Consider the following 72,089-nt stretch of genomic DNA (forward strand, 5'->3'; position numbering starts at 1 on the left):
TCCAAAATGAGTTGGAAAATGCGCTAAAAATTAAGTTGTATGAACTTTATCATGTGAATCTATCTTGAGGAATTTAATTTTTCAATGAGTTTACTACTAAACTAAGAAAATTCTCCAGCGCAGTGGAGTGTTAATAGTTAGTAGAAGAAATAACCACATTTTTTGACAAACAATGTTTAAGTTTAGTTGGAAAAGTGGCCACTGTAATTCGTACAGTCGCACTACCTAAATGTGATTTAAAATTAACATCTTTTTACATTTTGTTACAAAGGTCTGTATATGAATCTAGAGTTTCATTTTTTTTTTAATATACAGGGCGGAAGTTTTATCTGTAACACTGAATACCTCTTCAAGCCAATACTTTTTATGAAGAAGCTTTTTATAGTATCCGAAATTATAAAACGTTTGCTACTAATTTACGTACTTTAAATTTGTAGCCAGTGGCGTACTTCTTCATATGATCAAGGGGGAATTTTTCTTTAATGACAACTGCTGATTGTTATTACATATTATTAAAGAATACACATTTTTAGATGTACCAGCATAAAAGGTGAGCACTATAAGAATACAAATTGTGGTTGCTTTAAAAAAATATGCTCCTATTGACCATGCCACTGAAAGTACGCAAACCAACTTTTTATATTTTCGGATAACATTAAAACCGAGATTAAAACTCTTTTAAAAAAAATTCTGTTTTAAAGATATAGTGTTCCAGACAAAAATTCCACTCTGTATGTAAATATTTTGAAATTTAGTTTTTCTTTAATTTGCGACCAGTTGAGTTGAATCAGAGGTGCCAAGTTTCTCAACCTTCAAGTGTAAATAAATAAAGAAAATAAGGTCCATTCCCCTAGGATCCTCGCTTAAAACGTTAATATAAAATCATTAATTCCAAACTCCGAATTTTTATGTGAACCCAATTGTGCTTACCTTATACATAAGAAGTCAGGGTCCACTTACTTTTTGACGGAATCCCGCTTATTTTGAACTTTTCATACGATACTTTCGGACGCCATATTTGGTATGATTGGGTATTCAAACTGCTATGAATGATTCATGACATTATAGTAATCGCGTGACTTAACAACGCCTTTTCAAAGTAAATGAGTGCATTTTACTAATACATCAAACATCAGTAGGAAGCTTTTGCCAAGCGTATAAACATTTAAGCGTTTGTCGTACTGCCAGCGTGTACTTACCTTGGGCGGGAAATGAAAAGGATCAATCTAAATATTTACGTATAAAAATTACTGCAAAATTGCTTTTAGCTAGTATCATCGCAGAGTGATTGTAATATGCCAAGGAAACAATTTTCGAATATTCTTGTGCGGGCAAATTACTCTTGTTTTCAGATCTGAAATATTTGGTTTTGGTTTAGCAATCTTGTTATACAATTCTAGGCCGAATGGCCCTAAAAGATTACTGTAAATACAAATACTGTTAACATTAAATGTGGCGAACTCTATTTTGGAACCTAATCTAAATATGCAAATAGGCTATTAACCTTCCTAATATACCGGGTACATGTGAAGCGCATACATGTTTTTTTTTACACTGGTAACATAATTTGTTCACTTCCTTGTCTTTTTGTCTTGGTCTTGGGTATCCAATGTGTCTGGAGTTAAAATGCTGTATTGTTTCTGGCATTTTTCCATATTCATCAGAAATAGCAGCTACTATTACCTACACCGAAACTATTGTAATTTCTGACTGAAAGCCAAAAGTTGACGAAGACAAAGGCCTTTTCCGGCATATAATTGACGATTTTCATGCAATTTTTGAAAACGCTAAGTATAATTATTTATGACTTAACCGTGATGGCGCTATCTTTAATTCAAGTGGCCCTATTGAGCGCATAACGGCGCATAACCCAATCTATAGAGTAGCATAGATACCCGTAGAAAAATGCGTTATGGGGGGTTCCGTTCACTTGCCCCCTCCCAAATATATTTAAGGATAACCAATAAATTTTTCTTACACCTCAAACTGTTACGAAAAATTTCGAAAATTCTTACTGTTTTGAACAAATATTATACATAATTGAATCATGCCACAGGTATGGCATATCGACATTTCTATTTCTATAAAAATAATGGTGGAAGAATTTATAGGGTGTAGCCAGTAGCGTTGGGCAAAAAAATCGATTAATCGATTATAATCAAACGATAATCGATAATCAGGTTTGATTATTCTATTAAATTAATCGATTAATCGATTATTTGATTAATCGATTATTTGATTAATCGGATATTTGATTAATCGATTGTTTGATTAATCGATTATTTGATTAATCGGTTATTTGATTAATCGATTGTTTGATTAATCAATTATTAAGTAAATTTTAATTGATTATTATTAGCTGGATCATCAGTTTACGCAAAAAGGAGCACTCGCAGCTCACAAGTATTATTTTATTTTATAGCGGATGTTAAAACGTCACTTTAAGCAGCTAAAATGAATTAAGATTGTATCATCAAAACTAAAGCACACCTCATCGGAGAGTAAGCTGCCTAATCATTTATTTTTATTTATTTATTTTTATTTTTGACCTTCATTTTCAAATGGACAGGGTTTCACCCAAGGCTGTTCTACCAACCAACCCACTATGCATTTGCAAATATCCATGCCCGAACCCGGATTCGAACCAGGGACACTTTGTTGATTATTGATTAATCGATCTGCCTAGTAATGAACGATTTGATGAAAAGAGTAATGGAATTATTTTTTATTTTTATTATTAAATAATTAACGTATTAATGCATACAAACAGATATTTATCACTCCTTTATGTGACAATCGATTTTTGATTAAACGATTAGGTGATTAATCGATTATTTGATTAATCGATTATTTGATTAAACGATTATTTGATTAATCGATGATTTGATTAATCGATTAATCAGTGTAATCGATTATTTTTCATAATCGATTATCGATTATTCAAACCCGTAATCGCCCAGCCCTAGTAGCCAGAGACTTGCTAGTCTCTGGGTGTAACAATCGCCTGTCTGAGAGGTATAGCAGGATGATTTTCGTGAATGACTGATTGAGGACTGATGCTCATAAAAAAATGAGCTAGTAGCAAATTTCAAATTAGTATCGCCCACGGAAAAGTATGGCATTTCGTTTCCTCCATTTGTTTTGTCACCGACTACCAGAAAATCCAAAGAATTTTGTGTAGCAAATTGTCCAAAATCATTAAATTTTCCGACGTGTTTAAATAATCGTCACGCAATAACGATCCCACTCCCAGGGAGTTAGCACCATTTTCGTTTTGAGGAGTGCTTAATTAAACCTTTGAATGGTCGCCATACTGACAAAAAGTGTCACCATCTCCCAGTCAAAAATTGGTGCCTAAATAGTAAATAGATAAAATTCCATAAAGAAAAGCAGATGTAGTCCTATTTGTGGCAATATCAATCGAGAACGTTATCTTCGGTACCAAATTCGAAAATGAATTGGTGCTGCGCAGGTGCGCAGTTACCTGTTTACAAATTTGGGAAGTGTACGCAACCAGTAAGAAATTTCAAATTCCATGAATCATTTCAGTCGCGTACGCGTTTTAGTTTGATGCCGAAATTATTATGCCGTTTTGAAAAGACTAAATTGTATTTTATGTGAGTGCAAAATGGGAATTGACTATTCAAGTAGTAACAGCAAAGGTAGGAAACCCAAAATGTTTTTGATTTCTTTACGGTAACACTTGAAAATGCGCCATTGATATATTCGCTGTAGTTTTTGACTGATTTGGGCTGCCTCCAATGGGAGCTCCAATGGTTTGTCCAAAAACATATAATTTGCTTGGAAGTTGCCCTATTTTTTGTGATATTTATTAGGGATTGGGAATAGAACATTTAGATTTCAACGTTCAAAAATCAGTAATGCCAGAGATTACACTGTGGGTATATAAATGGATGCAGGTTCAGAAGTAAGTAATTCCAGATGTCCGATTATTTGCAAAAAGACAACATGTCTATCAACTTTTGTTGCCGTTGTTATTGTGTTAATCAGTGAAATTATCTGATGCAACACCTGCGTGATAAATGACGCATGCCGCTCGTAAATGCCGGTTTAATTTATCAGGTGACATTTATCATATTGATAACCAACAGATGTTTGAACGTTGAAGGTAGTAATACAAATTCCCAATTTCTTTTTAGCGTATTTTCGCAAATAGGAACTGTAGCCCCTATAGGTGAACTTATTAATCTGAAATACCTATACGAAAAAATAGTCGGCAGGGATAATTTATGTCTTCGAGGTTCATTCAGAGAGCTCCGAGGGAAAACTTGTAATTTAATGGTAGGTATACCTATATTGACATTAGGTTATTGAACTTTGGAAGAAATGCACTATACCTATCCGCACTTGTGTGGGTTTTTCCAACGCGAACCCATTATTTCATTTGATGCTTCCACTAAAAAGTTATTCGTCTGCTCTGAAAGTATACCATATTGATACGTATCGTTCTTTGTGCCCTATACGTTATCTAAGGGTCGTATCTCCGTGTGCCATATATGGATAATCACTTTTGAAAAATTTTAACTTACAGTAACTTACTAGGTACCTCACGTGGGGTAGAATGATATACTCGGTGTATTTTTCTTTACTTTGTAATTATACGGGGTGAAAAATTTAAAATCGAACATAGACAATTAACATGGGAAAAAACTTTTTTGCAGATCGTTGATCCCCATGTTAACTTAGAGGGTTTATAATGCCACCAATCAAAAGAAGATTTTTTTTCTCTTCTAATGATATATGAATTAGTTTATTTTCAGATGTATTTCTCATTATTTTATCAAAAATTCGGCAATAAATCCAATTAGCAAAAGAAATTTCCTAAAAAATTGAAATAGGTTTTCACGCAGACGGAATGAGACGCCCATTAAAATGCACAGAAAACAAATATCGCGTACTAGTTGTCATAAACTGATATTGATTAATGATTTCGACATTTGAATTTGCTTTTTGTCTTACTAGTCATGGCTTAACATGAATTTGGTAAGTGGATTTATTGCCGAATTTTTGATAAAATAGTGAGAAATACACTCGGAAAAACACCTGAAAATGAACTAATTCGTAGTAGTAATAGCGGTATACCAAAAGATACTGCATTTTTTTATACCAAGGTGCCACTTAGCACAGCTGCTCCTTAGAGCCATTTAGACGATTTGGCCCGAAGAACACTTGCCACTTCCATGTGGGTAGATTTTAGAGGGGGTGGGGGTGATTTATTGTAACATTTTTTTATAAACTAAATATGGCCTAGAGACGAGATCTGAGTGTCGATTTCGTATGATTTTAACCCGAGGAATCCAATGGTAGCGCCAGAAATGTAATCCGGATACAGGAAGTCCGTGAAAAGTCGCCATTTTTAGAAAATGACAGACTTTTGATCGAATGATATTTCTAAGGCGCACCGGGTCGTGTAAAGTGTCGAGACTTCGGTTTTTGGGTTCAGGGAATTCATTTATGATAAAAATAAACTTATAATATTTTATTTAATAAAAATAGACTTTAGCAAAACATAAGATATATTAAAATATGGGGTAAAAAATTTATAAGCCTATGAAGGATCACCAAGTACATCGCTGATCTCCTCTGAGATTGCGTTATCACCACTGAAAAGGAATTTCACATACCGGGTGAATAATTTAAAACCGAACATATAGGCAATTAACATGGGAAAAACGTTTTTGCAGATCGTTGCTCCCCATGTTAACTTAGGGGTTTGTAACGACACCAATCAAAAGAAGATTTTTTTCTCATCTAATGGTATACGAATTAGATTATTTTCAGGTGTATATCTCACTATTTTATTAAAAATTCGGCAATAAATTCAATTAGCAAAAGAAATTTCCTGAAAAATTGAAATAGGTCTTCACACAGACGGAATGGGACGCCCAAAAAAAAACAAATTTCGCGTACTTGAGTAACTATTTCCGCTGTAAACGTTGCTTATTATAAATACTTTTTCCTCAGTGAACCACATTTAAAAAAAAAATTAATGCCAATTGTCATAAACTGATATTGATTTCGACGTTTGAATCTGCGCTTTTTGCCTTACTAGTCATGGCTTAACATGATTTTGGTAAGTGGATTTATTGCCGAATGTTTGATAAAATAGTGAGAAATACAACTGAAAATGTACAGGGTTTAAATCGAAAAGTGGAACATAGGCGTTTAACATGGGAAATGCTTTTTCTTTGCGCAAACGTTTCCTAATTATTTCACGCAAAAATACTTCAAATAAAGGTTATAGAGATATAAATTCGGCATTTAAATCATGTGAAACGATTATTCTACCTCTTCTTGTACGCGAAAAAATTAATTATAAAGATTCTGTAATCACGAGTTTTTAATCTAAGTAGCCATGGACAGTGGACTATGTTTTTTTTATCATAGTGGATGGCTACTTAGACTAAAAACTCGTAAAAACAGAATCTTTATAATTAATTTTTTCGCGTACAAGAAGAGGTATAATAATCGTTTCACATGATTTAGATGCTGAATTTATATCTCTATAACTTTTATTTGAAGAATTTTTGATTAAAATAATTAGGAAACCTTTGCGCAAAGAAAAAGTAATTTCCCAAGTTAAACGCCTATGTTCCACTTTTCGATTTACACCCTGTATATATTTTATCCATCAGAAAATAAGTAAGGTTTAGGAGCCTTAATTGTTTTGTTGACATGATCCTTTAGCAACCGTTGCGTTGCTTAGTAACTAAACCGCATGAACTATTTGATACTAAAAATTCCGTTTTAAAATAATGTGGCGACTTTCATCCGGAATTAATTTTTCCTTGCATACCCACCACCTTAACTCACTAATTGCCCTCGATCGTGCAAAAAAAATTGTAAGGAAGTCGGGTGGTAAGGTCTTCTAGTAAAATTCACTTACCACCGAGCTTACCACCCTTTTGTAGCTTTATACAGAGTGTAGAAACCAAAACAGTTTACGCACCTTACGGATTTCAATGGTAATTTCTTTATAAGTATTGAAATATTTTCTCCCCTAATTATTTTACAGCAAAGTTGTAAATACATTTTTTGTAGATTGTAAAATTCTGTGACTATTCATGTGCCCATTTGTAATTTTTTGTTGTGGGAAGTCGAAGAAATTGAGGAAATTATAACTTAGAATTATAGGTATAAATCTAATTTTTGTTTCCTTTCGTAATTATTGAAACGAACATTCGATTTTTCGCAAATACTAAATCCTAATTTATTTATTTTTCCGATTTCCCGAATTGAAAAGTAATAAATGAGGGCATGAGCAGACGCAGAATTTTTCAAGCTACAAGAAACCCATTTACAACTTTGGTTTAAATTAATTAGGAGAAAAAATATTTCCATATAGTGAAATTGGCATTAAAATCCCTATGGCGAGTAAACCGTTTCTACACCCTGTATACTATTACTTATTACAAAAATGCGCTATCAACAGAAAGTAATTTAACACAAGGTAGCTGTGTGTATGAAATCTTTCTTATTAAAGAATGTTCGATCTAAGTAAGTCTCAATTTCAGATATAACGTAAAAATTGGTACCTCAATAAGATTCAAAACCGACTATTTACATGTACACCAAATCTTTCAAAAGCTATTTCCATTATATTGTCTTGAAAACATTCCCTCCTAACAATTTTTTATGAATTTCGATCAAGAACGGCAGATTTAGTCCAGAACGTTATCTTCGGTACCAAATTCGAAAACGAATTGGTGCTGCGCAGGTCCGCGGTCACCTGTTTACAAATTTGGGAAGTATACGCAATCAGTTTGGATTAATAAGAAGACGTTTTCATTTCAAATTCCATCAATCATTTCAGTCGCGTACGCGTTTTAGTGTAATGCCGAAATTATTATGTCGTTTTGAAAAGACTAAATTGTGTTTTATGTGAGTGCAAAATGGGAATTGACTATTCAAGTAGTAACAGCAAAGGTAGGAAACCCAAAATGTTTTTGATTTCTTTACGGTCACACTTGAAAATGCGCCATTGATATATTTTCTCTAGTTTTGGACTAATTTGGGCTGTTCCCAATGGATTGTCCAAAAACATATAATTTGCTTGGAAGTTGCCCTATTTCTTGTGATATTTATTAGAGATTGGGAATAGAACATTTAGATTTCAACGTTCAAAATTCTGTAATGGCAGAGATTACGCTGTGGGTATACAAAATGGTGCAGGTTCAGAACTAATTCCAGATGTTCGATTTGCAAAAAGATAACATATGTATCGACTAATTTTTGTTTGCTGTCGTTGCTATTGTGTTAATTAGTGAAATTATCTGATGCAACACCTGCGGAATAAATGACTCATGCCGCTCGTACATGTAGGCTTAATTTATCAGGTGACATTATGATATTGATAACCAACAGATGTTTGAACGTTGAAGGTAGTAATACAAATTCCCAATTCGACTCTTCTTTTTAGGGTATTTTCGTAAATAGGAACTGTAGCCCTTATGGGCGAACTTATTAATCTGAAATACCTATATACGAAAAAATAGTCGGCATCGAAAATTTGTCTTTGAGGTTGATTTGAGAGCTCTGAGGGAAAATTTGTAATTTTATGGTTTACCTATATTGACATTAGTTTATAGAACATTGGAACAAATGCACTATACCCGCACTTGCGTGGGGTTTTCCAGCGCGAACCCATTATTTCATTTGTTGCTTCCACTTTTATGGATGGCGCTAAAAAGTTATTCGTCTGCCCTGAAAGTATACCATATTGATACTTATCGTTCTTTGTATACGTTGTCTAAGGGTTTTATCTCCGTGTGCCGAATATTAATAATCACTTTAGAAAAATTTTAACTTACAGTAATTTACTACCTCACGTGAGGGAGAATGATTTGTAGTGGGTGTATTTTTCTTTGCTTTGTAATTATGTGCGAATCCCGAATTTTCTATCGGATCGTATTTCCCACTATCCAAATGCCCATGGTATCGCGTTCCTCCGAATACCTCTAGTTTCATTTCCATGTGCTCGAAGGTGAATTAAAGATGAATGGGTACATATCAGAAATAGAGCGGATTGTTTAAGAATTTATTTCCGTAGATGAGAGTGGAAAGAGACCGAATTAACCGAATTTGACCAAATGAGATTGTTAACCATATCACTTAACCCATCCATTGCTCGGATTTTTCTGAGAAGAGCCATATTGATTTGAATTTCTGTGCACTGTAAGTAAAAAAAAATTGTCTCAGATCGACCGGGAAAAAATTTTCTTTTAGAATGTGGCCCGTAGAATCCATAATTTCAAACAGTTCCAAGATTGGGCTACTAGATCAAAAGTTACAGCCCTTTGAAATTTTTCTCGAATTTCGTTTTTTACCCCTAACTTATGATTGAGAAGTCTAATCGAAAAAGTACGAATCGTTTTGGATTCTACGCACCAAAATTAATACGAAAAAGTGTTTTCCCGAGAAATTTTGGTGTAGTCGATTTTTGGTAAAAAAGGAAGGTTATACACTGCCATTTTTTGAGGCCGGAAAAAAAAATTGTCTCAGATTGACCGGGAAAAAACATTTTCTTATAGAAGGTGGCCCGGCCCGTAGAATCCACAATTTCAAACAGTTCCAAGATTGGGCTACTAGATCAAAAGTTACAGCCCTTTGAAATTTTTCTCGAATTTCGTTTTTTACCCCTAACTTTTGATTGAGAAGTCTAATCGAAAAAGTACGAATCGTTTTCGATTCTACACACCAAAATTAATAAGAAAAAGTGTTTTCCCGAGAAATTTTGGTGTAGTCGATTTTTGGTAAAAAAGGAAGGTTATACACTGCCTTTTTTGAGTCCGGAAAAAAAATTGTCTCAGATCGACCGGGAAAAAACATTTTCTTATAGAATGTGGCCCGTAGAATCCATAATTTCAAACAGTTCCAAGATTGGGCCACTAGATCAAAAGTTACAGCCCTTTGAAATTTTTCTCGAATTTCGTTTTTTACCCCTAACTTTTGATTGAGAAGTCTAATCGAAAAAGTACGAATCGTTTTGGATTCTACGCACCAAAATTTATACGAAAAAGTGTTTCCCCGAGAAATTTTGGTGTAGTCGATTTTTGGCAAAAAAAGGAAGGTTATACACTGCCTTTTATTGACGCCGGAAAAAAAAATTGTCTCAGATCGACGGGGAAAAAACCTCTCTTATTCTAAAGAATTATTAATCAAAATTAATTATCACTTCAGTTATGCTGTTCCTAGGTAGGACTAACACAAATACCAAACTGATAATGCCCCTGAAACTTTTTTTCCCCTTTCCCTGCTTAAATGTCGGAAATTGGGGTTCAATTAGCACTGTTTTACAGAATCTGAATCATTTTTTGAGGCCGGAAAAATTTGAAAATTGTCTCAGATTGACCGGGAAAAAAAATCTCTCTTACTAGATCTTGAATGAACATGAATTTCTTTTTTGGCCCGTAGAATCCACAATTCTCAAATTTCAGTTCTCAAGATCAAATATTGGGCTACTATTAAAATTAGATTTTGGCAAAAAAAAAGTATACAGCCCTTTGAGAGATTTTTGTCGATATTAGAATCGTTTTTTACCCTTCTAACTTTGCATAATAAGAATCTACATCCCAAAAGTCAAACTTTTCGTTAGCACTCTGTATCTCACAAACAAACAAAAAAGTGGCAGAGGGTCGCGAAAACCGTAGGTCTTTCAAAACAGCTATAGTCTCAACTAAAATAGGACCCAAGGTACATGGACTTTTTGAGATGTATCCTAGCGCTCCGTCGCTATAACAGTTCTTGCTCCCGGTTTCAGATACTTAATGTGAATTTAATAATAAAATGCAAAATAAAATCTACAGATAAAAGCACTCAACTGAACATTGGGTAACTAACCTAACTCAAAAAAGATCAAAAGTTTGACTAGCTCAGAAATGTAAGTAAAAAGTTCTTAGCCTTGCTTTTGGGAATAAAATTGATCTACTTTTCGCCAATAGACTGCACGTAGAGGGTTATACCGTATATCTAGACAGCGCTTTTATTTTAAGAGAAAAAAAACCAAGTAGGTACAAACTTTACTGGGTTTATTATCACAAATAGTCAGAAAAGTAAAAAAAAACAAATGAATATCTCAAAATTTATACGAATTTTTAATGGAACGCTTTGTGTGTTTTTCAAAAATAGTATGGATCTTTTTTTCTGATTTCAAAAATATAACATGGTGCAGTTTCTAAAACTAAAAAAATTGTCTCAGATTGAATGTTATTATTAATTATTATATTAGGAAATAACCTAGACCAAGTGTACTTTTTAATATTTATTTTTAATAAACAGGTTGTAACCAAAATTTATCAAAATTGCATATGATTATTTTTCTCGAATTTAAGCAAAGTATTGTTAAAAACTTGAATGTTCTAATGAAAAAATGAAATTTTTTGGAAATTCTACGCACCAAAATTTACCGAAAAATTTCCATTTTTTACTAATTCCAGTTTCTCTTAAAAACGAATCGTATTTATTTTACGCAAAAAATTGTGGTTTTAATTAAGATATTTATGCGTTTCATCTGAAAATGAAAAATTAGGATGACTCATCCCAACGAAACACTCACAACGGCTCGTTGGTCTAGGGGTATGATTCTCGCTTTGGGTGCGAGAGGTCCCGGGTTCAAATCCCGGACGAGCCCTGTTTTTTTTGTGTAATTTGTTATTAATGCACTGCCTTTTTTTGAGGCCGGAAAAAAAAATTGTCTCAGATTGACCGGGAAAAAACATTTTCTTATAGAAGGTGGCCTGTAGAATCCACAATTTCAAACATGGGCTACTAGATCAAAAGTTACAGCCCTTTGAAATTTTTCTCGAATTTCGTTTTTTACCCCTAACTTTTAATTGAGAAATCTAATCGAAAAAGTACGAATCGTTTTGGATTCTACGCACCAAAATTAATACGAAAAAGTGTTTTCCCGAGAAATTTTGGTGTAGTCGATTTTTGGCAAAAAAGGAAGGTTATACACTGCCTTTTTTTGAGGCCGAAAAAAAAAATTGTCTCAGATCGACCGGGAAAAAAACATTTTCTTGTAGAATGTGCCCCCCCCCCCCCCCCCCAGCAGACATATTCCCTTCTCCAGTCTGCACACAAGGCTGTGAAGTGCGGTTTCCGTTGCTATCGCAGTTCTGTAAGCATATTGGAATTGATGTAGTGGTCCGAGTACCCCATTCTTTACCGTTTTTAGAAGAAGGCTGATGGGCCTGTAATCTATCGCCATGTGATATTTGGCACGACTCGGCTTAGTTAGGTACACAACCCTTACTTTTCTCCAGCTTTCGACGCGGCGATATACTCTAAAACCAAGGAGGCTCTTAAGGTGCAACAGCGGCTCCAGGTCCTTCTGTCAAAAAATCGGAAATATCTCGTCCGGTCTTGCACTCTTAAATGGGCGGAACGTGTTGACCGCCCATCTCAGAGTTCCATCGGGCAGCTACTTTCCAATCGATGGTGGATCAGCCATTGGTGAATTTTTAAATTCTTTGCACTAAAAAAGCGCCGACAATTGCAAGGATAGTTGGCATAAATTCTTGCAGATTAGGTATAGGTATCCGTTCATCTTTGTGTTTAAAATAAGAAAACCACATCAACTACCAACCCCGAAGAGTTGAAGCCCAAACAAGCAGTATAAGGAATTAATATTATTTACTTACTTATTTCTTGTGTACAGATCTAAATCCAATTATATAAAATTAATAAAGCCGACTGATCAGTCGAAAATATGTCTAAAACACAAACCGCAATTAATAGTTTAGCAAAAGGAACATCGTTAAACAGCAACGTTTCTATCCTTCGTTCTTGATGTTTGCTGTAATTCAATTGACATAATAAAATACATTGAAAATCAAAAGACTGGCGACAGAATAAGATGAACCAAAAGAAACTTAATTGAGATGGCATATATAAATACAGATTAACTTCAACTGATTTCACGCACAGATCAAGTTGTATAGGTACAAAGAACTATCCTGCATCACCCATGAAGGGTGGCTGTCTGCATAATCTTAAAATGTACTAAATTATAACTAACGACTATATCATTTTGTAAGTATCTTGCGACTAACAAGTATATTACCATAGATACCTACAAATTAATAAGACCAACTTACTCTATTACGAGTATAGGTATAACATTAATTTAAAATCTATATGACTACTGTAAACAGTACTTGGACAACAAATAGGTTAAAAGTATAAACATGACTTAAAAAACTATAGACTACAACAACGAGTGTGCGATTGTCATTTACGCAAATATCACGTAAATCTTAAAAATTTTTAATTATAACCGTAAACGCAACGGTTAACGTCTTGTCCCAGGCCTCCTCCACTTCCTTGGAAAAGTCGGGCCCAAGCTTATTTTTGAGCAGTTGCATCATGCACTTCTTCAACGTCTGAAAGTAGTCGCGCAATTAAAAAAGCGAGGCGCGAGCGTGGCAAAACTTACCCAGTAGGCCTCTTCGGGTATTCCTCTTTTTGAGTGCGATTCCGCGTTCTTCTGAAGAAGTCCGATTAAGACGTCGTTCTCGTTTAGGTTATCGACGATTGATCCAATCGAATACATGACCGTAACCGCGTGAGCTTTGAATTTGCCGTTGTTGGGCAATTCGTCCAAGGGTATGTCGCGGAATGGGAAATAATTCTGCGCCTCAGGACACTCCTTGAATAGTCTGTAATGGATTAGAAATTGAAAATTCAGCGGACGTAATCTTCAGGGTAGTTTGCTTACAGCAGGAAGAGTTCCATTCCGTTTGCTTTAAGGTTCGTTTTGACTAAGTTCCATGACCGTTCTACTAGATGTTTTTCCTTTCGGGTCAATCCAGTTTCGGGATCGGGCTCGTTGGAATGCGAGACTCCCAGTAGATTAAGTACTTTATTCATTCTGCTAAAGATAAAATTCTGTTATCGCAAAGTAAAACTTATCCAAGCATTGAACAGAAAGTGAGATGACCTTTTTCTGAAGAGTAGGTAGTTACCCTGCCGTATAATGCAAATTTTGTGCTCAAGCTGTAACGGAGATGTTAACATTTTTATCTGTATCAACCTCATGTTGTTCATTAGCAATTTCATAGGGAGAGAACAATGTAATTTAAAAAGTGTTAACGATACCCGCTACGTTTTAAATTGAACCAATTGCCATCTTGTTCGCGCTCCTTGAAGGAATGACAATTTTGAGTAACATTTCTCCCATTATGAAATCCCCTTTATTTTAAGAAATTTAGATTGAATGTAAATTGGCACAACATTAGTAGGCAATGATGGTGTTAAGGCATTTTGATTTTGACACAAAATGGGCAGACTGAAAGCCATAATATTTGTGCTCATTTTGTGGCACTTTTTGCCGTATAATACAAATTTTCTGTACAATCTGTAACTGAGACATTCAAAATGTTCATTCAAATCTACAACGTTCATTCAAATAAAAATGCCGTAATGCCATAACTTTGTGCTTACTTATTTTTGTGGTAGGGGGTGGTCACAGTCGGTTGCTCTATTGTGCTCCCCGGTATTGTCTATCCTTCCAGAATGCCTGCTTGTAACACGGAAACGAAAAATAACGGGCCGGATTTTTGAAAAAAATTTTTGGGGCGCCGCAACGGCATCGAAACTTTTTAAAAAACCTAAAATTCTTATTAAGGTATTTGAAAGACCTTATTTTCCTGTGTATAACCTATAAAAATTGGGCCAGGTTTTGTTACAAAAACTGAGCACAAATGTCAAATTAAAAAATTTGTAGTCAAAATTAAATTAATTCTAATTAGAAATTACAATGATTAAATATATGTTGCCCTGTGACATTAAAATAAAAAATGTTCCAAAACCCACTCATGGGTATTGCCGCGTAACACAAAGTATTGAAACGACGCATCGTCACCAAAAGCACACAAAATGTCGAATCTGCATATTGAAGCACGTCCACGTCCAGAGAAAGAGAGGAGTTAAATAAGTAAAATAAAGTTTCAAAGAAATATTGCCATACATAAGAAAGTTGGCTATGAGCAGCCTGTGCAGTCACTGCGTATGCCCACATAATTTTTACTATGTGCGAAATGTTTGCCTTTACTAGAAGCACCTGTGGTTAAAATTTCAAAGAAATATCTCCATAAATAAGAAATTTGGCATTGCGCAGTATGCCCACACATCACTGCGCATGCCCACACATTATTTTTACTATGTGCGAAATGTTTGCCTTTACTAGAAGCGTCTGTGGTTAAAATTTCAAAGAAATATCCCCATAAATATGAAAGTTGGCATTGCGCAGTCTGCGCAAAATATGGAGTTAAATGAAACTGATCGAATTGGGCAAATATAGACCATAACAGCTATCAATTAGCGAAAACCCGAAGTCTCTGGGTGGCCCAGGGGCCGAGATCTCGATGGAACGGACGGACGGACGGACGAACGTACGGATGGACGAACGGGCGGACGGACGGACGGAAACACGAGCACATAAGCTTTACCTCAACTCCGTTGTGTTACGCTAAAAAGTAAAAAAGAAAATAAAAGCAATAGATAGCGTTTTTTTCTAGTTTCTAAATTTTATCCTTGGTTAGGTTTTCCTATTGAGACAATAAAGTTTATTATTATTATTATAAACATGAGCAAAAATTAAAACAAGTTGTAAATCAGCATATGCATGATGAAAGCGCATTTTTGGTAATACCGATCAGTATTTTATTAGCGAAGTTTAAAATTATCTATCTCATGAGTAATCTAACTCAAAATAGCTTGCACATCTACACCATACCAGAAAGCTTTTAGTGAAAATTTGAAGCCTCTAGCTGCTGTAATTGCTGAGATCTCATCCGGACAGCCAGTCAGCCAGCAATTGTCGAGAAAATTCCTATTCTAAGGGAAAATATTTTTTTTAAAAAGGAGCACAGGATTTGGGGCCTTTTGAGCAGTTTTTAAAAGATTGTTAAACAATTTTCGCACGCTTGACGGAAAGGGAATGGGTTTCTTTGATGGGTTAACAGACAAGCCTTCTTCTCTGCACGATATTTCCACTAGATTCAAACCTCCCTGCCTCCCTCAAATCTGCCAGGTACCATAACCATTACGTCATCGGCGTACACAACTGTGGTGTAGCCCCGAGTGTAGCCCGATCCAATCTTCTCAGCAGTCTACCACCAAACATCGCATAAGACAGAACTCCCCCGTGCGGGCATCCTTGTACAAATCGGATCGGTACAGAGTCGTTATTAAACGAGGGTGTGATATGATATTCCTATGATTTAGCAGGGTATGCAGGTGTCGATACTCACGTTTAGTATATAACAGCATTGTGACCACTGCTCGGACGGACGATAAGGGATTAGTTAATCTGTGGTCCTCGAATTTTCATTAATTTGACAGCTCGCATACATTAAAAATGAACATGGACCGATACCTTTATCTCGCACTCGTTTAGTCGCTTTAGTCACTCAATTATTATTCAACCCTTGTGCTTTCCATAGTAGCGCTAATCGATTCTAGAGTGGTATTGTCGAACGCTCCCTCTATATCTTGAAAAAGCCCTAGAGCTACCCCCGCAGAGGAGATCGCTTTTTTAGCTAAATCACTTTTTTGAGGATGGCAAATTCACAGGATTTTCCTGATTGATAGGCACATTGGCTCGGGTAAGGTGTTTCATAAGGACATTTGTTTCTTCTTTGCCCAGATGCAGCTCCTTACGAAAGTGAGCGAAACGTTCATTTTTCGTTCAAACTGAACTTACCTTGGGTCCGTTAACTTGTCCCCCCCCCCCCCCTGCACTTACAGATTTGAAAGTCGTATTATTATAAATTAATGTGCTCGTTATGCGCCCAGCGCCACCGATAATAACTCTTGCCCCATTTTCGTTTTTTAGGAAAATCTGAAAATGCATTTCGGAGGACCCAAGTACGTGTACGTAGTCCCCATTTGTTCGATGATATTTATGCCATCTGATACATTCGGTTATGCGATCAATTGTGCCACATGAATTAAAGTTAGCGCAATCACAGTTTTTTTTTTGTTAATTTTACAGGTACTCATGCCTTCCAGCATATCCCCTATTATCTATAAGTCTTTTCTTAATTTTTTAAATTACTTTTTTATTTTTATTTTACAGGAGATTTTTATTACCCTAAAAAGGGTTACCTAGACTTCGTTGCCCGTCCCTAACCACTTGGAGGTCCCTGTAAAATTTATTTAATAGTCTTGTTTAAAATCTTACTCAATTTTCTTTTTTGAATTTTGCTGCAATAACTTCCAAAAATACTTCTAATGTTTTTAGCTTGTAAACATTGAATTTTGTTAATAGGCCATGTGATAATTCCTTTTGATTCTAATAAATTTTTAAAGTCTTCTCTTTCAATATTAAATTCTTCACACTCATATATTAAATGTTCTGCACTTTCTATCCCATTTTCACACACACACATATTTGTTTCAATTTTTTTAATTGTATACGAATATGAATTGAAAAGTCCTCTATTTCTAATAATTTGTATAATTCCTCTATTAATACTCCAAAATTTCCATTTTAATCTATTTATGATATTTGGAATGTATTGAAATGTTTCCCTTCCTTTTCAGATTGTTCCGATTCCTCGTGCCATTTATTTATATAATAATTTTCAATTTGTTTTTAAATTTCAACTCTTTCTAATTTTCCTTCTTCATTTTCAAAATTTTCTAAATTTTTATGCGCTTTTGATGGATGTCCAAAATCAATTTTTGTTTTAATTCTTATATATGTATTATAATTTATAACGTTTTCTCCCAAAATAATATTTTTATCTTTCCTTAGATTATAATTTTGAATTTTTAAATCTATTTTTAATGTAATAGGCATTATTCCTAAAATTACTGTTACTGAATTTGTTGCTGTCCTTTCATACATGTTGAAAATTCTTCTTAAAATGTAAGACTGAATACTTATAATTTTTTTTCTTGTATTTTTTTAATTCTATTCCCCCATATCACAGATCCATATAAAAACGCAGGTAATTCTAATGCACCCTTATAAATAGTAATTAAAGTCTTTTTATTTAATCCCCAATTATCTTCACATGTCCAAATATACTTTTGAAAGAGTTGTATTATTTTACTAGAAATTTTGTCAATGTGCATGTTAAGTTTTAATTTTTCTTGAATTGTTATTCCTAAATATTTTATATTATTAACCATTTTTATTTGTTTATTATAAATTTTTATTGTAGGGGGTCTTTTAATATCCAAATTTCCTTTAAAAAGTATCATTTCAGTTTTTTCATGCGATATCGTTAATTTATTTTCAGTGCACCAATTTTCAAATTTGTTTATTATTTCATTTCCAGTATCTTCTAATTTTTTTGAGTTTTCTTCAATTATAAAAATTTTATCATCTGCATATGCAATTTCTTTGACATTCTCTTGAAAACTATTGTTAAAAATAATATTCCAAAAAGTAGGTCCTAATACTGATCCTTGTGGACAACCTTTACTGATTTCTTTTGTTATTTTCTGATATTTATTACTATAAACTGTAATTCGGTGTATACTGTAAAGGGATCCTAAAAGACTATAATAGCGCAAAAATTTCTGTTTACGGCGCACTTAAACTGTTTTCTTCCTATGAAACGACATGGGCAACAAAAAAACATAAAGTTAGAAGTGCAAATTAAAATTGCAAATATATATGGCGTAACGGTTTAAGACTCGGACTCTAACCTCACGAGTGATGAGTTCGAATCCCACAGCTTGTCAGTTTTTAGTGACACAGAACATCTCATGACTATCACGCTCCGGAGGGCATGTAAAGTTGGCGGTTCCAGCAGTCATCCCGACCGTTTTATGTTACACAGACGGCTATTGATGCGACGTGAAAACGTCTGTATCTAGGGAGTGCCACCCATGCGATACACTTGAGCACAAAATGTGTATAATACGGCAAAGCTTGGCACAAACTGAGCACAACATTTTTAATTTGACGAAGGTGTGCCTCCATCGTGAAATTGGGGGTACATACTGAGAATTTGGAATCTTCGTTACGGCTCGAGCACAACATTTGCATTATACGGCAATAATTGGCACAAAATGAGCACAAAATGATAGCGTGTCGATGGTTTAAATATCCTCATGTGGTACCTCCAACCCCACGGACATTACCGAAGGGGCTCTTTGCGCCCCATGCACCACCTCTTACCATTGTAACATAGTATTTAAAAATGCTCGTTAATTGCGATTTTTGGTACTTTTTTCAATAACAGCTAGTGTACTGCCCCTGCTAGGGTACTCAGCGAGGTACTGAGTAAGTATAGATTATAATTTCGTCGGTGGTCAAACATAAAAAAATGAAGTGACAACGAAATATAAAGCTTTCAAATTAAAAGAAACCAAGGAACTCTTCCATAATCTGGTTTGAATAACTATGGGTCATTGAGTTAGTGATATTTTCAGTGTGCAGATTTTTATACTTTGTCATAGTTAAATAACAGACATAATTTAAATCACATAGTATTCTTGTGCGTCTCCCTAAAACGATTTTGGACGGTTGATATTTTATACGTTTTTACACTGAGTACTTTAAAAATTGATACCATGGGAAAGTTTTCCATGGGGCGAATATTTCAGGAGCGGATATTACGGGAACGAACATTTCAAGGAGAATATTCTGGTCCGGTCCTGTTTCACTATTTGGATGAATATACTGCACAATCAAAAGCATCATTTGTCTGGTTTAAGTTGATTTCTTAAAAACAAAATGAATGCATTTTGGGCCCAAACATTTTAAATAGAACTTTTATCATATATTAATTTATTATGGCAACTTGGACAATGTTGAAACTTATCAGAAGCGTAGGAAGAAATATTTTTTTTGGGAGGGCCAAAAATAATTTTGACCATGCGAATGGCTGGAGTGAATCCGCGAATCTCGAATCGGCCTTTCGGTGTCAAAATCAAAATAATTTGAAATTAACAATATTGGATAATTCGAATGTGTATTTACCGACCATGATTATAATTGGCAAATAAACAAATTGAAATTCATACTATGTACAGTGAAAATTAGCACAAAATATGTTTATTGAACTATAATTTTTGATAGAGGAGTTTAAAGTAGTGATTTACCGTCCTCACGGTAAAAAGTAATAATACACATTCATGAAATAATTCCATTCAATTCAAAACAGCATTACCAATAATTTTCAACAGTTAATTCAAAATAATTCACTTTTTCGCATATTCTCAGTACTGGCAGCCTTATGAATAGTACAAATTTTGTATTTGTAAAATATTAGTTTTGGCAGATTAACATTTACTCCGGGTTCGAGTTAAAAAAATAATTAAAAAATTAGTTAGAATGTTAATTTTACACATAAATTAAAAAAAATTTAACTGAATGATGGAGGATCAAAATACCATCTTTGCTCCCCCAGTATAAAATATGGGGAGGTCTGCATCCTCCGCCCCCCGGTTCCTTCGCCCCTGAAACTTATGTTCTTGTGTAGTTTATAACAGCGCGTCTCAAACAAGCAGTTCTGATAAGGTAATCTTACAATAAAAGCGCGTTTTTCATTCAAAGATCTCTGTTTATTAAATCGGCCCATTGTATCGGTCTACCCTAATTTGGTTTTAAATAAAAATTGAATCAAAGGAAATAGGAAATGTCAATCAGCACCGTAATCGAAAAAAGTGCCTTTGCCAGCCTTTGTGTTATTTTAGTGATATAATTGCATTGTGCGGTTAAAGCTTTTAAAGCGCAAAGTTCAACACACATATCAGACTTTAGCATCATTTGTTCCGTGTAAATGAATTAGTTGCATTATTATGAAATTTGGGCACTTTTGGGGAATTATTCGAAAGAAAAAAAATTCCCCCTATGTGATGGTTTTGTCCGTCTGTCCATCTGTTCCTCTTCTAACTCGAAAACGAAAAGAGACAGCGATTTCAAACCTTCGCCGATCGATTTATACGTGTATCAGTGCTATGAGCCGGATCAAAAGTCTCGTTTCCGATTACGAGCGGTGACAAAAAAATTTCCCTACTGAAAATCGTGTGCGATTCTTCGTATCTTGTTAAACGATGTCGTTACTATTCATAGTAGTAGTACCTGTAGTAGTATACTTTATTTTTAGTGCAATGCAAACCTGTCCATGGTTTCGGTTACCATTTACTCGAAAGTCACGCGTCTTCAGCTCCCAATTAAATTTATCAACAAACATTTTAATCGACAATCATTTTAAGTGATTTGTTACTATTTTTCACAAAAATAATTTGTTTGTTTGTTGAATTAAAATTGTTTGTGTTATATAGAAATGTTTGTTTTTTGATAGTTTGGGTTAATTTTGAACGCGAAAATCAATATTTCTGAGATATGTTAACTAATGGTTTATTTGTCGAGAAACTACAAAACAAAAAACTCAGCAATGCAGCTTTTTTGAAACTTAAAAACAAGACGTTTTTGAAACAGAAACTTTTCGAAAGAGAGTCATTTCTCAAAACCAAACTACAGACTTCATCATCTCGAATGTCAAAGAAATGCCACTTGTGTAAAAAAATGATTGGGAAGCGGACAAACTGTGCCTGCACTAAATGCAAAAAGCACTCCCATCATGCTAATATTGTTTATTTCTCCATTATGCACAAAAAACACTAATGGTCAAAGAGTAACTTTGGATTGAACTTAAAAGTTGTTAAAAGTTTGTTATGGCAGTGGCACTGCAAATTGAAAAAGTTACATAATTCAAATGAAAAGAAACAGAAGCACAAATGCCGACGGCTTGTTCACGTTTTACTGTTTATGAATATAAATTATAAAATTGATTGACAATGAACTTTGAATATATCTTGTAGCTCTTACCCGCTCGTTATTCAATTAGTAACAATATAATTCAATGTGTTAACAATTTACACTACGAGAAAGAGCGTAATTAAAAGAAGCGGTTTTCACACACCACAAACGCACATGCAATAATATTCAATCGACTGACCTGCAACAATTGTCTTCTCTCAATTTCGTTACGTCCCAATTATCGGGTTCGATTAATTAGATTGTTCCCGAGGATTATGCACCGTACGCACGACCGACCGTCTTAGCTAATTTCCAAACGCGTTGTAGATAGCATCAACTTCTGTCCTGACGGATGTCGGCCCTCACCCTTCAAACTGAGCATGAATATTCAGCAATTCCGCTCCTTTAAATCGAAACTAAATTTCGTACGTTCCGTCCTTGTAAATTATCTGATATGGGATACAAGTCGATATAAATTATGTAACACGTCGTCAATTACGTGCGTTTATTTGCTTGTTTACCATACGACCGGCTATTGCTTTGTTGTATTGGGGTTCCTCAGGGTTCTGGTCACGAACCACTTTTGTTGGTGTATACGCAAGGTTGATACGAGACCGGCGTTTATAATATTGCTAAACATACCGTGGGCGATGTTTTAATTAAAAAATAATTGGTGATGATTTACGATCAATAATTCGCATGCGGTACAGTTATTTTTATTATATAACGAGTCAATGAGTCATTAATATTGTTTGTAAATAGATCACAGATTTTTTCACATTGTTGACTTATCAATGGAGATATTTGTGATATGTTGCTCACAGTTAGGTTTTTAATATTTATCGAATGTAATAGCAAATTATCCAAGTCACGTTAATTTCTTTTTTACAACACTCGCCACTTCGTTATGGATGTACAGTCAGTGCAAATAGTGGGCCATTATACTAGCAACTGATACCGATAGTGCTGCTTACCCCACTGGATCTAGCCATCCTATTATTGAAAATCATTTTAAAAAAGTGTTCATTTTATGAGCTATTTAGGAGCTTTTGGTATCGAAAGGAGAAAATTTAAGAGCTCGTTCAAATCACTAGGAATCCAAAAGGATTCAGACTCCCCAACTCCATCATTTACCCAGTTTTAAGTTAATGTTTATAGTGGAATTACCAGCTGTTTGAGACCTTTAAGCAACACTCTTCTGTACCCACTCCACCCAATGTAAAATTTCTATAAGAGCGCCCGCCATAAAAACACAAAAAATTTTTTTAAAGAACTAAGTTCATAAATTTAGACCTTTATCTACAAAATGTTCTGACTATTTTTTTCAAAAAGTTTATAGCAACTAAATACCGAATGTTTAAAGATTAGATGTTTTGCACAGATTATTGCGCTAATCTGATTTATTTTTTTACTCTAGATCAAGACGATTTATGGAACAAGTAAACCGACAGTTTTCTAGATAAGTTACTTCTAAACATTACCCCTGACATTACCCAAAATTTTCTACTTTGTCTGTAGAGCAAGAAACCTAGACATAGTTACATTGAAATATAAATTAAAGACTTTCCTTTTACAGAAAGCATTTTACTTAGTGTCCATGAATCCGGAATTTGTGATTTAAGTGCTATTTAAATAATATGTTTTCCTTATTTGACTTCTGTAAATGCACAATTCTAAGCATGTTAACAGCAATAAACATTATTATTATTATTATGTATAATTAAGAGTCATGAGAGAAAATATATCGAATATAACACTGTGATGCTATTAATTTCCGCACCCTGCACCCTTATTAAAGGAGATGAATAGCAATTCAACCTCTTTCAGAATTCTCCAAAATATAAACAACTTTGAAGCTCTAATTTTTTTTAATAAAAATTTTATAAAAAAGTAGTGTATATGAAAGTTGTGTAAAATTTTATGGCCTACAATTTGTGGTACGGGGGAAGCACAGTGGATGGGAGGTCGAAAACTTAGTCTTAACCACCAGATGACTGTCTACAATATGCAAAAGAAATTGGAACTACTTCTCAATTTGCAAGTTCAAAGTCTCTATTCCCTGGACTAAATGTACAAAGTTGGGCTTAAGTAAAGCAGACTTTTAAAATGTGAAATAAATAATATAATCGTTGGGGCGGCCAGGTACATGTCGACTTAGCTTTTCTGTGATTTCAAACTGATTCTATGGTTGCAGCCTCAAAGTAAATTTGGGCGCAATACCTCCGTGGTTGGTGCATTCGTTCAAGACCTGCGTTATGCCCAAAGAGGAAATGAAAACCTTCGATAAAGAAGAACTGTTGATTTGTCGGTTATATGTTTTATTGTTATTTGCTCCTTTGACTACTGAATACTGGTTTCCGGTATGTTGCAAATTGTGTCTTCACGTCAACTACCCGCACAATCCCAGCCTTGCTTGGGTATAAAGTTTTTCCCACCCTTCCTTTCAACCACTTATTCTTTAAAATTCCCGAATCCACAATGAAAACTAAACCTCCAGACCACTTTATCCTTAGAGTCTACTCCAAAATTCATTTACTAATTCCTTTCCTCTTTTTCATTGTCTTCCCGATATTAAATCTTCATCGCTAATGACGTTCCGTGGGCCAAACTACCAACACTTCTTCGGTTTCGGGGTCTATGACTAGTACGTACGTTAAAGGTAACATTTTCGATTTCGAAAGAGCTGTACACCCAAGACGTCCTCTCTCAGAAATTTTTTCTTTAGAATTTTAATTAAACCGTTTTTACCCGAACGAATTAGACTCTCCCATCGAAGGCGAAGTTGGCGGACTAAATTCCCAACGCATTCCTGTTTCTGCAAATGGTACTCCTATTTCAAATCTACATTTGGGTAGCTGCCCCTTCTTTAGTGTGGAGGTGAATGCTTTACTTATCTTGCATTCTATACAGTCACACCATACCTTCTTCACCAAATTTCTGAGTGCCATAAAAACATATTTCTGTCTGACGTTATTAATTAATTAATAATTAATTGTCAATTCCCATGCGACAATGCGTTGTCCTCTTTTATTATTAAAATCACCGGATCGGCACACTAAGGCCATATACCTCGCCATATACAGTACGTTTAAGAATAAGTTTTCATTACACATAATTAAGTAGCGCAATAACAACGCAGAGTTAAGGCACTAACCGGTTGGTTCAATTGTTCGATGTATTAATCACTGTCACTTAGAAACATGTCTTGGGGTAGCCTTGGTTTTAGACGAAGGCCAATAGATCGCTGTCCATGCATGTACTGATAGGGGGTTGGGCAAGTCCCATAGATTGTTGAAGAACTGGATGTGAGCCATTATCAATAAGTATAAACCATGGTGCATTTTTTGCCAGCCTGAGGACTTTGTTTTGGAGTACCTACCTGTAATTACAATTTGCTTTGCTTCCTAACGTTCTTCCCGTAAGGTAATTCAAAGTTACTGATAATGTACCCTGGAATTTTCAGCTGAATCATTTTGTGGAGGAAGCCGTTGTGCCAGATTCGGTCAAAAGCCTGAGCAACACCAAAGAACAGTATATTGTTTGTCTTCAAACTGATGAATATTTGGGGCTAAAGCCAAACTGGAATGGTGGAAGTATGGAGGGTTCCTGTAGATAATTTGTTCAAGTAGTTTCGATAGAGTACAGAGGAGGCTTATAGGGCGATACGATGTTGGGTTGTTTTTACATCTTCCGGACTTAAGGAAATGCGGAACGTGCGCATGTTTCCATTTCTTAGGAAAATATGCAATAATTAGGCAGGCATTGAATAGCGAGTTGAGGTATGACAAGCTTTTGGGTGGGAGGTTTTTAAGAATAGCGTTTGTTATCACATCTGGGCCAGGAGCTTTTTTTGTTAGGTAGGTGTTGGATTATTGTTGCTATTTCTCTTGGAGCTGTAGTTTAGGTGTTAGTTGTGATTAAGGGTTGGTGTGGTTACACTTTGATCAATAGAGTCGGTCAAGTCGGCGTCCATTGCTGATTTTAACAGTTAATACCCCTTCTAGGTGGTTGCCTAGTGCTTCGTATTTTTCATTGTCGCTAGAGTATAGTGAAGTGTTTACTTTTAGGATAGGTATCACTGGTTTAGGCTATAGGAAGAGATTCTATTTTAATTTCCCATTTTACTCATCGCGTTGGCTGCGTAAGAGGTAATTTCAGATGAGATTGCCACAGTCTTCTGATCTGATCTTTCTGACCTATTAAGTTTTGGATATATAATGGCGGTACTGTATGACTGTTTATTTTATGTCCGGTGTTAAGTGTAGCTATTCACGCTGCTTTGTAGATCGATTGCACAGTTTATGCCATCGATGCTGAATAGGATCATGGTACAAGGTTTTTATTGAGTTCAGATTTAAAATATTGGTTCTTCAGAGCTAAGGATTGGATAGGAAGATGGGCTGCAGCCTGTATATAGTTTATAGCCATTGGGGTTGATTACTCGACAACCCCCTATCTGTTGTCTTTTCTACACTTTCTATTTTCCGTTAACTGGGAATGTCAAATCACCATCCCAGACCATTCCCGACTTCCATGTTAACTGTAAGATTAGCTTTCCTTTAATGGCGAATCTAGCTGAAAATCCTAAAGGGCCGAAAACGCTCATTATTACCGCTAATGCTACCGTTTTAGTCGGCAAACCCGTTCCATCCAGGATGTATTTTTTTACCTTGTGAAATTTGAGCTTGAATATGAATTAGTCTCTTTCTCCTTCCCCAAAAATATGTAAAATCCGTTCGATTTCAACGTGATTAGTTTTTTCTTCAACTTGACCATCCAGAGCTTCACAGTTGTGTATTTTTTGACCTCTGTTCTTCGAGTATTTTCCTCTTTACAATTTGGATTGCAACCACAAAGATAAAAGGATAGAGAATACTCGAATATACCTTGTGATGGCTTCTTCTGAAACTAGGTAATCATCTCCGAAGCATTTGTTTAATATACTACTATGTACAGCTTCTGGATATTGTTCCCTAAACTGTGTCCACTGTTCCATAAAATTTCTTATTCCTTTCTATCTTCATTTCATTAAAAGATATCTTCGTTTTTATCCATCCTCCTTTTCAGATACATTAGCCTCTTCCTAGCAATTCCTCTGCTTTCTGGTAGCTTCTTATTTTCATCTTTCCACAACAAAGCGATCTCCCATCTGTCTATATTCCTTTTTCCTGTATTTTGCATAATTTTTAGCGCCTTTTTATTCCCCGACGTTCGTAAGTTATCTTCCCCCAAAATCTTCTATTCCAAAGCTTTGTTTCACTACCTCATGTAAGGTTCCTAAATCATCTATTTATTCTTCAATTTTTCCAACATGGACATTTTTTCTGTTTGCACCAATTCCTTAGTTTCGATCATTTTTCCACACGCTATCCACTCAGAGGGGTCTCTGCCATGATGGGAGCTCCATGTGGACCATAAAGTCTTCTGGTGAGTACAATTAGATGCGCACGTGGCTCTATGGATATCGTGGAATCTTCTTAAACTTATTCTTGGTAGTTTTTCTTCTAAATCATCCATTGCCAACACTTCGTCCAGTTGGTAGTGACAATCCTTGTGATTCGGTTGCACCGTTATCATTATTTCTCCATCCGCCCTCTCCACGATTTCTTTTTCATTGCCTTCATGTCTATAACCTAATTTCTACACAAGCCTCGTGACTCCCGAAAAGGTGTCAAGCGCAGCGAGAATTGTTATCTTCTCTCCATTTTTATATTTTTGAATTTATTTATAACAGTTGGAGGGGGGGGGGGTTAGGTCCACGGGGTTTAGTGTTTGCAAATGGATCGTATTGAAAGTTCTGATTTTAAATGTCCAATATTTTTTTCTCGTTCTACTTGCACCCTACAATTGTCACTTATAATTGCACAAGAGGTTTGTATTTTACCGACAATTCAACTCATGTATAAAAAATCGCATAAGCCGCAGTGAAATTGTCACTTTGACAGCGGCAAAAGTTACCTGCAACTTTTCCAGCGACAAATGCACTAGTGGTTTTTTCACTTATTCATTTTCGAACCAATTATCGCATTATCCTTTCCCATATGACTAGTTTGACGTCTGTCAGTAATTGATTAGTTATGTGAATTTCTTGTTCGTTAAATTGTCCTGCCGAATTACACTCGAGGTTTGTATTTAAACCGAGTAAATTTGTGTTGTTGCAATTCAAATCTGTTGCCTTTTAGCAATTGAACTCGAAAAACTGTCAACCTAAAAATGCTCCACCTGCGGTGTCGCATTTTTATTAGTTGATAGTTTTTCTCGTCTAATTGCTAGGCAACAGATTTTCATTACCTAAACAACCCAAATTTACTCGGTAAAATACAAACCTCTTGTGCAATTATAAGTGAGTAAATTTGGGTTGTTTAGGTAATGAAAATCTGTTGCCTAGCAATTAGACGAGAAAAACTGTCAACTAATAAAAATGCGACACCGGAGGTGGAGCATTTTTAGGTTGACAGTTTTTCGAGTTCAATTGCTAAAAGGAAACAGATTTGAATTGCAACAACCCAAATTTACTCAGTTTAAATACAAACCTCGAGTGTAATTCGGCAGGACAATTTAACGAACAAGAAATTCACCAAATTAATCAATTATTGACAGACGTCAAACTAGTCATATGGGAAAGGATAATGCGATAATTGGTTCGAAAATGAATAAGTGAAAAAACCACTAGTGCATTTGTCGCTGGAAAAGTTGCAGGTAACTTTTGCCGCTGTCAAAGTGACAATTGCACTGCGGCTTATGCGATTTTTTATACATGAGTTGAATTGTCATTATAAATTGGTTTTAAAGAACTTCCACAAGATTATCCTAAAATGATTGCGATCATAAAAAAGGGCACCAAACATGAGTTTCCAAGAATTCGAATTGTTGGTGAAATTCTATGAGCAACCATACTACGAGTATACTTCTATAAACATTATTATGTTATATTTTTGTTTTCAAGACATACATTGCAGGAGTGGTAGCCTTTAGTTTTACTTTTGAAAGTTTGGTAGAAATATCTTTTGTCCTTTTGGAAATTAATTTCTATTTGGTCCAGTTGTCAAGTCAAGTCAAAGTCGTTAATTTTTTTGGATGTTTACTGAATCTGGTGGACATAATTTTAAAGTTATTTCTAACACATCATTCTATTAAGCGTTTACCATTTGTGTTGGTTTTCTTACGTGCTGAGAATTTGCTTTTTCCCCATTTCCTTTTTCTCTACCAATTTGGGCACGGAAATCTAGAAGTATTTTAATATGTTTCTTATTCCAACAAACAAGCCTTTGTGTTTCTTTAGTGATATGATTACATTGTGCGGCTAAAGCTTTTAAAGCGTAAAGTTATTTGGGGACTTTTTCATTGGGGATGTCATTACGTGCGCTCTATTTTTAGTACATATCAAGGGATTTTATTTTTAGTGCAATGTAACTAGTGATTTCGGTTACCACTTAGGTACTCGAATGATCTGTGGATTAATTACATCTGTAACAATAAGAGACCTAGGGAGACCTTGGCCTTTCCTTGGGAACAGACACAGCTTTTTTATGTTATATAGAGATAATTTAACAATATAAATAAATTTCAATATTTACTCTAAGGAGATCGGACCTTGCCCTTGTTTGAGACTACAATTAATACTGTTTGCTATATATAAATAATATATAAATGTTTATTTTGTGATAGAAAATGATAAATTTTGAACGCGAAGATCAATATTTCTGAGATATGTTATCAATGCGGTTTATTTATCCGGAAAATCCAAATCCAAAACAAAAAGCTATGGGATGGTTTACCCTTTTTGAAACTAACTTAAAAATAATACACGAACATTTCGAAATAGTCATTTCAGAATTAAGACTACAGACCTGATTCCAATTGGGCCCATTGTGGTAACCATTGCACTCCGAGACACACACCACAAAAGCGATATTCAATCGACTGACCTGCACATTAATGCCTGCACCCACAACCGGACTGCTTTGTAAATTTGTACCTGGAAATACCTTTCGAAGTGCGGAAAACTAGGTTACTTTTAAATTTAGTTAGTTGATAACATTATGCATTATTAAACAAGATTTTATCAACACTAATTCTACGGTTGATGCATTTTTGCTTTCAGAATTATTTTGAAAAATCAAATGAGGGCTAAGTGAACGCTCAGCCCTCCAAGAATTAAACTTTTGTATACTGCAACGACGGTATTGCACACTTCGTTTGTGGTGTGCTCACAGTGTTTCCCTCGTCTTAAATGTTTCTTTTCCAACCCATATATTTTGAAAAAGAAAAAATCAGGTCAATACGTATTCTCTGCAATTTTTGTTCCATTTTTATATGGGAACATTTTCACTTGGTAAAATTGTATCAATTTTGAGTATATAAATGTTTTATATTTTGTAGCCCTCATTTTATTTTTCTAAATACCTCCGAAACCAAAAAGACAGACTGTGAAAATAAAAGAACAATAAAATTAGCTACTATGCAATACGTACCGTCGTTTAATTTTTGGGGAGGCTAAAAGGAGCGTTAACATAAATCAGTATTTTATCTTGAAAGGAAGATAGGTACCTAAGAGTCCTGCCTAACAATACTTTATGGTCCCATAAAATTGGCCGGAAATTTACTTTTAACAAAAAAGATATATTGATAAATTCTTGTTTCGAAAAGCCCACCGTAAATCATTTTTCCTTAATACCATTAAAAAATCCTAAAATTTTTAGACATTTCCAGTTCAAAATAAAAAAAAAGGCGTAATCCCAAAATGTCAAAATCCAAAATGGTGTCCATAAGAAAAAGTAAAATTGACACGTGTTTCTCCGTCACCTTGAAAAAAGTGTCTGAATAATGTTCTTCTGGATCCAGGGTATTATACCATAATATAACACAATTATACTATGGTATTACTTTACTACTGACATGAATACTAGGCGTATTGTTGAATCTTCGTAATGTAAACCCTTTGACTTGGCATTTATCTGTATTTATTTGGATATTCCATTTTGTAAACCAGGCACACTGAGTATCAATAGCTTTTTGCAGAACTATTGCTTTGTTTGGGTTTGTAACTTGAGTGAAAATGGCCGTATTGTCGCCGAAGGTGTATTGCGTTAATTCCCGGAGTATCGGATGTTTGTAGATTAAAGGACCCAGGATGCTGCCCTGCGGAACTCCGGCGTGGATATTTTTAGTTTCGTATAACGTTCAATGGACTTTAATTGGTTCTGAGGGAAGTGGGTACGCCGAGTTTTAGAAATTTGGAGTTGGAGTTGGTAATAAGGTCATGTTTAGTTCTATGGGGGAAGTTGGCGAGATTCGATCGGGTATAGGCGCATTTCTTTCGATATTATTTATAACTTGCGTGAAGTGGGTTGTGGAACATGCGGTTATTGGAGTAAAAGTTTTTTCAAGATAAGTAGCAAACGCTGCGGATTTTTCTGTGTATGAACTGTAATTTTCGCTATCTGTTTTTGAAGATAGCGTAGGCAATCCTTCAGTTTGTTTTAATCATTTTCTAGTTGTCTTCCATTTGTTTTCTGTAGGTGTTTATTTGTAGGTTATCTAGTTCTATTTTAATTTGGTGACTCATACTATTTAGTCGGTTTTTAATTGATGGGCTTCTTGTCATTTGAAAAGGATTTGAATTTTGGATTTAATTAGGTCACTAATGTGCTGTGGAGGATAGTTGTAGTCTGAAAAGTTTCAATTTGGGGCCATTTGCCATGAACATATTTCTTTTTTTAGGATAATTTTGTGGAACTCTTACTAACCATGGAATTATTAAGAGTACAATTAATGCTGGCAACAAAAATTGAGTTTGGGGTACCTTGATAAGTTGGCACCCCATTTGTTGGACTGTTCTTATTTCAAGTAAATACTCAGAACTTTTATTGAAAACACATCTACAGCTATTATGGTTGCAGATCGAACCAGGCTTCCACGAGTGCACTGCATTGCATTCGTTTCGTATAAATTCCTGATTCGTATTACACAAATTACATCAAATAATGGAAAATTTTGGGACATTGTAACTTTAATTCAAACTCAAAGAACTTCCTCACTTAAATCGATAATGCGGTCAATGAATGACGCACGTACCACCATTTACTTCCTTTCACTTTTGAACGACGGTTAACTATAGGCAATTATTGAGTTTATCACAATCCTTTGTACCTAGCGGAAATGGGCGAGCTATGAGATGGCTTATTGGCATTTCCCTCATGTTTTTAACAATAATCAGTTACATGTTAAATTTTGTGAAAAATCCACTGGAAACTTTGAACTGTGCAAGTTGATCCAAACCGAGACCACAAAAACATTACATCCTGCCTTTATAGGTCCACTTAGATCGTGTGTGAAAGTTCATCCCATAGTTTTGTATTGGAAAAAAAAGTGAATAGCTCTTAAAAACGTGTAGTTTTCCCTTTATAGAGGGTGTAACAATTAAGTATGTAGGAAAATTTGGTGTTAGAGAGGGACCAAAAAATATGACCGTGTGTTGGTTCTATTAGTCTACAATACCTATAGTATCTGAGGTTAATTGAGTAGATGTGAGTAGAGGCCTATACCTTGGTTTGGCGAGGTATGATTAGTTAATAACTAAAGACTAAACAACTCTAAAACCATCCTGATGTATTAGGTATTAGAAGAGTCACTGCAAATGTAATTTAGGCAGTCGGTATCACAATTGTGGTTTATGCAATAATAATGGCCAAAAAACGGTTTGCATTTAGTGGCTTTCTAAATTAAGTGCCTCTGCTATAAAGGCAATGGCGTTTTTCTATTTATTTAACTCTTATTTGGGAACCGTCTTTCTTTATGCGAAAAAAAAGGAATTCTAAAACACTAGAGCTTTTTATTCACTAACTATGTGAATGTTTTTTATTTCATTTAATGCATACATTCTTGTACGCAAAACTACCATACCATCTCATTTTTAAGTACTGCTTTCGAATTGTTAAATTTGAATAAATTTTGGTTGGCACAAGTGATATTTTCTCAAAACGCAATGCCTTCTTAAAACTTAATTTATTTTCTAATTTACACACTCACATTTCGACGTGACTTGCTCTTGCGGAGTTCCAACATCAACTAACTCGTAATATTCTAACGGCATTATCTAAACGCGATGACGCGTTTCTTATCCTAACACCAGCAGGTTCTATCAAATTTCGTTATCTTGCTTATTAAGTTATTAGCATAGGTAGAGAGTTGGTTAAATGGGCAAGATATACCTAAATAAAATCAAAAAACAACATTTACCCCCTCTCTAAAGTTTACTAAATATGGCGAAAAATAACATATAATTGACGTTTCTGATTTTTGGCTTTAAAATCGTTATTTGCGGAGGTACTTAAAAACCAAACAGACTTTCTCTAGGGAACTTTTTGTTTGTTTAGAAGATCGAAATGAATTTTCGTTATCACTAATACTTTATTATATATCGATACCAACTTTTGTTTTTCATATGGGAGCCATTTTAAAGTTTTAAACAATCCTGATATCAAAAATGTATATCATGTTTATAAAAAATAGAAAGAAACATTTAAGAAACATTTCGAGTGATATTTTAGAAAATTTTAATAATAGTACGAGTAATATGCATGAATAATCGAGTTTCTTTAATAAAAACTCGAATTGAAATATAATAAATGTTCAAATTGACTCAACATGTTTTTTTTTAATTTTGAACTTTTCAAGTATTTTCTTCATCGGAAGATGGTACAATTAAAAAACTCAATGGGTCATTGGTTTACTTAGAACTATGTTTTTTATATTCATTATTGTAAGAGGTAGAAATAGGTGGTGTACAAAATTTAAAATGGAGTGAACTAATGGGAGGGGGGGGGGAGGGGAAGTAAGATTGAGGGATTGACTGATTTAGTTGATCGTTCCTCTTTCATTTTAATGTTAATTGAATCTAGGGGCTTATGTTGCTACACAGTACCTAATTACGTCAGAGGAAACGTGGCATGGACCTATAATTGAGAACTACTTGGCCAAACCATTGAATAAAAACACTATAAGAAGCCTAACCCGTGGAAATAAAAGCGCGACAGAGTGAACTGAGAATATAAGGAACACTGTCAATGTCCATTCTTGAACTGAGAAGAATGAGAATTTGACAATGAGAGTTCGGGGTCACAACCAATGCGGGTGCAAGGGGATTTGTGAGATTGTCGCGCTTTCTTCCATAAGCGTTAGGCTTCTTATTAGTGTTTTTTATTCAATGGCCAAACACATTGGCCTAAGGTGCTAAAACGAAAACTTATGGACAAAGGGATTAAACACGCATTGTCCATACAAATAACTGCTTTTCTAGACAGTGGGTTGTGCAATGGCTCTAAGGGGTACAGCGGGCACCCAAATACCCTTTTACGCAACAAAGTGTCCATCAATTAGTAGCGAGGAGTGCAATAAGCTCAGAGGGAATATACAGCGCCGCAATGAGCTTTTCTCATCCAGCAATTGTCTAGGATATACTATTCCTCTAACTTTAACTTATCTGGGAAACCTGGTTACTGACGGATTTGACGCCCAATGTAACCTCCCAAGAACGGTTAAATAACCTTCACAATCAACTGATACTAATAAATGGAACACTTTCTTACTCAGACCAATAACTACACAAATTTTATTCATGCAAATGTAAAAGGATAAAAGCTCAGTGAAAACTCACCTATTTGCAAGTTAATTAAATCAATCAGAGCACCCACACACTTACAGAGGCTTTCAGATTTACTATGAATGCAGTAAAATAATGTGAGCCCTCTTTTAAGAAATTCTTAGAACGGCGGGCTGACCTTTTGATCCCTACACTCAGACCAATTAATAATCTTAAACAGTTCACCCTACAGCTACACACGTCCCTTTTTTTGTGTATATTTCTACTTTTACAACACCCACGAATTTTGATGGTCATGGTTATCAAAATTTAAAAATCCAATGCACAGTAATAAAAAAATTGGAATTTATTGTCAAAGCATGAGCACATATGCTTCGTTTAACTAATTCAATTCATTGGTAAATGAAGTTTGTTTCTTTTTTTCTGCCTTTATTTAATAACTGCAGTAGCCATATAACAAATGAGATAATTACCATTACTCTAACAGGGTAACTTGTGTTTTTAAGGTAAAGTGAAAAAAAAGCAATGAAAGAGAATTGTAAAAAATTGATTAAAAAAAATTATTAAAAAAATTAATGTAAAGGAAAGAAAATAAAATAAATGCATAATGTGAACTACTACAGTATTAATATATCTGATTACCGGAGTACAAAAAATAGATATACAGGGTGTTATTTTGGGAGTGATTATTATACGTTTCTGATGGGAAAGTGAAATAGGTAAACTTTTGAAAATTTGTACTTAGGAGGGAGGAACTCCTTATAATGCATTTTCGGATTATACGTGAAATTTCAGTCCTTTTTATACCCACATGTCCCTATAAATCCTATAATTTATAGTTTTTGAGTTATTTTGACTTAAAAAATGGTGCTTAGAGACAGAATAGGGCTTTCTTTTAGTGCATTTAGAAAAAGTTAAGTTGCGTATGACCGCACCTATAAGAAGATCCAAATTTAAGAAATTTCAAAGGCTAAAAACTCGGCATATTTTTGATACTACATGTTCCTATAGCTATGTTTAACAGTTTGTGACTTATTATCATTGATACCATTAGATTGGTCGAAAATTATCTCGGAGGTAGATTTTAACAGGTTGTGCTATCTCATACCTAAACTATTAGAATAACGTCGGGGGTACCTCAGGGATCAGTGCTGGGATCACTTTTGTTTTTTACATATACCAGTAATTTTTATCACAGTGTCAATCATGTCAAATTTCATTATTATGCTGATGATGTTCAATTACAATTCAGTCTCTTGCATCAGATCGGACATCAAACGTATAGTTCATATACGTCTGAGCTACATGGTCTACGAATTAACCCTTTAAAATTGTCCTTCATGTTCTATATTACCAAAATAGTGTGTCAAAAACTTGGGTTTGTGGATGGACTGCGATTAACCGCCGTAGGGCGTTTTTAACCAGTCTTTAAGCAATTCTCTAAAGGTGCTATTGTGTCAGTCATTAGTTTTATTATTCAATGGTTTTATCCAATTTCTGTGTGTGGTCCTTGCCTTGACAGGAGTGATACTGTTAGAATACAAAAAATTCAAAATTCGTGTCTACATTTAATTTTTGGTGTAAAAAAATATGAACTCATATCTCACAAGATAAAAGAAGTCGCACTCCACCCAATTATATATACGAGAAAACTCAATTTAGCTCCAATAGTAGATTATATAAACTCATTACTCCACCTCTTCATCGAACCAAGTTTTTCGAACGATCGAATGTTGGGAAAACATACAACCTTTTGCCTACTGATGTTAAAATGCTAGTGATGGTTTCATTTAAAACCAAGTTATTAAAAACTACACTGGATAGACAGAACATGAGTCTTTAATTCATTCTTCGATATTAATGTCATCCTGTTTAAGATAAATTTTATGTCATATCATCTCCTTTTTGATTTCTTTTTGTACACATCCATCATTTATATTTGATTTATTATATTGGTTGGATAACTCGCGTTATCTAATAAAGATACTATTATTATTATTATATTAACCAATCCACTTCCGATAAAATCATTCACGCAATACAGAGATGTTTTGGGGATCACAAAATGCAGTTCCAGTAAAAATATTGCAGAAAGAAACTGAAATTTGTTTAAAGTTTTCAGTTTGTCAAAATAGATACTTCACTTCATGATTATTAGTAATAAACTTATTAATTACATTAGATCGACAAGATTTGTTATGGCCAATTCAAACATACGTTGGGATGGTATAAGAATGTATAATAATGCTAACTTACTTTGAAATTACTTACTCCAGAGATAACGCATTACATACAGTGTGCCCATGGCCATTATGTATCGAATATAGTATATATCTCTGTAAATATCGAATGTATACAACATTTTTTTTAATGAAAGTTGTTTAACATTTTATTTCCTATAATAAGGCAGCATTCAGTTGTTTTTATTTCAGAAAACAAATGAGTAACGAAAAACAATTGAATTTTTTTAAATGGCAGTGCGCCTTTTCATTACGATCATTTGATAGCGATTTTTAAATTCTCTTTTCGATTATGTAACATGTTAGTAACCTAATACAAGAACATTTTTCAAAAAAATGTATTATAATAACATTAATCTAGATATCCTACATCAAAATAAAACAAATAAACACGTACGTTTCTTATTAAACCTTGAAGACAAAATGAAATTAGAAATAAAATGGTAACAAACGTACACACATTCATTTGTTTTATTGTGATGTATGGTATCTAGATTAATGTTATTGATGTGATTATAAGTATTTTTGAAAAATTTTCTAGCATTAAAGTACATGTTACAATCGAAAAGAGAATAAAATCTCTATCAAATGAGCCTAATAAAAGTGTGCATTGCTATTTAAAAAAATTCAATTGTTTTTTCGTTATTCATTTGTTTTCTGAAATAAGAACAATGGAATGCTTACTTATTATGGGAAATAAAATGTCAAACAACTTTCATATAGAAAAATTTTGTATACAGTCGATATTTACCGAGATATATACTATATTCCATACATAATGGGCACCCTGTATAGTGTACATAGTCAATCTGAATAATTGACTTCTTGTTTTGTACCTATAAGAAAGACAGACAGTTCAGAAGCAGTGGCCATCACCTTGAGATTTTCGATTACAACTAATAATTAGTTAATTAGTACCTACTGGGTATTAAAGAACGAAGTATTATCCAACGGTAAATGATGAGAACTAGCATGATAATTTAAAATTAACAACAGTTTCCAATTCTCTCGAATACTGCAATTAAGCTAACTCAAAGGAAACTGACTAATTACAAATGAACTCATTAATCATATGAATTATCAAGACAAAAATAAGCAATTTAAGTAATCTCCTACACGAAACGAAGTCAACTGGATCGCCGACTCAGTTTAAATGTAACCGACCAAATTAAGATAATTGACCCAACGTAATTCACTCTCATTATTATGAATTCTAAACGAACACGATAAAATTTTGGTGGGCCAATTAAAATTTAAGCACTCGCGTGCACCGATCTAAATTACGTTTTCAAATTGACAATGGAAAGTGGAAGGATGTTCGTGAAAAGGTTTTACGAAACAATTAATTTTAATTATAGCAGAAGTGTTTCTGTTCGTATTTGGCTCCATGAATTATTCATTATTATTTTTGCACATTGATTTATTATTAATCGCACGAAGGCCGACGACGTGCAGGTGCCACACTACGTATTAATCAAAAGACTAATTTATTCGAAAATTGGGTACAAACCAACATCCATTACTTTGTATTACATTTCTAGCAACATCGCTGCCCGATGCGACGCATTCGGAAATCGGCCTTTTCAAAATAAATCCTGCCAAAAACCCGCCAACGAAGCAGTCACCAGCGGCGCTCGTATCCTTCACCCTTCCTTCTTCCAATTTCTCCACCAAGTGCTCGCTAACATTTAGACCATCAACCGTGAAAACCGATCCCGAACCTCTGGTGACTACAACGATTCCCTTTGTCAATTTGTTGACTTGCAAGAGAATGTCACCCAAATTACTGCCGGTGTACCCCAGAACGTCTGCCAAGGCGCGTATTTCCTGCATCAGAAGGATAAGACGATGTCATAAGGCATCACTAGCTTACAGCTTCATTTCCGAATAAAATATCGACGTGTGGAAGCAGTTCGAGTATGTCATCCCTGTAGAGGTTGGCGATAAATGGGGCGCTTATATTGAACGCGAACGTTTTGGCATGGCCCGCCGAGTACTTAGCCACTGTTAGTACACACTCCCTCGACACGCACAGGAAAAATCCCTGAAAAGCCACCCATTTGTAAAATGCGTAACACTCCCTTACCTACCGGGATGTAATAATATGAGGCTTCCCGCACTGCAGCCCACACGTCCCGCTTCATCAAATCTTCCAAGTCGAACCTTTTGGACGCACCCAATTCGGTACATAAAGATCTGTTGGTCGCATTTAGCAACACTACACAGCGTCCTGTTCGGTCATCTGGGACCCTTTGCAAAATGGGCCTGATGGTTTCGGCGTGTAGCTGTGCAGAAATTGCGTTGCCGTAATCGTCATCCCCCACGGTTCCAACGACCGTGCAGAAGTTGGGTCGTTTCAGAACCCATTGCAGTGCGCGAGCGGTATTTATAGAGCAACCGCCAATCAGACGCTTTGGTTTCAGCTCTTCGACGCGCTCGAAAATTTCGCCCCTGCACCCGCTCAGAGAAATCGCGTCGTTTTCTTTCAGACCGAAGCTGTCCAAGAAGGTCTTGTCCACTTCCGCAATGATGTCGATCAACGGACTACCGAGGGTGACAAAGCCTCCAGCGCTGTGAAACGAAATGTATATGTACTGATTGGGTTGCCTATACACTTTTAAGTAAAACATGCGCACACTTCTCTAGTATGGAGACTATGGTTGCCTTTGTCTAAATTATATTTACGGTTACCTCATCGTGCAGAATGGATAAGTGAGCACTACCACCGTGGTCCAAGACCAAAAGCACAAGACTTTTATCTATTGTATATTGGCTGTTCTGATTGTGCTTGTGATGCGTGATGTTCTTTAGTGCACACAGAATTTGCTTTCTGGATTAAACACTAAAATAATTGTTGGCGTAACGCACGAAAAGTAAAAAAAAACTCTTTTTAAAGAGATCACAAACCACGTTGACACATGAATTGCACACAATTTTGAATGATGTAAATACGATTACGGGCAATTTTCTAGACTAAAGTCACAGATAAATGGGTATTTTATCTGTGCTAAAGTTGTTAGAATGTCCAAGATTACTAGGCAAGAGTTTCCAAAAACCTGAACTATTTAGACAAATTCTTACGCTGATTTCCTTATTTTAATTAGAGTCGCTTATTGAGTGTGGATCTCATAGTCACAAAAACGTGCTCTTACCACAACACAGACTAAAGAAAATACTCGATTTAGTATTGGGAGAACAGAATCAATAAACAGGCTGAAATGAAAGTTGGTTCTTTACAGTACAGTGGCGCCACCGTACAAACATGAGGTACTATCGATTTTAGTTTACTAGAATTTGTTTTTAGCTGTTTTAATTCATGCGAGCCTAATACTAAACGTACAATTTACTTTAACGGGATCTACAAGCAAATGGTATTGGTGAACGTGAATTTGTTTCAATTCTGCTTCTGCCAAAATCCACGGAAACCAAGAGTTATTCGAAACGTAAATGCTTTTTTCAAATCATGGCCGAATATTAAAACGAAAATCCAAAAAAATAGTATCTATTCAATGCTGTTAAAGATACATGTCATAGGTAGGTATTAAAATATGCCAGTATTTAGTCTTTGAAATTTCTTAAATTTGGATTTCCATAGGTGCAGTCGTACGCTCAACTTTTTTTTAAGTACACTAAAAGAAAGCCCTATTCTGTCTTTATGCGCTGGTGAAAATAGCTTGCTATAACTACAACCGTTTTCAAGTAATCAAATTTCCAAGGTACCATCCGCAACCGCCATTTTTCTAAAGTCAAAATATCTTAAAAACCATAAATGGTAGATATCGACATGTGGACTGTGGGTATTAAAAGATCTTAAATTTTACGTAAAATCCAAAAATGCAATATAAAATAGGGGTTGCCATTTAAAATATTGAAGTTTCTAGCTACTTCCGGAAAATATTTTACATCGATTGGGTATTAGAGTTAGTGGATGTTGTAAATAAAGCGCTGGAAGTCGTAGCAGAACAAATATTAATATGAAATATATCGTACAAATATAACACGTCAAATAGAATTAAATATATTGACAACACTTGATTATAAACTAATCTCAATGAAAACCGTTAATAAAATTTGAAACTCTAACACGCTCCCTCAAATTTAACTTCAACAACTCCAATGGATCTGCAGCATTCTTCCATTTTTGATGAACTGAACGTTTTTGTTAACATGTCTGCAGGCATTTGGTTCGTTGGCAGATATTCGATTTGAACATATCCGTTTTCTAGAGCTTCTCTAATGAAGTGACAACGAATATCAATATGTTTTGAACGAGCATGCTGAACGGGTTTTCTGGCCAGATGAGCTGCACCTTGATTATCGTTGTACAACGTAATGGGAGCTGAAGAATTAAAATTTTGTTCTTCTAAAAATTGATTAAGGTGCATGGCTTCTTTTGTAGCCTCGGTCAGTCCAATATATTCGGCCTCAGTCGAAGATAACGCAACGGTTCTCTGTTTTTTCGAAGCCCATGTTACCCCTGCACCAGAAAGAGTGAAAACCAATCCGGTATACGACTTCCGATCGTAAATGGAGTTGCCGAGCGAGCGTGCGTTAGAATTTCAAATTTATTAACCGTTTCCATTGAGATTAGTTTATAAACAAGTGTTGTCAATGTATTTAATTCTATTACCTTCTATTTGTGCGATACCACGGTTTATTTTCGTTCTCGAGTTAGACAAGGAACGGTCGGACAGACGAACAAAACCATCATGTAAGGGGAATTTTTTTCTTTCGAAAAATTCCTCTAGAAAGAGCCACTAATCTTTACTTGTCAAAGCAGCTTTTTCAGCATGACATATTTCGTTATTTCGAATAATAACTACCTACATCAAGTTTTTCTTGAATTTACTCTTCTCCTCTGCAGTCAAATTTTTATATTTAGCACACTTGGTAGCAAATAACGTGCTTTTGCATTTTTGCATTCTAAAAGTGAGTAGTGTTAGTCACTGACAAAGTGTTCAAAAAATATTTTTTTGCAAACCTTGATTTAATTTCTATTGACAGATGGAAAATATTTGTAACTATTTTGTGTGATGTCTTGGGCAGAAGAAGAAATTTCGTAAAAATGTCATCCATTTTACAATAATTCTTCGTTGCTGACATGGGCAGTTCATTTGAATTTGGGCATTTTATTACATGATTCCTTCATTTCTTCCTCGTTTAACCTTTACGGTTTGTGTTTGTTTTTTCCCAAATTCAGTTGTTGTTTCCTTTACAGTTCTCTACTATTTCTGGTTGCGCCGTTTTCTTTTTCTTGATTCATTAAGCGCCAGAGCAAAGCGATGCAAACTTTATAGGGGAGTCGATGGTGTCTGTCTGTCCAGAAGAAAACTGGCGCCAAGAACATGTTTTGTGCTATATCGGCGTTGAAAAGCCCAGAAAAAAATGGATATTTGATTCTGGCGTAGCTTCGCACATGTGCAAGGGCCCTAAGAATGTTCAGGAATTTTTTTGTGGTGGCCCGGTCCACACCCGGAGAAGTTATCCAGTATTGGATGTTGAGTGTTATGCCTGTGGAAAGCGAGGCCATTAGTCAAACGTTTGGCGCAAGTCAAATTCAAAACAGTGCTGCCTGTGTTATAGAGGAATTAGTCCAAGATCACACATGAGGTCAACCTTCGCCCATCTGTTTACCAAGTGACATACATTTTTCAGCAATCTTAATATATAAACAAACACATTGCAAATGGTTGCTAAAAAAAATTAAGTCAAGAATACCCTTAATTAAAATTAATATAATTAATACTTCGGTCTGCTCCTATTACACGTATATTTATTCTGAACTACGTAATTAACTTTATTACAACTCAATCATAATGGGTGAACGGTAAAAATACATGCAACAAACATAATGGTTTTAATAGCTAATCTCTTAGAAAATTGTTCAAACACAAAATTTTTTAATCAAATTTGCGACATCAGTCAAGTTTTAAATTTACGATTTATTCTCAAAGATCTAACCCTTAATCTTGACATAAATAACAGAACTGATACCTCATGTCAAAATCGTTATTTATGCATCAATTTTCTTGGGAAACTCGATTGCTTAATGGTCAAGAGGTGGTCTATATGTATTTTTGGTGACAATTTTTTGGGTAAAAAATATCAAAATCGTTATTTATGAATGGATTTTCTTTGGAAGAAGACTTCGTATCGCCTTCAGATTTTCGCTGTATGAAAGCTTATCAGTTCCATATGTGCATACTTACTATAAAAAATAAATTTTGGTATATCTTTATGGCCTAAAAGCGATATATTATTCTAAATCCCTATTTATGCAGCAATTTTCTTAGGAAAAAGACCAAACTCGATTGTTCGATGCCCAAGTCTTTTGAAGACCTCTCTTATACATGTACATACTACGTATTGCAGGTGGTAAAAAGATACTTAAAATAATAATAATAATAATATATTATGTATATTATTTATGCTGCCACAACCTGGGAAACGCAACCACGGAAACACAATAAACCTAACTCATTTAATGATAGAAAATACGCTATTAAATCACTCTTTTAACCAGTGGCGGATCTAAGGAAGCAGGCCCCATGGTCAACCTTGAGTAAGGCTCCTAAACTATTCCCTCTCCTCCGACTATCGCCCATCAATTTTTAAAATCATGTTGGTGTGGGTAATATTATAGAATTAATTAGTGATGATTGATAATTATTCTATACATTGCTTACATTGTTGGATGAGGAACAGAAATTAACTAAACAGCTCGAACAGTGTATAATTGCAGAAAAACATATAATATTAAAAAATGTAAACACGTATAGATACATATATAAAAAATAAAAATATTTAAGATACAATAAACGATAAAATACAGGTATAAATATATTTCAAAACAATTTGGCGCCCCTTCTAACCTTTACATTTGCAAAGTAGTCTATATGATTGATTCTAAATCCAATGTTTCTGCTACTTTTTTTTCGACATACAAAATGCTGAATTCGTTCAGTCTCTCTTCGGTTAATATACTTCTTCGAGGTTGCTTGATATGTTTTAAAGAACTCATAACACGTTCCACACTGGCTGTGCTCACTGGGAGCGTTAAAAATATTCTCAGAACGGCAACAAATTCTGGGAAACATTCTTCGAGATTTTTGTTCAATATTGTAACGGAAACGCTCCAGACATGACGTCGCCTTTGGCGCTCTGGAATTTTCTACGCGCGCGATAGTGGGATTTGTGTAGGAATATTCGAGAATGTACGCGGATGTTCTGGACTTACATTGCTTGCGTGTATAAATGGTTTCGGACCGAACATCGCGGCAGTCTACTACCGAACGAGATCGAGTACGTAAACATCGAGCGCGGAAATATAAATTGCGAAGTGTGTTATATAAATAATCGATATAAATTGTACGGTTTTTATAGTGTTTTAGTTTTGTTTAATAAATATTGATATAAATCGAACCCGAATTTATAAATCACGTTACAATACGAATTCTAAGTACTGTGATACGCACCAGTTCTGGGAGATGGTCTCAGTTGTGAAAAACATATCTTTGAAGCATTGGATTTTCTAGGCATCTCACCGTATAAAAAGTTGAAGTTTTACGAAATTTTAAAGTTCAGAAACTAATTACGTTATTGTACCCAAAAGTATTACCTAATAATTGTTATAAAAATAAAGATTCCATTTACCGAAAAGAAGCATGAAATGTCCGTAAACGGGATATCTTTGTAATCCACTCACTCACAAAACTATATCAAAATTACTCGTACCTATATACAGTGAGTTTTTTTTAAATGCGAACATAGGAGTTTGCATGCAATGTAATTTCCCTATGTTCGATTTAAAAAAAAAACACATCAATCTATGAGGTGTGCGCGGTTCACATTCCCAAATCGCGCAACTTGTATGACTATGAACAGCAACTCTATAGTCTTTATGATGAAGAGCACTCGGTAAGATTTTTTAAAGAAGCCATGTGAGGCCATGGCAACTTTAGGATACATTTTTCTTAAACTTACGATAACTTGACCTCACAGGCCACGCACTGACACCACAACTCATTGTGAACCAACCTTCAATTATTTGTAGATCATGTGCACCTGGTATTCTACTAATTTGATCTATCGATACATAAATGAAGAAAATAAGAAAATAAATACCGAAAACAATTACAATAAATGTTCGAAGTGTCCTCCTTGACATTTTAAGCAATAACCGATTTCGTAATTAAATTGGACGGCGGTATTTTTAAAAATGTGACAGCTGTCAAATGTATCTACTACTCATTTGAACTACTCAATAGATTGATGTGTTTTTTTTAAATCGAACATAGGGAAATTACATTGCATGCAAACTCCTATGTTCACATTAAAAAAAAATTCACTGTATTCTGTAATCACTTCAACAAGAGACAACTACCTGTAAGGGATTAACTAACAAAACTGTGCGTTTAAAAATAGATATTGTTTACGAGTTACGAGTTACATATCATCAACCCTTCAGTGTAATTTGTCAATAGGATTAGTAGCATAGGATATCGGTAGTAAGCATTCCAACAGTGTTATTGTTATGACTTCCGACTCTATATGAGATATGATTTATTTATTTATTTATATATTATTTTTTATTAGTTAAGGGGCCTTCGAGGGCCTCCGGCGTAGAGCCGGGGCCCCGTAGGCGAAGGCCTACTACGCCCACCGTTAAATCCGCCACTGCTTTTAACCTGAAACACTTTCTTACGTAATATCGCGGATCGCCACTTAAAATTGTTGAAATTTTCTATCTCTTCTTTTCTTAATTTGTTTAGGAAATATTTGATCATCTGCCGGAATTAAAAGAGTGGTTCAAATATGTAGGAGAGCGTTAAAAAATTGCAATGAATTCAATGGAGCTTAGGGATCTTTTGCTATAGTTGCAGTCTTTATCGTGCATCAAAATGTTTATATGGTCCACTACTACCCTATAATGGAATACAACTATTTCTTTCTCTTTCCCGTTTTAAAATTAGAAAGTTCTTGAGAAAACTACTTGCTCCTATAAGGATTGAATAACGAAAACGCTATAAGGCAATGTCTATTTGGTACCAGAGCTATAAGATACCGAATGCAAAACTGCAAACTAAACGGTATTTAAGGCCTCGGACGGATGCACGGAGAAAGTGGTCATAATAGCGCGTTTCAACATCAGTTGGAAAATGCGCTAAAGATAGCACAATCCACATGGTATCAGGAATTGATTAAGCACAAAATGTGGGAGGATTACGATTACGGGATAGTTTTGTAGAGAAATGTTGTTAAAAGGGCTACGGTTTCGAGACATACGAAAAGATTTGCAACAATTTTGGATTCATTATATCTATCTCGATACATAAATTTTTCCCTATTTTAGTTAGACGCTGTGGATGTACAAAAGCAGTGCGTGCTCTTACACCACACTCGCTTCAAGAAAATACTCGATTTAGTATTGGGAGAACAGAATCCATAGACAGGTTGTCGTGAAACTTGGCTTTTGGCGAAGTAGCGCCATCTGAGGAATATTTACTGGGTACTATCGATTATAGTTTACTAAATTTTGTCATTTAGCTGTTTTAATTCATGTGAACCTAATACTAAATGTACAATTTACTTTAACGCGATCTTCAAAACTCTTCCGTGTATAAATTTAAAATTTGTATCAGGGAAAGTATATTTGTAAAAAAAAAATTCCGCCTCGCAGGAGTTCTTTCCAACGCCACCAATTTGAAAACAATCGGATCAAAACCGTAGAAGAAGATATGAATAAACTGAAAAATTCCCAGGTTAGTATAACACTCTCGAAGATGACCCCCTGATGTCGCCGACCCCACATCATGTAGACCGGTCCCTAAAGTTGTTAATTACACGGCTCCGGTAGGTACATGTACACTCCGCGTTCTTCTACGGACCCGCATTTGCTACCAGCCAGCCGGCCCAAGTGAGATTAAAAGCTACCTTTTCACAAATTTGCAAAGATGCGCTAAAGATAGCTCTTGTCGAATATCACAAACCACATGCGGTATATCAGTACAAAATGTTGGCCGATTATGTAAACCCGATTACGACTAAATTTGTTAGAAGGGCCACGATTTTTAAACACAGGAAAGGAATTGCAATAACTTCGATTTCATTATATCTAGATAAATTTTTACGCCGACTTCCTGGTTCGACGCTGTGGATGTTATTTATACCGTACCAACGTCGTGCGTACTCTTTACACCAAACTCGCTTCAAGAAAATACTGAATTTAGTATTGGGAGAACAGAATTAATTAACAGGCTGACGTGAAAGTTAGTTTTTGTCAGTACAGTAGCGCCACCTTGAAACATTTACTGGGTTCTATCGATTGTAGTTTACTAAATTTTATTCTTTAGCTGTTTGAATTCATGCGAGCCTAATACTAAATGTACAATTTTCTTTAACACGATCTTGAAGTATAAATTTATAAAGTCAATTTTGTATCAGTCAATCAGTGAATGTGAAGTTTGCTATTTTAAGCAGTAGATTTGTTTTCTGAGATGCAAATTGGTTTTTTTTTTAATTTTCGTTCGAAACGTCGAAATTATGTCCTCTTAGCAGGTTATCAATCATCCCTTGCCTGACTAGGGTGTTATCTTTACAGTTCAGTGGTACAGCAAGATCTTTGTGGGCTTGTGTCACTGGGATTTAGGGGCCCGTCCTTATTTATTATTCTTCTTATTTATTCAAAATGTTCGTTTGACTCATTTTAAGTTCTAAATGTCATTTTAATGGGACTGTTAGTGTCTTATTCGAAAAAGTGTTTCAAATAGAAGTTGTTTTATTTTTATAAAATTAATTAATTAAGTAAAATCATTAAATTATAACGGGTAGGTAGAGTTGGCGCCGGGTTACTTCAAACCCGCCGCAACGGCCAACTAGCTCAGGGTTAAACACAAAATAAGAGCTTGAGAATCTTCCACGTTCGCGATAAAATGATCTTCTTAACTTCGGTGGACTTATCAAATAAAGGGTTGAGCGCCACACAATTTCTAACTTAACTTTCCCCGCATGAAATTGAGAAGATACGGCGGTATTACAAAGAGTACAAACCAATTCAAGTACCAAAATAAATGCTGGTTTATTGTCACTATTAAATGGCAAACTAAAAATGGTCAGCCCAATGGGATGTTTGAAAATTGAAATATACCAGATTAAATGGATTACTTATGATCTTAAAAAAAGTTTCCACAAAGAAATTGATGTTCCGAACAGAAATGCGCACGTATAGACCAAATACAAGCAAAACATAAAAAAGCAACGCTTACCTTAATGTAAATTAAACGTCATCCAGGGAAGTGAGCTCGGTTCTCGGATCCATAATAAACCTGCAAACAAAAGAAAACTCTCAAGCCGCAGAGATCGGAATGCAATGTACCGAATGGCCTCGCAGTTCGGGGAACACATTAAAACGGACAGCAAAAGTCACCAGAGACTTTTCTACAAGACCATAATGTTCTTAGAAAAGGCAGAACAAAAAAAAAACAGATACTATAAAAAATAAAAACGGGCTGATACGTACGGAAAGACAACAAATAATGATCAGGTGGAGCAGGTTGGAGCTGCCACAGAAACTGAACGACATGGAAAGACCCAGACAATAGAAAATAACAACAAGATAACGATTGAAGAGCTAACAGAAAGTATTAAAATGTTAAAAACAGGAAAAGCGCGAGGACACGATAAAATAACAGCAGAAATGGTAAAAGTAATTGGAGAAGAGGGAGGCCACTTATTACTAAAAATTTTTAACAAGGCATGGAAGGAAGAAAGAATATCGCGCGACTGGGAAAAGTAAGTAATTGTAGCCATCTACAAAATAATGTTAAAATTATAGGGGAATAGGAACACGCCGCATAAAAGGCCAACTAGCTCAGGGTTAAACACAAAATAAGAGCTTGAGAAACTTGCACGGCGATAGTTCGTTCTGAGCAAAATGATCTTCGGATTCTTCGTGGCACTTACCCAGGTTGAGTGCCACGCAATTTATAGCTTAGCTCTCCCCGTATGAAATTGAGAAGATACGAGGGAATTAAAAAGAGTACAAGTCATTTTAAGTTTTAAAATAGAGATTGGTTTATTGCTATTAGATATGAAATCAAAAATAAACTCCCCAAGGAGATATCGTAATATGTAAAAATTCAAATGTTCAAAAAATTACACATACAAAAATTAATAACTTGAATGAATAATTTGAATCCTATTCCAAGCTTTGATCAAGAATAATCGATTCTACTAACTATTGACTTCAGAACAAGTTTTCACAAGGAAATTAAAGTCGGGCAACAATTCACACGTGTATGCCAAATATGTACAAGAAAACATAGAAAAGGTAACGCTTACCTTACTTTAAATTGATTCCATCCAGAGATGTGAGCTCAGATCCCGGATTTTCCCATAAATCTGAAAATAAAAGAAATCTCCCAAGCCGCAGGGCTCGGAATACCCTGAAATGACAATGCCAGAAGGGCCTCGCTTATTTATGTAGTATGCTCAATGAAACGTACAACCCGCTTCACAAGGAAGGGCAGACTACCCTCGCATCCGCGCACCAACCTCGACCATAACTCAATAGAGTACGCATAAATACTGAAATTAACAAATAAATAATGCGATATCTTATGTTCCTGAAGGGGAAAAATCTTTGGGTTCCTCCCATTAAATTACATGCAACCCTCGTTCGTTGACAACCTCAAAATGTACATACCTCTTAAATAAGAGGGTTAAGTATAAATAAATGTGCCACAATCGGTTTAAATATTAGCCGGAACTCAAAGAAAAGAGATAAGTCAAGCTGATTAAAATTGCAAATGGAGTACTTACGATGAAGCCAGAAGGTTAACGCAAACATATCCCCCTCATATCAGAGTTAAGGGGTGAAATTCAATTTCCAAATTGATGCGGAATCCCCAATTAACCGAATTTAATCGCCAAATAATTAATAATACATACGGATGACGGCAATTACAATTCCACTCGTTTTCGTTAATGCTTCAGTTGTTTAACGAAGTGAACTCTATCACGTCTAGTGACAATTGGCGGCGCGCGCCGTAAGAAATTTCGCGCGAGAAACTACGCGTTTGCAAATTCCAAGGTTACAACTGATACGAGGATTATTCAACAAAAGATACGGGGAACAATAATAATGCACCTGAAACCACATGTTCACAATACAAAAAATAATAAATAAGTCATTATTAAAAGGAAAAAAATGCCCATTTTGCCTTCATCGATTTAGAAAAGGCGGTCGATACAACCCCAGAATAAAGTTTTGCAAACCTATCCTCACAATCGGAAGCGAGAAAAAAAAAGTAGAAAAGGAAAATACAAGCAACAGAAATGAAAATACTTTATGGGGATCACCAGATTACATATAGAATCAGAAACGAAACAATCCAGAAGTCGGCCAGTTCTAAAATGTATAGAACAAAGACAACTGAGCTGGTGGGGACATCTGCAACCGACTCGGAGAAGAAGTGCAAGTAAAAAGGATGTGGGAAACAAGAGGCCAGTAAGTAACCCCATTTTTTGAAGGTTTGGTTAGGTTTTGGGTTGTAACTTTTTGTCCCGCTAGTCTACGTAGCTGAAAAACAAAAGCGACCTTTTTTATACCTATCCTTGAGAAAATGCGTACTAATTTTTAAACCAATTCGACGTTTCTGCTCAAAGTTATCGTGATGCACATGGACAGACGATCAGGCAGGCAGGAGGACAGACAGACAACAGGCAGATAGACAATGCAAAATTATATCTGTGGGATCGTTAATAAACGGCAAAAGTGTAATATTATGTAACATGAAAAAATTGATTGTTTACTGTAACTTTTTTAGATGAAGGCAGACAAAATTTCTTTCTTGGTGCAAGTCGTCACTTCCGGACGCTTTTGTTTATTCTTTTTTGTTCATTTGACCAAATGATTGATTAAACTTTCTGTACTTTGTCCAAAAGCACCGCTGTTATCAATTTTTTTCTAAAGAGGAAAATTAAAAAGGCAGCAGAGACATACACCAAGACATTGCTGTGAAGATGTGCCCTGAAAAGTGTATATTTCTATACCAAAGGAAGAATTGCGATTATCATTGCAGAATGGCGACGGAAAACTAAGAGATTTAGGTGCTCGTCAGTCCGAAACCCATCTGGTGTGAAGGAATCAGTGTTGTAGAAAAGCGACATTTCTATAACCATGGACAGCTACTTTTACGTAGTTTAGTACTGAGATGACATTAAATAAATACCTACTCACCTGCTTTTATAGAAGAGTGGTTTTATTTCTGGTCTATGACGTAGAACTATGGTTCGGGACAAAAACGTTCCAGTTTTCCAGTGGGATTGGGCTGGGACTCATGGATCACATATAATTTGTAAACAATACACACATAGCCTTTCCGTTGACTATACCAAACCATTGAATAAAAAATTTTTTATGCTCAGTTAACCAGTACGTAAACGTACTGGCGGCAAAGGTAAACACTTTACATTTGTGACAATTTTTTTATATTATATTGTCATGACTACCTGGACAATTGAGTTCGAGAGGATTTGGTGAAAAATAAAATGAAATTACAACCGCAATATTTTATTTTCCCATCATCACTTAATTAACTAAGATTAACCTACAACTAATTACAATACAGACAGCCAATTTAACTTCTACGATTAATCGCTTGAAAGTAGAAGAAGTTATAGTACTCTATTCAGAGAGTTAAAGGCACGGGTAGAAGAAGATTCTAATCTACTAGAATATCTACAGTTACAGCACTTTTTGATTTTAATTCCTTGTGAATTTTCTAAACCAGCTCCAGCTGACACTCGCTTCCCGTGCTGATATGTCTCTTATTGCCAAAATAAAGGATTTCGGTGTTTGTTGAAATGAAACCGCCGCGGGAGTGTCAGTAGATTCATGTTAAATGAGAGCCATTAACGAGTGCAAGTCTAAAAGCTAGATATAATTCGGAAACTTTTTCTAATTAGAAAGAGATATATCACAGACAACCTCGGAGAATAATAGCAAATGTTATTATCATCCTCAGATCATTTAAACTAATTTAAAATACAAGCGAAAAGGAAAATATACTTTAAAGCCAAAGGCTCTGTTAGGATTGTCTTTTATGTCAACTTGTTTCCCGTGATCTGCAAGTAGTGGTAAAATGAACCTTGTAATTTACACCAACAGAATTATTGCGTCCTCCAGAATACTATATTTACATTTAAGAGTAATTTACTCTACAATATTCTATCTAATAGTTTACCACAGAAATTCGCCAGTATGAAAAGACACTAACATTGATTTGATTTCGATTTTTTGCCTAAGTTACATCGTTTCACAATTTCTAAAACAAAGTTTTTGTGTTAATATGCTAAAAACCCCACTGCCTGGCTTCTATTTCCACATAGTGCAGAATTGCCACTCCTGGGGTACTGTAAGTGATCGATTTATTGATTTTGGCGCCTTGGCAAGATGAAAAGTTTGCGCGAACATCCATTCTTACTTATCTCTCTACCCCTACTAACTAACCTAGAATTCAACTTGCAAAAGTAGATCAGTAATAAAAGTACGTACAAGAACTGGATGGATATACAGAAATTATTACATTATAGCCAGGTTGCATTATTCTATGGCTAAATAATAAAACGGAAGGTATACAAATACTGAAAATGGGTCGTGAGAAAAAAATCCATTCAAACGAGTTGAAACTAAATAGGGTTTGACTCAACATGGAAGATGTAGAAAGAGCAACAATTAAAGTGATACAAAATGTACCCTGTTTCCCTTAAATGTATGTGGCCCAGACAATTTGAATATGGCCAGATTAAGAAATTGGTTGCTCAAACTCACCACCTGAATGCCATAAGTATAATACATCGAATTGATGCTTACTATAGGAACAGTTTACGTAAAACATTGAGGCCTCACTATTTTTGTGGAACATCGGCATCAAATGGGCACGAGAGTCTCCTACTGCGCAAGCAATTAGGATATTCAGACCACAAGAGAAAATTGTCTTACCTATTTACGCACTATTAATCCTGTGAAGTAAAAACATTAAAATACCTACACAAATAAAACGAGTATCGTTCGTAATACTAAGTACAAAAATAGTTTGGATAAAAACTCTTTAGCAGTCGTCATTTTCGGCTTCCTGTAATTCAGAATAAATTTCGCACTCCTGCCTATCGTCCGAGTCGGTCTTAACTAAGTTCTCCTCGCTACCGTGCGTTATATCAAAAATATCGTATTGGTTAATATCTTTTAGGTTTTCGTCTAGTTTTCTTCTTTCGGTTATGATTCGTTGCACGCTTTCTTGCGAGTCGTGTTTCGGAATTTTCAATATTTTTAAATCGCTGTCGTAAATGTCGGTCTCCGATTTTGCGTCGGGTAGCGCCGACGAAAGGAACGGCACCTCTTCGGGTATGTCGAACGATCTTTGCTTGACGAAGAGCTGCTTCGTGCTGCCGTAGAGTCGGTGTAGCGGTTTTGTTTCGGTCGGTACGCCTAGGAGGAGGTTTGTGTCGCAGGACTCGTTGATGTTTGGTAGGGGACATTTTTCGTCAATGTCCGGTAAGCGTAGCAGGTGTTCGTGTTGGGAGACGTTGATTATGTCATCTAAGTCTGTTTGGGTTTGGACGAAGCCGTTTCGGTCGTGCGTTTCGTGGGGGGAGAAGTGCGACATTTCACTTATGTTGTAGATGTCCGAAACGGATTCGTCGATCACCTTAATGTCGTCCAAATGAGAAAGCGTGATTGGCTGGTGACTGTGGAGAGTTTGGCGACGTGCCCGAAGGCTAGGCTGGCGCTCTTGTTGTTTCGATCCGGAGGGATTGTAAGTGAAGTTGGATGGTAATGACAGGACCTTAGTTAAGGGCTTTCTGTGCTGAAAGCATTCGGAATCCATTTGTAGAGCCAAGCATAGCTCGCGTTGCTCTTCCATTTCGTGCTTCTGCTGCATTTCGCGTTCCAGTTGAGTATCTAAATCATGCTCATCCTCCATCTGCTTGTGCGATTCCTCCAAGTGTTTCATCAGAACCTGCAAAAAACCGAGCTAGCGGTGAGCGTGTGCCTGCCGCACAACTTACAGCAACCACAACGTTGACGAGCACAAACTGCGCCATGAGCACAAAAATCACGAAGAAAATTGGTGCGATGATAGCCGAAACGCAACAGTTTTTCACACAATCCGCCTTGTCATCGCAATCCTCCCTAAGAGTATCTTTCATAATTCCATTCCAATTATCTCCGGTCGCAACACGAAATAACGTGAGGAATGCCATACCAAAGTTGGAAAAGTGAGCGTGCTCGCCGAGTCCTGCAACATACCTCCTCTAGACCACATTATTGATCGCCTCAAACTTACCTTGGCATGGATGCCTATCCGAGCACTCCAAACGACCGAAAAGCTCCACACCTAGCGCCGCAAAAATGAAAAACAGCAAAAAGAACAGCAGTCCCAAATTTCCAACTTGTGGCAAGGCTTGCATCACCGTATCCAGCAGCGCCCTGATTCCCTTCGCCATTTTCAACAGTTTGAGGACGCGCGCTATCCTCATTACGCGAATTACTCTCAAAACGGTTGGGTTAATTGGGATAATGTTAGACTTGAGCTCTTCTAAAATGATACCCACTACCGATAGTATTACAATCACCACGTCCAGCTGGCTCCACTTGTCCTTCATGTACAGCACGAAACCGAGAGCGATCAGCTTCATGGTGCTCTCAAGTATAAAAACGGCGGTAAAAAAGTAATTGAAAATTTTCAGAATGTAAGTCAAAATGTCGGGCATTCGATAACTTTCGGTCGCCATGGTTACAACGTTCAATCCTATGACCGCCGCAATCGCTAGGTCGAAGTACTTCGATGTTACCACGCTGTGAATGAAGAGGCGCCACGGTGAATAGTTTATGTAATAGGGGGGCTCGTTCATTTCTGAAACAGGAGGCGTCAGTGCAGGCGAGATCTTAGCGTTACTTACTTCGACGCCTTTTTTCCAACTGTAGAGCCCGTTTGGCCGCCCTCCGCACTCGTTCTTCTTTCTCCTGCTCCTCTCTGCATCTGTGGAAGTTTTCGACGACGACCCCCACGAACATGTTTAGCACAAAGAAGCCGACCAATAGAATGAACGCGATGAAATACAGCAGCCTCCACTCCGAGTAGTTGATAATCGGCTGGAATTGAATTATTTTGTAATACCAGCCCCTAAGATATAGCCCATAGTGTGCTGTGCTCACCTGTTGATCTTCCCCGACAGCATCCAGACCCGTGTACATGATGTTGACCCAACCGTCCCTCGAACTCAGTACGAAAAGGGACATGAGCGCCTTGCCCAAGTTATCGAAATTATACTGCTGGTTCACCCACGTATTTCCCGGAAGATCCAAGCACTCCGTTCGATTTCGGACACCTTTCGCATTTTCGCCCTTGCAGTAGTAGAACGAGCCTTTGAACAGCTGAAAAAACTCAATCTGAGCGTCGCGATTACCTCATCCACTGCTTACCTGCACGCCGAGAATTCCGAAGATGATAAAAAACGTACAGCAAATAAGGACGATATTTCCGATGGGGCGCAAGGACGATAACAAGGTTTGTACGACTAGCTTCAGCCCAGGTGCTCTATTGATGACTCGGAGTGGACGAAGAGATCGTAACAGCCGAAACACTCTTAGTATGCCAAAGATTCTGGGACTCGACTCGCTGACTAACGATATCAGAAGGTCAACTATGGATATGATCACCAAGGAGCCGTCCATAATATTCCAACCAGAGGTGAAGTAGGCATCCGGTCCGTAACACATACCCCAAGACACAACCTTAAACGAGATAAATGGCAGTGGTGTGCAGCCACCAAATTGACGTACCTTTATGAACATTTCAATTGCAAAAACTACTGTGAACACGTAATTGGTGGTCTGTAAGAAAACCCTCTCGGTACTATTTGGCGGTATATTAGGCCTCTCCATTGCGAGCGTAATGCAATTCATGGCAATGAACAGCAGAACGACGTTATCGAACCACTTCTGATCGACGAGCCAAGTGCACAAATTGCGAAACCTAAAGACTGAGTGAGCACCACGCGAACACAAGTACATAGATACTCACCGATTGTGGGGAGGGAAAAGGTACAACGAAAATTCATCCCGCTCCTTCATGTAGCTCTTCGGCTCAATGTATATGAGGAGCTTCTTCCACCTCGAAACCTTCTCGTCCATCTTCGAACTGTCCGAAAGCTCCTCGAGGTTGATTTTCGGCAGCGAACGCTCCGAGGCGCCCGTGTTTACCGATTTCGGTTCGACGCTATAGTCGTGCTTTCCGGTAACCGTCGGGTTGGCGTTCTTCGTAAATTGCGCCTGAAAGGAACTAATTTTCGACTCCTTCGCCAAATTCGAAGTGAGCGAATTTTGACGGGTCCATTTCACCTGCGAGGTAACGGTTATAGATGGTGGCGTTCGGTTAGTGATGCTCACCTGAGACATGGGACTGTACGTGTTGGACCTGTTGCGAAATGTGTTTGGGGCGGTTTTGTTGTTCGGCGTGTCCTTCTGGGTGTCATTTTGGATTCGTATCGAGGACTCAAGCAGCGAGTCATTGCGAAGGCTTGCCTAAAATTCAGTTTATTGCTTTCACATAAAAGTGCCGAAGAGTCCCAGGGTTTTTTAAGAGTTTGAATTGCAAATAAAAATTTCGAATTGTAAGTCGGATTTGTAGAATTTAGAATTTTTTATTTCAAATAGATACAGAATTGGAAACATTAGTTTGTTATTGTAAATTTAGTGGGTAATTATTTAATTCTTAAATTTCGTTTGTTGTATTTAGTTTGTATGATAACTTTAAAACGAGTAACTTAGAGAAAATATAATGGAAATTTTCACGTGAGTTTTACAGTTTTATCTGGTTAGGTGTTGATAAAAAGTTGTTATCGGACAAGAAATAATTGGTATTTCGACGAACAATGCCACGTGCAAGATAAGCGATGCAGGTGTTTTATCAGTTCTGGCGGCATAGATGGAAATTCGAGTCTCGTCGGGAATAACTAAGGGGTTTTTTGTTTAAATAGGAAGAATGAAGACGCTAGTTTTGGTACCGGTAGTCCCGTAGGCTATGGAATTTAAAAAATAAAAAACGTAGCAACGTAGAAACACCAACCATAACAATAATAATAAATTGTGATGTAGGTATATGTTAGAATAAATTCTTGTAATTTTTCCATTATGGAGCAAATTTTAATCCCAATTTGAAATCCAGGTTGGGTTCTAGTTTTCTATGTCAGGTTTTTCTCATTTCTTTTTATCCGAATGTTATTTCCGATTTTATTCAAAATTTGAATAGTGGTTTCATGGAAATTTACGGAATTTGATTGTGGCTCTTTCAGTTTCAAGTTTATAAGAGGTATAAGTCAATGTTAGGATTTTCTGGTTGTGTCTGAACCCGGTCGTGCCTAGGAGAATGTAAAAAGGACAAAAACTAATTTGTGTAATTTGAGCTAGCTAGGTAAGTGTCTGCTGGGTGGTATAGTGACCACATACCATTGCACACAGCAATATAAATGGCAAAACAGTGCAGTTAGTGAAACCAGCATGAAATCACCTCCTCTTCTGTAACTCGAAACTAATTAAATTTTACTTTGATAAAGTCCCTTTATTACACATTTGCTAAATGCTAAATTAAATTCGTATCAGTCTTTGAATATCAAGATACAGTACCGTCCAAAATTAGAAAATAAACTACACCAACAGATTATTTGTAGATGGAAATAATAAGCTCTTATCGTGTTAAATTAATCGTGGCAGAGGTCGAAGTAGACCACGCATTTTAAAATTGATTTATTGTGTTTTCCATTTGCATTTATGATGTCGCTTTTATTATTTTTTTGTATTTGTATTTGATCCAATGACCTGATTTTTATTACGAATAGATTTGCGATGTTGGATTTGCGTTTTTAAAAATTTTGTTGCCCTAGTTGTGATTTATTTTTTGAATTTGTGTGGGTAATGCCAGGATTTCCTTTTTCCTGGCACATCTCTGTTCAATTCCCTCCCCTATTACGTCCTACGTCCCAACACATAAAAAGCATCACCAGTATTACACAAGGTAGGAGCCTATTCGTGCCATCCAGACCTAGTCGACTGCCACCGAGATTCGAAAGTGCCGCAAAACGTTCGTCGTTTAGAAATGAAAGTTAGATGGCTCTGCTTATATTCTTTTTCTCCAGCTCTAAGGACAGAGTAAGCTTGAGATTGCCCTGCCGGCTTGGGGGACCCCTAAGATCGTTAAGTAGATGGGGTAGGAGAGTTCGGGGCCACTTCTGCTCAAAATCGCATGCTATTTCTTATGGGGAATTCAAAGTTCCATTTCCTCCCTTGATCAACCGGTTGGAAAATCTGTCGGACCGGTTGGAAAAGCGATTGGTCAAGGGAGGGCGCACATGTATACAACCCTTACTCGTCACCGGTCAACTTTTTTTAGGAAATTTAGTTTGTTAAATTTCGTGCTGGTTTCACTATAAGTGAGCTATTTTGGCACTACCGTACTAAGACTGTTTTGAGCATAGTATCCCCTGGTGTCAATATCTTCATCCCTTAAAAGAATACAACGCAAAATTTGCCATTTCTTAGTATTTTTTAATAATACGGGCACAGAATTTGGAGTAGCAATTATGATCCTTTTACGGATTCGTACTTACATGTCGCGCGATCCCCGATCCATTGCATTGTGCACGATCTCTTCCGTTATTTAAGGGGACGGCATCGGAATCGGATCCACTTCTGCACTTCTTCTTGCGAAGACTAGACCTGGTGGGCAACTTCCAGGAGTAACTTCGTTGAATCTTTAACTTTTCGGGTTCGCCAAAATCGAGTTTCGCGGTATCATTTGGCATCGTGACCTTTTCGGAGAACGTCGTGATTTTCGATCCGACTCTTTCATTGTGCGTTATCAGTTTGGTGGCGGCGGTTATTTTTATTGGCTCGTCCGGCGGTTTCTCAAACTGGCGAAAGGTAACGGGCGGCGGCGATAGGGATGGCGGTTTTAGTAGGCCGGATACGCCATTGTTCTGCAAAGTGAGCTTGCCGTCACCTTGTATTTCAAACTGGGGAAGACTTACAGAGACTTTGGGGTTATCACAAATGTTGCTCTCGCATATCGTTTCGTTGGGTGCGCAGACGCTGTAGCGGAATTCTGGATACTCCTCCAGAGTGGTGTTGGGTGAATCTTGAGGGGTTGCAGCAGTGTGCGTTATCACAGGAGGCGATGCCTAGGATGTAGTGAGTAAGGATTGCAGCTTAAATCGCTACTTACTTGTCTTGGCTGCTTCAGCATAAACGATTCCTTTTGGATGTTACATTTAGGATCACTGATCGCGTGGCAATCCAGCACCTTGGTGAAGTAGTAGTCGCGTTCGCGGCACTCACAGTGGGCACAAGAATATGAGCACCGAGGCTCGTTGAAGTCTTTACATTTATGCAAATCTTCGGCGGAGCGCCAAGCGTTCTTCATCCCCTAAAGATGCAAGTAAATTTGCGCTTATTATCGTCATTTACTCACGTGTAGGCCACTGTCGCTCGAAGTCGAAATCGATCGACTGCTTCCATCCGAGGCGCCTCTCTTGTACGCTTCGAGCATGCAAGACATTTTCCTCGCCAACTCCCTTTGCTCCCGTTCTCGTCGCTCATTTCTCTCCGAACTAAAACCTTCTACCAAAATGGCAACCAGCAAGTTAAACAAAACGTAGTTGCCAAACGTCATCAATGCAACAAAATACAAGGCAGCCCAATGAGACGTTTTCGCCATACCATTGGAGAGCACCATATTCCAATCCTCCTGCGTTAAGATCTGTGGGTACGTTTAGAAAGAAAGAGATTACGAAATGGTCTGACCGAAGGGACCGAAAGATAATATAAAAATTATCTCACTTGAAAGACAGTGACCGTCGCCCATAGGATGTCGTTGAAATGTTTTCGATCGCACTCACAGCGCTTGTCGTGGGTGACGATCATGGTGCAGGTGCACTCGCGCGATTTCCCTTCTGTATCTGTATACTTGCAAAACTTACCACCGAACAGGTACATACCCAGTATGCTGCCAAAATCCAAAACATCCAGATACTGATTTGTTAATTGTTTAAAATTAAATCTAAATTAATAACACAATTATTTAAATTTCAAAACCTAACGTGACCGATTAACTTTGTCACCCATACCGAACTTAGTGGCCCAAAGTGGAAACGTTTGTAAAGCCACAATTTTTGTGCATCAGAAAGCAGATACGTATTACTGACAAGTCTACTGATGATAATAAGCTTAAATGGTCTACTAAATACGAAAACGATTTCTTTAGTAGGTACTTTCTAACTACTTTTAATGGCTCTCTAAACCTACAAGGTATAACTAAAATCCACATAAGTGTGTTTATGTCTTAGTGGTAGGGGTGACAGATTGAAAAATCAAAAGGTGCGTTGTGGGTAAATGTCATATACAAAACACCGTTTAAGCATAAGCGAAAGAGGAAAGTGAGAGAAAAGCACACGACATGCAACAGAAAAGTTGAGACAAAAAAAGTACTTACCTGAAGTCTGTCGAGGATATGCAGACGATACGACATTTTTGTGCGCACACCGCCAAAAAGAAAGTGTCAAAGCAAAAATCTCGTATGGTTTAAAAGTGCAAAACCGATTAAAGGTAGTACCTGAAAAACTGTTACAATCGCCCACAACAAGGAATCGAAATTTTTTCTATCCTTGTCATCATCGTCTTCGATAGATGGACATTTACCCTGGTCGTCTTTGAGATGACAAAACTTGCACCCGAAAAGGTTCATACCAAGGATACTAAAACAGCCAAAATGGCTCTTGTTAAATAGGAATGTTATTGTTTAAATACATCTATAAAGTGAGTTAAGTTATACTGTGCATGTAAATCTGTAATCTCCCTTTTCGTTTTATACCATACCTATTCATAGTTTGTTACGAGATAGATTCAGACAAGATTTTTGATTTTATTTTTATTTATTAACTTTAAAGTTTATATTGTGGTTTGTTACGTTTAAGTTGTATTACTTCAAGGACATGGTGAACCCCAAGCAATTTTTTGACAATCCAATGAGAATCCAAGAAAAGGATTACCAGACATCACTAAAAAAATATATAATCTACTTTTAGATGAAAAATAAACGTCCTGCTGTTGTCCCAACAGTTCATTTATCCATTACTTATTTTACATAGGTGTAGAAATATAGAATTACACATAGATTGTCTATATTATTCAACGTAATCTATTTCTGTAAATTTGAATTTTGTATACCTACTTCAAGTTTTGAAAGGACAACAAGGAAAATGGGCCGCCTTATCTCTGCCACATGTTAAACCACCAGATCTGACATCCGGCCACCGGATTTTGAGGAAAAGTTTCTTATCGAGACAATATAATATCAATTTCCCTTTCCCGTTGTTTAAAAGAATTGTTTTGTATTGAAGTCACTTTATGGCGAATTAGAGTACGCCTACTTCAATCTATATCCAAGTGAATGTATGTTTCAGGTTGTGGTATGAATAATAGAGCTCTAGAAAGTGGGAAATTTGCGCAATTCAGTAATAATCCTACGTTATTTACGATCTTGTTACAAAAGTGTTATCAACACAAGTATAATTGATAGGCTTTAAAACAAGTACATAAGTGTTTTCAGTCAACGTCTACAGAGTAAAAGGCATCCACAGAGTGTATTCAACGAAATGTGGAAGTTACAAGGTAGGTCATAAACCGTTGCTTACGAAAAAGAAGTTTTTTTGTGATCAGGCAGTGGACAGAGAAGAAAAATGAAGGAGAGTTTCAATCGACCATCATTGATTATAGTCGTGTTTTAAACTTGGAAAAGTAGTATAATTTGGGCTGCAGACAATCTTGACTTTGCTGAAGACACTGCAGATGGTAGTATACTTAATGGCACTGTTCTCCTTGACGGTAAACACATCAAAAGAGCAATTGAAGGTCCTTGCATGTGAAAGAATTTGAGAAAAAGTGTTTCGGGCAAGTATACTGCTTGAAATCGCATCTGCAAGAACTGATAGAAGAACTGAGAGATGGAGATAAATAGAACCTGGAAACAATACAGGTCGCAGTAGTCCCCATCATAAAGAATAAGACCTTTTGAAGAAATAGAACACTTTTTAGCAGCAGGAAATCTTTCAAACTATCAGTCACATAAATGGATATGCTTGAGAAACTTCTCTCTACATCAACAAAAGTAATAGGTGCATTAGAAAACGACAAACTATTGCGAGCAATTTCCAAACCTTCCACAATATCACCCATCAACACTGTAGACAAAGAGAAAGAAAAAATAGTTTGGAAATTATGAAATTAAACATCAATTAAATCAATAAATCGTCCTTCCGGCTATTGCAGTATGTTTCATGATCGCGTCCGTTATAAAAATCCGCAAAAATGTATTAAAAATGCAAATTAAAATCGATTAAATCTAACAAACATTGAAATACATCTTAGGTAAACTATGCAAAATATGCAAGTCTATCATGTAAATTCAAAGAATATCAGAATAAGCAAGATATGCAAAACTAAATTCGATTTAATCGCAACTGTTGCAAATCGAAAATGGTAAAAATATGCAAAAATATATGTATCATACGTGGAGAGATTTCAGCTTTTAGTGAATTGCACTCTCCAAAATACAGGCAATCTTAGGCGGTGTTATATAACGTTGCATTACAAAAATTTTTACCGTCTACTACACTAGGAGATAAATTGGATAAACTCTTGTACACTGTGAAATAGAAGTAAGTAAGTAAGAATTTGCAGGCTTCTTCTGATAGTGAAAGGTCAATCTCATAACAACTAATCCAGAAGCGTTTGGAACGAACAAAATCAGGCCTACGAATTCAATATAAATATAAGAAGGAAAGCCGATCTATGGAACCATTACTTCAGGTTCTTCATCTTAACACTGATAAGAAACTTGGTATGTGCGGATTATGTTTCTATAACTTCACTTCTCTACTTTAATTGAACTTGTATCTTGATTTGAACGACACTGGGTTCGTTGTAATTACAGATGTAAAATTGGATCTTTAATGGTGAAAAAACTCCATTTAACGAGTACTGAGAAAACCTTAAAGAAAGGCTTCACATAAGCGACGCCTGCTCGATAAACACACCACTTCGACTTCTTCGTAAAACGTGAAATACGCTTCCGCTTAACTTTAAACAAGAACTTTACAACCGACAAGACTGATTGTCTTGCAATAAATACGATCAAATACGGCTTTTAGCTATAACGTAAACAATATATTAATATTGATGGAAAGGTGTATATTGCGCTAGATAATTTGACATAGATTATTTGAAAACAAAAAATACATTGGAAAATTGTACGTCAAAATCAAAGAGATCCGGAAGCAGCAAAGAAGATGAAAGATAACCCTAAGCTTGGCTCCCATATCACCTCACGTAGAATTACCAAGCTGGCTCTTGATAACTACCATTATGTAATGCTAATGACTTAAAGTGCACAACGCATGCAAACTGCCAACTTGTGAAAACGTCACTGAAGAAGAGGAAGAAGTAGCAGATTTTAGTGTATATGAAACTTTTGAATTTAACGAAGGGGTTGATTTAGTTTTCATTAAATGTTGAGAGTTAAAAAAATTACCGTTCGTTTACTTTATGCATTAGTTATTAATCGTTGATTTTATCGAAAAAGTAGTTATGACAATATTGTAGCACACACAAAAGCTTCCATTTATGAAAATGATGAAGTCGGACCAATAGTTCTAGAGATATAGTTGATTTTATAAAATATATGTGGCTAACCGTGGTAAAAAGGAGAATTGGTACCCCCCAAATTATACCAGTTCCTTAAATTTAGCCAGTTGGCCCATATACTATAAAAGAAAATGATACATGGAAGTTAATTTTAAAACCAAAGAATGAGGGTGACATAATTGTAATAGATGGGTTTTAAATTTAAGCAGGATAGCAAAGGTGAGGTATTATATAAAGCGAGGTTAGTTCCCAGAGGATTTGAACAAGATATTTTTGGTGATCTTGGCAAATACATGCTCCTGTGGCAAGGTTATCTACCTTAAGAATTTTACTCTCAATTTGCAATAAATATAATTTATTTCTGGAACAGTTAGATTTAAAAAAAACGCCTTGAAAATACCAGAAGGGTTAACAGTTTCAGGCAACGACAAAAATAAAGTTTGATTACTTAATCGATGGGCTAAAGCAGGCCCCTAAAGCGTGGAACGAAAGGTTTAATGATTTTATGATTGGTCAAGATTTTATTCGTTCTAAGTCTGATTATTGTTTGTATAGTTTTCTGGGACAAGGTACACGATGTTATTTGCTTCTTTATGTCGATGATATGTTGATTACATGTAATAATGGTGAGTTTATTGAACATTTAAAGATAAAATTATGCGAAACATTAAAATAAAAAAGTTATCAAATGCTGAATTTAACTTTTTCGGAATTAGAATAAGAAGAGATGTTTAGTTAAGAAATTTAATGTTAACGATAGTAAGAATTTTAAATCGTTCGATAAATCGTCGTTAAATAGTATTCATGTTGGGAATTTTTTCTCTTCGATTTTGAGAAGACAAAAAAAACAGTCACATTCTTATGTAAATATTTTGTAAACATTTAAAATGTGCAACTTGGATTGCTACTTTCTTATTAAACTGATAGTATGAATAACCATCATGGCTCTAATTAATTGTCCAGTCCTAACTGATTCATTGTTGATAATTCTTTTGAGCCAAAGTTGCTTTTTGGGTTGGGGTTGGGGCGCAATGTTGTAAGATATATAGACCCAATATTGGTTCCTACAACATTGGGGATTAGGTACATTGGCCCAACATAAATTGCTATGTTGGCCCAATATTCTTTTCTATATTGGCCTAATATTTCCAAGCGTTCCTACGTTATGCAGAACCAATCTCGATTGCTAATTCTGAACCAATATGTAAAGATACTTTAGTCTATTTTGGGCCAACATTCTGTACCGCTTCGGTGACAATGATTGTAATTAAAAATGCAGTTAGAAGAGCCAAAATTATTATTGCCTCCACTTTGTGTATGCAAATACCCGCTAGTAAAACCCTAATTCGCGACTCGACTTTGTACTTTTTCCACGCGCGATTTCTTTATTCAGATCTTTGAGTAAACTGGGCCCATAACCTTTTGAAGTTCTTTATATTGCACAAGCATAATTATATAATAATTCTCCAAAATTGACCGACAGAATAATTATTTTCTTTTTATTCAAAGAATAAATACCTACATCTTCTAATTGTGTTTTTGGAATATAAAGATCTTCAAAAGGAGAAAGGCTATCCCGCTGAAACGGTCCGAGATAGGTATTGATTTGCAGGTTAAAGAACATGTTTTTGCAATTTTTTTAAATGACAACATGGCCGCCCAAAAAAGTGGTGCAATGGAGCCATTTCTTTTTTATTCCGAAATATGCATAACAATGTCTCATTGAAGTCCTCCAACCTGCGAACTTTGGCAGGAGGAGAAGCCTTGTTCGCGAATACAAAAACCCACACCGAGAACATCAGGTGCTTGGCATTTGCAAATTTTATGGTACCTAAGCATATAATAATAACGAGTGTATTTTTGAACTGTTTTTTACCTGAAACCGTCGAGTGAATTCAATGCCTGAACCTACCTCGTAACTCGCAATGTTTTAGTGCAAATGATGAAACCATGTGTGCACCTCACTGGGTATCTACTAATCTTGATTGCTTGAACTTGAACGTCAAGATACCTAAATATTAAAAGGTAAGCTCATATGTACAGCGCTTAATATGGTGAATATGTACAAAGTGCTGTCTAGGTATAGTGCAGTCGAGCTGGCATAAGTAAATGTTTAGGAGTGTTTGAGAGATAGAGACAGAGTGTATGAGAAGTATAAATGATGTAGATAATGAAATACAGAGTTATCTCAGCAAAAAAAGAGACACCGATATTCACTATTCTAGGAAAAGAAAACATAGGTAGGTACATTCATTTAACCGCTTTCTGTCATCAATTGCCACCCCTACCTTAACCGATGTGAATAATCGAGTTGTTTGTTTGTGTTTTTGGTTTGTTTCATTTGTTTTTCGTAGCCCTTTTGGTGTTTCTACGACTTACCTGAAGATGAAGATAAAGAGTATCAGAAGTGAGAAAAAAATAGCGACGTTATCCATTGTCCGCAACATTACAAATAGTTGCCTACGTAAGTTCGGCATAAATCTGACCAACTTCAGAATTCGAAGGAGACGAAACGTTCTCAGCACGGAGAGTCCCGAATCGCCGTGCGAGTCTCCGAAAAACTTCTGGCAAATCTCGATCGCGCTGAAAGGTGATGATGGACTTTAGGCTAATGATGGAGGTCCGTTGCTCACCTTAAGATCACGATCACCCCGTCAAAAACGTTGAAACCGTTAGCGATGTAGCCGAAGAGCCCGTCGGCGATTACCTTCAGTAACATTTCAATCGCGAAAATCGCCGAGAACACTATGTTACTAGTCTCGACAAAGGCGGTAAGACCTTCGGGCTGCTCGTGATACTCGATGCCCATTGAAAGCGTGTTGATCAAGATCGCCAACAGGATCCCCTGCTGAAAGTACTTGTGCTCGACCAACATCTTGATATACTTCCGCAGACAATGCAAGCACTTCAGTATGCCCTTCACCATTAAGCAAACCGAAATGTAAAAACGCGACCGTTTCGTGTTTTTATACTCGGACTCGCAATGCCACATATCTTGGCAGCAGGAGAAGTTATCTTCCGGCAACTGTTGCAGGTACATATCTTCGACATTGGAGCGGTTATTTAAGCCTTTGGATAGGGTACCTAAAAAAGTGTCGAGCGAAATCTGCCCGGTAGGCAACGCGGCATTAATGGCGCCTAGTGCGAGCAACTCCTGACAAGTCATCGCCTCCCCGTTGAGCAATTCGCAGCATTCGCTAGTGATCTGCTGCTGTGGCGTTGGTAACGAAGATATCTGCCAGATGTTGCCGTCGCCTATAAGTGACTCCTGTAGAGAAACGATTACAGTTGGCTCTTACCTGTTTGCGTCATTTTCTCGCTGGAACACACATTTCGTTTGTCCAAGAGTAGGCTGTTGGAATTGTTGGGTGGATTTGGCGCAGTGTCTTCGCCGTGTAACAGAATTACGTCACTAAACATTACGGACGAACGTCTCCTGTAGGCCTGCGCCAGGGGCGGTGATAGCAGATTTGTCGGGCTCTGAAACTGGAAGCTTTGCTAGATTGGTTAGCGGGCCAAGGGTACATACGTCATTGTTGTTCGTTGTGATATCCTGATGGGAAATTGAGGGGACCCTTAGTAAGCTGGGTCTTTTTACTGCGGTATCTGAATCGTCTCCTTTGTGCTCCTTTTGGTTATCGGAGAAGCACATAGAGCTTGTGCGTGACACAGCGTGGACACTTGGTGATTGTTGCTGTTGCTGAAAGGCAAGGGTAAATGGGATTAGGGATTCGACAGAACTTACGGGTTTCAGTCGGGGACAGCAAGGGTGGTGTCGTTTATTATAGTTAAGCCGTATAGATTCGCCGGCTATGATTTTCCTCTCGCGCCTTTGCTCTCGGTGGTATCTAAGTAAACGAATCTTCTTGACAATTTTCCTCTTGTTTCTTCTCCACAAATGTGCAATGTACTTAACAATTTCGGCGTAACACGTCGTCGGCTCACTATTGTTGGTCGACGACGCCAAGGTGCTTGTGCTTTGAAAACGTGCACGTTCAAGTCTCATTCTCTCCATTTCGCGCTTTTTCGTTTCGGAAAACTGCGTGGCAATTACGACGAGGCATAAGTTAATCATGAAAAACGAGCCTATGACTATTAAAAGCACAAAATAAATCCAATCCCAGAAACTGTGGGCATCCTGCACGTAATACATAATATCAGTCCAGCCCTCCAGCGAGATGACCTGCAATGAGCGTGAAAACCGCGCAAAATTTGAAAGGCAGCGTTACCAAAAAAATCGCAACCCACGCCAGGCCGATGTTATCAAACGAAATGGTACCCTGAAACGGATTGTCGGCGCCCTCCGCGCACACCTCGTAGTACTGATTCCAATTTATGCAGCCGTGTATCGCCGGATCCTGTCCCTGCGCGTACGTCAAGTTGCAGGTAACGTTACCGATCTTGTACGGCGGAAAGTCGGCGCACTGGTGCATTCCGGAATGATCCCTTTTGCTGCATATGTACTCCTGATCTTGCGACACGGTGTAATATGGCGGAAGTCCTCTGGAAGTATGTCAAATTTAATTTGCTAAGGAAGTAACGTTTTGGGTAACATTAAAGCTGCTTTCGAGTGTCGAGTGATCGTTGTGGCTTACGTAGTTCCCCTTACGGAACAAATTTGAATCATATTTTTGTATATTTTATTTAACCGTAAGGAACCTAAACTAGAATTAGCAATATAAAGTAATAGGCGCAGTTAAAAATGCAATTTTAATTCAGATAAACTGCACTACGTATTATATATTCAGGATGAGGTAAATGAAGCGGGTCATTGTAATTAAAGAGCGAAGAGAGTCGAGTTAAAGTATGTTAAGTAACAAAAAGTTTGGAATAGCGCATAGTAAATATTTAAATCATTCCTCGTTGTAAGACTGGGTCATATTGTACAAGAGCGATACGCCTCCAAGAAGTTAGCAGTGGAAATTTTTCAATATTAAAAATCCTTTCGTAGATTGTTAGTAAGTCGTTAGTAAGTATTTGTAACTCCCAAAATACTTGAGTTTTTGTAGCGAGCTTAAAGGGTCCAAAGTACTTGAAATATCTTTGAAGTAATTTCTGCCTTGCTTTCCTCAAAACTTCCAAATTGTAAACCTTCCTATGACTATCCCCCACCCTCACCTGCTCGCGCCTCCAGTTTACTGCCAAATTTATTATGGTTAATTACTTTCTTAGTTATTTCTGAGGAGTTATCAGAACATTCGTCACTTCTTACTGTTGATTCCGAATCATTCTCGGGAGTGTACTCCCAGTAGAAACTGGCAACTATTTCTGTCACACCGAATATAGGTATAAGTGGCTCCAGCCGACATTCCACTGACGCTTTTCGAGACATTTAAAACAGAAGAACCTTGAATAGTTTCATTTTCAGTAGGCACAGACTCGGTCAATGAATTTGGTTTATGGAATGATTCCGAAAGGTATCGAAGAGTACCTGATTGTTGTTCAAGCTAAGTCAAAGAGCTTACACGGGAGAGATGTCCATTTGTACCATGCTAAACACATTGCAAATGGGTTGCCTAAATAAATTAAGTTAAGGCTACCCTTAATTAAAATTAATGTAAATAATATTTCTGGCTGCTTCTATCACATGGACAGAGCGTACACCACGATCAGCTTTTACGCTGCGTCTTCTCTTTCACACGGAATAATACTCATGTTTTTCTCTCTCGCACTACTTAAAATTGCGGCAACCGTACTGTTCCGTGTGAAAAAGAAGGAGGCTGCGTAACAGGTGCTCGTGGTATAAGCATAGATGTAAGAGAGTGCGCATGCGCTCTCTCCATGTGATAAAAGCAGACGGAAATAATGCGAGAAATTAAACAATTATGTGATCCGCGTTTCGATATACAGAGTGTAAAAATAAACCGAGGATCCAACGTGTTTCATTTGGGAGCCACCCACAAAAAAGTGGTGAAATTTGCATTTCTTCTTTAATTTTTCTCAGCAACCATAAGAGTTAGAAGACTGGTGGCACGATTTTGAATAGGTTTTTGGGTATGCCCTTTCCGATTTTGCAATTTTTTTCAAAATTCTGACCACGAAAAGGCGTATCCTTAGACGGGGGTGCGAAAAAGTTCCGATTTCGACCAAATTTGGTATCTGGGGGGTTTTCAACTTAAAAATCATGAATCAGATTTTTGACATCAAATTCATAATATCCACTTAAATCGTTAATTTTTTGTTATTTGCGACATTTTCAACTAACAACATGCGAAATTAGACGACTCACTAGTAGGCGGTGGGAATCTTTCTGACCCGAAGGACCAATCATCAAATGAGTATAACTTTTGTTTGAAAAGTGATTTAAAAAAAACTGCTCGACAATTTTATTCCTTAACTCATGTACACAACAAATTTCGTGGAATTCTCTCCATTATCGTTGCCCGGTCAAGAATAGCAGGGGAATTTTTTTCGAATTTTCAAAAACAAATTTCAGATTCATGATTTTCATGTTCAAAAACCCCCAGATCCAAATTTCGTCGAAATCAGAATTTTTTCGCACCCCCATTTATGAGGGACCCTCGGTTTATTTGGAAAAAAAAGTGCCTATTTTGATCCTCTCTACACGCATTTTTTTAAATCTCGAAGCGTCAGCGACTCTCACTCGTCCGTGGTGAACACTACATTTTTTTTTATTAGTATGCGGGGATTGGTTGTATATAAACGGCTAGTCAACACAGATATAGAAATCAAAAGAAGCAGATAATCGGAAAAGAGGCAAAGAAGCAAACTTTCTCTGCCTCTTTTACGTTTCTCTGCTCCTAGCAACGAGTGATACTTCGCTGTTTGAATATGATCAGAGAAATGGAACATTGGATGTACGTATACAAAAAAACGTTTGGCGAAATTGGGAATATCTTGTACATGCACACTTACGAAATGCAAATTTGGGTTGCAATATGCCACTTTTTTGTTTGTTTTATTTGCGCCTACCTCCCTGAGAAATACCAACTGAAGTCACTGCTACCAGGAACTTAGCAGTGGATTTTTGAAACATGAAAATCTCTATACCGCGTGAATTACAAACGAAATTTTTGGAATTACAAACACTTACAAACGACTTACTAATAAACTACGAAAAGATTTTTCATTTTGAAACCCAAGCGATACCTATAAATATGAGTGTAAATAGCGGGAAAGCGGGATTCGTTAGGCGATTGTACGCAGTGTCGAACATCCGTTACAAACGTTTTCTATAATAAAGTAGTTTAGATGATGCACTATATTCAGCTAAGCAATGTTAATTAACCACAAAATGAGAAGAAAATTTTTTTCCCGGGCCGATCTGAGACAATTTTTTTTTCGGGGCTCAAAAAAAAGGCAGTGTATAACCTTCCCTTTTTACCAAAAATCGACTGCACCAAAATTTCTCGGGAAAACACTTTTTCTTATTAATTTTGGTGCGTAGAATCCAAAACAATTCGTACTTTTTCGATCAGACTTCCCAATCAAAAGTTATAGACTAGAAACCAATTTCGAAAAAAAATTCAAAGGGCTGTAACTTTTGAACTAGTAGCCCAATCTTGGCACTGTTTGAAATTATGGATTCTACAGGCCACATTCTATAAGAAAATTTTTTTCCGGGTCGATCTGAGACAATTTTTTTTTCGGGGCTCAAAAAAAGGCAGTGTATAACCTTCCTTTTTTTTACCAAAAATCGACTACACCAAAATTTCTCGGGAAAACACTTTTTCTTATTAATTTTGGGGCGTAGAATCCAAAACCATTCGTACTTTTTCGATCAGACTTCTCAATCAAAAGTTATAGACTAGAAACCAATTTCGAAAGAAAATTCAAAGGGTTGTAACTTTTGAACTAGTAGCCCAATCTTGGAACTGTTTGAAATTATGGATTCTACAGGCCACATTCTATAAGAAAATTTTTTTCCGGGTCGATCTGGGACAATTTTTTTTTCGGGGCTCAAAAAAAGGCAGTGTATAACCTTCCTTTTTTACCAAAAATCGACTACACCAAAATTTCTCGGGAAAACACTTTTTCATATTAATTTGGGTGCATAGAATCCAAATCAATTCGTACTTTTTCGATCAGACTTCTCAATCGAAAGTTATAGACTAGAAACCAATTTCGAAAAAAAATTCAAAGGGCTGTAACTTTTGAACTAGTAGCCCAATCTGGGAACTGTTTGAAATTATGGATTCTACAGGCCACAATCTATAAGAAAATTTTTTTCCGGTTCGATCTGAGACAATTTTTTTTTCGAGGCTCAAAAAAAGGCAGTATATAACCTTCCTTTTTTACCAAAAATCGACTGCACCAAAATTTCTCGGGAAAACACTTTTTCTTATTAATTTTGGTGCGTAGAATCCAAAACAATTCGTACTTTTTCGATTAGATTTTTCAATCAAAAGTTATAGACTAGAAACCAATTTCGAAAGAAAATTCAAAGGGCTGTAATTTTTGAACTAGTAGCCCAATCTTGGAAATGTTTGAAATTATGGATTCTACAGGCCACATTCTATAAGAAAATTTTTTTTCCGGGTCGATCTGAGACAATTTTTTTTTCGGGCTCAAAAAAAGGCAGTGTATAACCTTCCTTTTTTACCAAAAATCGACTGCACCAAAATTTCTCGGGAAAACACTTTTTCTTATTAATTTTGTTGCGTAGACTCACGTTGTAGTCAATGTTTGGGGTTTGGTAGAACCAAGGTGTACAAAGTGTTTATAATCTAATTACCTATATACTTTATAAAGAATGAATTGTTTACAGACAGTTTATCG

At 36.3% G+C, this 72,089-nt stretch overlaps 3 protein-coding genes and 1 non-coding gene across 10 annotated transcripts in view; 1 reads left to right on the forward strand and 3 right to left on the reverse strand.

Moving 5' to 3' along the window:
- Positions 1 to 11,578: 11,578 nt before the first annotated feature.
- On the forward strand, positions 11,579 to 11,650 carry Trnap-ugg. Its single transcript has one exon. It is a non-coding gene; the product is annotated as a tRNA-Pro (tRNA).
- A 985-nt stretch (positions 11,651 to 12,635) lies between these two features.
- LOC116179232 (globin) lies at positions 12,636 to 34,469 on the reverse strand. 6 transcript variants are annotated; one of them, XM_031498967.1, is made up of 4 exons: positions 34,407 to 34,469; positions 13,739 to 13,894; positions 13,457 to 13,679; positions 12,636 to 13,403 (listed from the first exon to the last, which is right to left on the reverse strand). In XM_031498967.1, exons 2-4 carry the CDS (start codon positions 13,888 to 13,890, stop codon positions 13,278 to 13,280), a joined length of 501 nt encoding a protein of 166 aa, XP_031354827.1. In that variant the 5' UTR covers positions 13,891 to 13,894; positions 34,407 to 34,469; the 3' UTR covers positions 12,636 to 13,277. The 6 variants fall into 6 exon arrangements, with proteins under 6 accessions (XP_031354827.1, XP_031354824.1, XP_031354825.1 ...); XM_031498964.1 differs by lacking the exon at positions 34,407 to 34,469 and adding an exon at positions 29,599 to 29,756; XM_031498965.1 differs by lacking the exon at positions 34,407 to 34,469 and adding an exon at positions 29,599 to 29,749 and having other exon boundaries at positions 13,739 to 13,891.
- Positions 34,470 to 38,059: 3,590 nt separating this feature from the next.
- LOC116178816 (adenosine kinase-like) lies at positions 38,060 to 39,540 on the reverse strand. Its single transcript, XM_031498437.1, has 4 exons — positions 39,284 to 39,540; positions 38,683 to 39,163; positions 38,466 to 38,636; positions 38,060 to 38,419 (listed from the first exon to the last, which is right to left on the reverse strand). The coding sequence occupies exons 1-4, from the start codon at positions 39,286 to 39,288 to the stop codon at positions 38,075 to 38,077; spliced, it is 1,002 nt and encodes a 333-aa protein (XP_031354297.1). The 5' UTR covers positions 39,289 to 39,540; the 3' UTR covers positions 38,060 to 38,074.
- An 11,608-nt stretch (positions 39,541 to 51,148) lies between these two features.
- The window catches only part of LOC116178196 (voltage-dependent T-type calcium channel subunit alpha-1G), a 361,671-nt gene continuing 340,730 nt past the window's right edge, over positions 51,149 to 72,089 (reverse strand). For both annotated transcript variants that reach the window (XM_031497627.1, XM_031497629.1), the window contains 20 exons: positions 67,580 to 67,853; positions 67,096 to 67,533; positions 66,880 to 67,050; positions 66,650 to 66,836; positions 65,984 to 66,605; positions 65,730 to 65,933; positions 59,490 to 59,655; positions 59,122 to 59,409; positions 58,876 to 59,076; positions 58,682 to 58,831; positions 58,262 to 58,630; positions 56,046 to 56,180; positions 55,681 to 55,997; positions 55,440 to 55,632; positions 55,080 to 55,391; positions 54,813 to 55,031; positions 54,557 to 54,749; positions 53,941 to 54,510; positions 53,663 to 53,892; positions 51,149 to 53,613 (listed from right to left, as the gene is read on the reverse strand). In XM_031497627.1, coding sequence (XP_031353487.1) covers positions 52,705 to 53,613; positions 53,663 to 53,892; positions 53,941 to 54,510; positions 54,557 to 54,749; positions 54,813 to 55,031; positions 55,080 to 55,391; positions 55,440 to 55,632; positions 55,681 to 55,997; positions 56,046 to 56,180; positions 58,262 to 58,630; positions 58,682 to 58,831; positions 58,876 to 59,076; positions 59,122 to 59,409; positions 59,490 to 59,655; positions 65,730 to 65,933; positions 65,984 to 66,605; positions 66,650 to 66,836; positions 66,880 to 67,050; positions 67,096 to 67,533; positions 67,580 to 67,853 — 6,148 coding nt within the window. In that variant the 3' untranslated portion in view covers positions 51,149 to 52,704. The remainder of the gene's footprint in view (positions 53,614 to 53,662; positions 53,893 to 53,940; positions 54,511 to 54,556; positions 54,750 to 54,812; positions 55,032 to 55,079; positions 55,392 to 55,439; positions 55,633 to 55,680; positions 55,998 to 56,045; positions 56,181 to 58,261; positions 58,631 to 58,681; positions 58,832 to 58,875; positions 59,077 to 59,121; positions 59,410 to 59,489; positions 59,656 to 65,729; positions 65,934 to 65,983; positions 66,606 to 66,649; positions 66,837 to 66,879; positions 67,051 to 67,095; positions 67,534 to 67,579; positions 67,854 to 72,089) is intronic.

The sequence above is a fragment of the Photinus pyralis genome, unplaced genomic scaffold (genome assembly GCF_008802855.1).
Source record: "Photinus pyralis isolate 1611_PpyrPB1 unplaced genomic scaffold, Ppyr1.3 Ppyr1.4_LG8, whole genome shotgun sequence".
NCBI classification, from domain to species: Eukaryota; Metazoa; Arthropoda; class Insecta; order Coleoptera; family Lampyridae; genus Photinus; species Photinus pyralis.

What these genes read in the sequence shown, in the direction of transcription:
- LOC116179232 (XM_031498964.1), bottom strand. Translation starts at nt 29,630, where the DNA reads ATGGTTACCACAATGGGCCCAATTGGAATCAG. An exon ending in ATGGGCCCAATTGGAATCAG is followed by an intron (nt 13,895 to 29,598) that starts GTCTGTAGTCTT and finishes TTTTATCTTTAG; the next exon opens with CAGAATGAATAAAGTACTTA. An exon ending in GGAATGGAACTCTTCCTGCT is followed by an intron (nt 13,680 to 13,738) that starts GTAAGCAAACTA and finishes AATCCATTACAG; the next exon opens with ACTATTCAAGGAGTGTCCTG.
- LOC116178816 (XM_031498437.1), bottom strand. An exon ending in CCTCATATTATTACATCCCG is followed by an intron (nt 38,637 to 38,682) that starts GTAGGTAAGGGA and finishes GTGGCTTTTCAG; the next exon opens with GGATTTTTCCTGTGCGTGTC. An exon ending in TTTTATTCGGAAATGAAGCT is followed by an intron (nt 38,420 to 38,465) that starts GTAAGCTAGTGA and finishes CTTCTGATGCAG; the next exon opens with GAAATACGCGCCTTGGCAGA.